Here is a 72,089-nt window from a genome sequence, read left to right as displayed (position 1 = left end):
TCTTAAGCATGGAGAAGAATGCTGTTAAGAAAGAAGGAAGTGGTAGACTGAATAAATAGTAGTGATTTGATGGCCTTGTTTGGTTTATAGAAACTCTCCTTCCGTCTATAAATGGAGGATGTCATGGAAAAGTTGTCAATAAATGTGGTCAGCAATGTCTTATTGCTAGTTCTTCAAAATATCCAGTCCTCATGGGAGATTAGTAGCTTTGCTTTAATCAGGCTATAGAAGTATCCAGGATGCCCTGACACTCTCTGTAAAATCTGAAAAAAGTCTTCATTTTCCATTTGTTAGAGAGGGATAGAATGGGATACTTACTGTCTCCCTCTGACTACCACATACACAAATGCATAGAGATAGGACAGACATATACGCCATGACACCAAGCTCTGCCTGCAGTGTTATACTGAAGGTTTTATGTTATGACAAAGTTGACCTAGCCTAAAACTCATCCTACAGATTATCTGGGGATAATCAGATCTTGAACAATCTTCTTCACTCTTCATAATATATATGTATATTAGGTTATGGTCAGAATTATTTCTGGAATCATTAACATCTTTCATATTTTATTCTTTATGTCATCTTTATACAAAATGCAAAATACAAAAATACAAAAAGAAAATAAAACATGTGAGAACATTTCTAGTGTCCTACTTTGTGAGAAAGGTTCTAAAAGCCAGTAGGACCATGACATTTAGAATCTAAATTAACCAATTTAGATCGTTTTACTCTTTCATTTCTGAGGATTCCCTAAGCTAACTCTGTCTTCAGGAAACCCTGAAGTAACAAGTGAGAGAAATTAACTCAGGTCTTGTGCACAGTATTAGCCAGCTGAAATCCTAGCTATTTAGAATTGATGACTTCTAAGAGAGGGAAAGTCACATGACAGGCTAGCTCTGCTCTATTATATGCTCCTATTTCCATGCATGTTCAGGGAGTACTTAATGGGCTCATTAAGTAATAATGAAAATGATCACATGAAGTTAGAAAAGGAAGGTGGTGTTGAGATAGGGCAGGGGCTGGAGAAGAAAGAAAGACAATGGATTTGTTCAAATATGTGTATGTATGAAAATATCAACCCATATAAAATTTTAAAATCTACTCATAATTGTTCAGTCTACCGTGAAATCCTATAAGCGTTTGCACTTTGCTTATTGCTTTGGCTCATTACTTGGATGCTGATACCAGAACACACACAGCTTCTATAGTGGGACCTACTTCTCTCTTAGTATCCAGCTTTTTCTACTTGCTTCTCAATTTCTCCAAATATATTCCCCAACTAGGCTAATTTTATCCTTCCAATATGGATCTTGTCATTTACATAAAATTATATAAATGATTTTGGTAAGTTATCAGCTTCTCTATTAGTCCCTTTTAAAATATTCTTTAACTAGGACCTTTGCTTTAAAAAATAGCATCTAAGACAAAAGGCATCCTCTCCACAATTGGAGAGAATCTTGATGTATTCATCAGACCTCTGATGTATCATGATGTTCAGCACTTGAAAATTTTATTCTCTATCTGGATGTCAAGTGCTAGGGTGGTATATGTTAAGAAAGCATAGATTATTTTATGATTTTCATTGTGGTTGGTACCATTACTCTTCTTGCTGGGAATAATGCTGTGTGTCTATAAATTAATTGATAAACAAGACATAAAGTCTGTCATCAAAGGTCTCATGACTTAATAATAAAAACAGACATGTGAAAAACTTAGCCATCTGAGAAGTATATTCTATAATAAGCTTATCACTTACTGTTGACAAAGTTAGTATAGCTAGCACACAGTAGCTGTATTAAAACCTAATGTGTCATATTCAAGTTCCAAGCTCCACAGAAATAGCCAGCTATGCTCTCCAGAAATAGACACCAATTGTTTCAAATAAATGCCATGTAGTTTAGAAAAACGGTTCACTATTTTAAATTAATTGAGTTTGTACCTATTGGCAAAATTAAGGTAGCTTAGAAAACCATTAATTATAGCCACCATGGCTCAAAATTCAGTTCTTTCCCATTTTTAACAACTAAAATTAACAAAGGAAATACTAAACAAAACAAATAAAAATACAGCCAGGGTGATTGACATAGGTGATTGTTACATTTCTAGTTAAATATCAGGAACTGATAAAATTATTCATTTATATTTATTATTTAAATATATTTTACTGATATAAAATACAAAAACATATTTGTTTATAGTGCAATGTAAATTTTAGATATGTATGTAGTATTAATATCAGAACAAGTATATATATATTCTTGATCTACCCTTTGATCTTTTTGTCTGCTCTTTTAGACCTTTACATTTAAATTTGTTATCAGGTATTCAAGACTTGCAGTATTCTAGCCAGAGATGCTGACACTAACAAGCCCCAACAAAAATAATGTGAGATACCTCATCTCATGTGTATGGTCTAAATAGTAAGCACTCCACACTGTAATATTAGAGAAACAAGGGAGAGTACACCTCAGGGGCCTAACAAAATGGTAGGTTGCCCTTTTGTTCCATGTTGTTATACAATGAACAACAAAGGCATTTGGGTTGCTTTTGATATTGATTACTTGGAATTACTAAATAAGATATAACCTGGTGTGTATATTTGCCAACAGAATGATGGGATGGTTTGATAGATATGACCCTATAGAATCATGTGTTTTAATGCTTGGCTCATAAGAAGTGGCATTATTAGTATATGTGTAATTGTTGGAATATATGTGACCCTGACAGGGGAAGTTTGTCACTGTGAAGGGAGGCTTTGAGGTCTTCTTGGCTCCAGGTAGGCATAGTGTAGTAGTCTCCTTCTGATTCTTGTAGATCAAGATGTACAATTATCAGGTACTTCTCTAGTACCATGTCTGCCTGCATACAACCATGCTCACTACTGTGATGATTGATAATGGACTTATCACTGAAACTGTAGGCCAATTACAATGAAATGTTTTCCTTATTAGGAGTTGCTATGGTCATGGTGTCTCTTCACAGCAGTAGAAACCCTAACACAAATTTTTTTTTTAATTTTCCTGGTATCAAAAATTAAATATATGCAAGGCAGTTGAATTGTCAACTTTGGCCCTTTGCTTTATGCTTTAAAAGTAATGAATAGTAATGTATAATAATGTATAATATGAGCTGAAACTGAGAAATTCACATGATTCTGATAAGTCTGATTAAGCCTTCTTGTCAAATCAATTTACAAAAGAACAGAAATTTACTTTCCAATTGCTATGCAAGCAAGGGGGGAAACAGCCCAGTGAGGACTGAATAAAGCCATATTCCTCCAACTCTTAGATGAATAGTTTTGTGGTAATGTGCAATTTTTCTTAGAAACTGCACTGCAACAAATGGCAAACTGGGGTTACAGTGCATGTACTGCAAATAATAGGCACTTAAGAATTAAATTTTCCAAAGGGGCAATTGGGAAAGATGAAGGACGTTCCAACAAGAAACTAGAAATCAGGCAAAGGTGGGCATCTGGCTGCTGGCAGTTTTATTGTATGGTTATTGCCAGTACAATGGGCAATGGATTGCAGTTCTACAAGATAGAAGAGGCTGAGAGGGCAAGACACATCCTGGCTCACAGTCTAGACTGAAACTCTGTATTGGTCATGGACCAATATATGGCCTCTTGGAAGTAAAGCGAAAACAAAACAAAAATCCCCAACCCACTGATCAAATACTCAAAGACATGAAAAATGAGCAACTCAGACCAGAACACAGAAAACCTAGACAATTTATATACTCACACAACTATTACTGAAACTATGATGTTCAGGATAATTCTCATTGTTACATAGGTCATTTGTTTATGCAGCCAATGTTCTTTTTTTTTTTTCTTTGCTTTCTATAATACAGGCAAGGAATGCATCAGAAACCACAGAAAGAAAGCAAATATGATGACTTTCTTCAAATCCAACAAACAAATGTATTGAAATGAAGATTATTAATGAGACAAACTATTGCAGACAGATGGTTAATAGGACAGAAACACTCAAATGTTTGCAATTTTAAACCATTTCATCTAATATGATCTTGTAAGCTTTGTTTGAATTTGTGGTAGCCTTTTAGGCAAATGTCCTTTGCTGTAAGAAAATTGTATTTTTCTCAACCAGCAATTTTCTTCTTTCCTGATTTAAAAGGTAATCTCTCCCTTTAAGATTCTGCTCAGACTCAGTGAGTCCCTCCAAACTAACCACAATTCTGTGGTGTTTAGGGTGTGGCTACAGCCACAAGAACATGGCAAGGAATGAATATCACTTCTGTTTGTACACAAAAGTTGTCAATATAAAGAAACATTTTATTCATACTTTTTGTAATATTCTGGGTTTATCTCATCCTTACTTTTTCTTGATTAAGACCCACACATCTGGCTCTGTGAAGCAAAGTTCTCTACTCTTTGGACTGTTTTCTTCCTCTTTATTCTATCTCTTCTTTCAGATATCCCCTATGCTGCTATTTTTGTGATAACCGCATCTTCTACAGTTAAAGGAACATGAAGGTGTGGGGTGCCTGACATGGCTTCTAGAAATTCTACAGGACAGTTAATGACTTCTAGAAAAACCGTGTGCACACTTAACTACCAACCCACTCTCCACCACACCTGCTAATCTTTATATGCTTTTGTGAACATTTCCAAAAGTAAAAAGAAGGTATTTCAAAAGTTTCATGACAAAGATATGAAACTCTTCATAACTTCATGAAAATGTGCTATTTGTCTGCATTACTGCATGTTACAATGCTTCAGTAAAATATTTGATGTGCCAGTTAATACATAAAAACTGAAGTTTTCTTATACTTCTCCTGTGAATGAATTGGTCTTTGGATAGCTAAAGGCTAGATTCTAATAACTCTGTTAATGGAATTTAAAGGGTCAAAATGGCATTACTCTAGTTTATAGTTGGGCAAGAGATCTGAAAACCAATTATCCATGACCACAAAATCACGTGCATTAACTATGTTTATGATGGAACTATCAGTCAGTCAGAAGCATAGATTTCCATAGATTCTTCACCTTTGAGTGAAGTTAGTGATGTGAGCTAAGATGTGAAGAGGAGGAAGTTCAAGAAAATGTCCATCAAATGTAATTTTTGGACTATTTCTCTAGCACATAGTAAATTGTACCTTCCAAGAGAGAAGAATCTATGTCTTTCCCCTTAGGAACCATTTGCCTTCTCACAAGGCTAACATTCTTAATATAAAGAAAATATTCTTTTCTCTTTGCTCTCTTAAGTCTTTCACTTAAACCTCATGCAAAGCCTTTGCTCACAAAGCCAACTATTTCCTTTCTGGGGTGGATTGACATAACAGATAGGGGAAAAAAGGGACACTTTCTAAAGTTCTTGCTTTTTTTCTCCCTCAAAAGCACAAGAGTCCCAGCATGCAAAATTAAGCAGCTAAGAATATTTGATGCCTCCATTTGAAATGTCAGACCTTACATAAACCGTTCCTAAAGTGAGTTTAGTTCTTTGTCCTAGTCAAGTTCATAGAATTTGTGTGGCTTTTCCCTCTTAGTTATTCTTGGTTCTCTAATCGCAATCAAATTCCACATAATTGTGGCCTTTTCCCAAGTGTTCCCAAATGTCAACTCATGAGAAGGGATCAAAGGTTATAATAAATGTTTCTAAAATGCTTCAAAAAGATTGTTGCCAAATAGCTTCAACCTTCATTGATGTCACAAAGAATGTGTCTTACTCTTGCATAGGTATAGAATCTCACGTGCAAAGCCAGTTACCACTGAATCAAAAAGTGTTTTTCAGAGTGTGTATGTGTGTGTTTGTGTGTTCATTTCTGTGTGTGTGCATGTGTATGTGAATGTATGTCTGTGTGTGTTTGTAAAGGTCAGAGGACAAACTCCCCTGTCAACCCTTACATTGCATCTTATTTAAAACAGAACATATTATTCATTGCTGCAATCTGAGGTTATCAGACCTGTGAGCTTCCAAGAATTCTGTATCCACATCCCATCAACCCGTGATTTCTGTGGATTATATGTGAGTGCTACTATGTCTGACTTTATGTGGGTTCTAGAGATTTGAATGCAAGTTACCCCTGTGCGTATTAAGTATTACCCAGCAATATATCTCAAAGCCCAAGTAGAATTGCATTTATAGACTTACATAGATGTACAGCTAAAATGTTTTGGCCATGATGGAAACATGTAGATCTTAAATTTATCTGTGCTATACTGCATTTGTTTGTTTGATTTCTTTAAACACATTGTTAGTAGACAGCGTCTATATTCTTATTTTCCATGAACTACTAATTGGCAACTACATTCAATAGATTTATGTGTGAGATACTCATATTTATCACTATAAAAATTTGTATATGTTTGATTACATAATTATGCTGTAAGGAAGAATTCTATAGAACTTGTGTACTCAATGAGAAAGATAGCTGATAATCTATGAGCAAGGACCAGATGCATTTTAATATGTTTTTTTTTTCTGTTTATCCTTTTAACAATTCTAACATGTAGATACTATAAATTCATTTTAGAAAAAAGAATATGAGGTTTAAAAATAATACAGTGATCTAGAATAATAATTGTAAAAAATAATTAGAACTTAAGTTGGGAAATGATAAGTGTGTGTGTGTGTGTGTGTGTGTGTGTGTGTGTGGTAATCATTATCAACAGTGCATGACAGTACTATCCAGGACTCATAGATGTCTGTATAAGTTGTGTAAGAACAGAAACCTAGTCTTCCATGCCTGAATTATGTTCACATTTCTTTAGCCCCATGTCAAATGAGTTTGCAATCAACAATCATTTATGTCTATAATGAACAAGGAGCATACAATTTTTTCAATAAATAATACATAATTAAATGAAGTAGTATTGCAAATAGATATGATACAAATATGAATTTAGGCAAACACTGGACCAAGTGCAGATTAAAATTACATATCTTTCATATGTGTCTGAAAACTTGCTTGACACCCGATAGTGCAATTTCAAAAGATTAGCACACGAATGTCAGGTAGGGCATTATGGGGGAATAATCAGTCACCAAAGGAAGACTTGTAAATTGTAGGCTAAACTCTGTGCTAGTATGAGTTTTCTCTGTTTCTCAATGGGCTAACTCATCTAACCACATTATATGGTTGTTATCTCACATTAACTCTAACTTACCCATAAGATGATACCAGGCATGATGGATCATTCCTCCTGAAATTATCAGTGACTGTGAATCCTTCCTCCATTAACGTGTTTCTGTCTGATGCTCTGTTATAAAGCAATGGGGGTGTTGAAGTAACTGATACAGACACAAACAATTAAATCTGCCTTATCCAAGTACAGAGGATGACTTTAAAGTTCAATTAACCTGAATATTAAAACATTTACTCTAGGTAATAAAAATATTATTTGAAGGTGTAAAAGTTCTAGAAAATTTATTTATATTTTGGTTTGAGTATGAATCTTCCTAAATTTTTCTGGTTTTGCTTCTTTCTTTGATTTTAAAATGCAACAATGATTTTAAATATTTTTGAATAATTATCTTTCTTCAAGAAATGGATTATATGTTGAAAACAGACCACACGCTAGTAAATTTATAATTAAAGAAAAAAGAAAATAATTATCTAATAGCATTTAAACCCATTTAATGTATCTTAATATTTTCTCATATATTCTGTTTTCTCATATTCAGATAAATTATTTATGACAAATTAGATTACTTAGGCACAATTTTGAAACTCAGTCTTTGTAAATTACAATTTGAGAGGAATCATTTTAAACTAAACTTTTTCATGCTGTTTTATGCTTGAATGAAAGGTTGGTGCCAGAGTATGAAAGGCAGGGAGAGGCATGAGTGTGTGCATGCAGTCAAAAATGGTTTTGATGAAAAGCTTCTAACCTATCTACCAACCGGTTATAATCTATCTATCTATCTATCTGTCTGTCTGTCTGTCTGTCTGTCTGTCTGTCTCTCTATCTCATCTATCTGTCTGTCTGTCTGTCTGCCTGCCTGCCTATCATCTATCTATCTATCTATCTATCTATCTATCTATCTATCTATCTATCTATCTATCTATCTATTTATCTATCTATCTACTCATCTATCTGTCTGTCTATCTATCTATGATCTATCTATCTCATCTATCTATTTATCTATCTCATTTATCTATCTATCTATCTTCTATAGATTTATTTACATGCCAATTCATTTTTATCAGTTTTTTGGCTATCATCTATTTGTCATTTAGCTACATATTTAAACATATATATAATATATATATGCATATATATATAATTTAATTTTGTCTATCTGATTATAAATCCTCCAACATTTTACCATCCCATCTGCCTATCCACTGTTATTTATGAGATGATATTTGCCTACCCAATCTGTGTTTGCTGCTTATGTAACTATATCAGTAGCTACATTAATAAACATAAAGAAATGTGTGAAATACTCACACATACTTATGACTCATCTTAGAATATTCTTCATTGTTATCCTGTGCTCACTGCATGACAACTTCTAAAAGAGTGAGATGTTCACAGGTTACTATATAAATCCCAACAGACAAGTCACAAGAGAACCATGGCAACTTTTAATAAATTACACTCTTCTATTATCTTTATATGCGATAAAGAATGCTCATTTTGAAGTTATAAAATTTAATAAAATATTTAGAATTGTTTTATGTGTTATGGATAGCTCAACTCCATGAGATTCATAAATAAAGAGAACTGACTTATTAAAACAATTGAAGATAAATAAAATAATTGAACTAGGTCAAAACAGTGTTATCAACTACAAAGGTATGTGGACCATGTAAGTTAGAAATACACACTAATCTATGAAAAGATAAGTTATTATACTTTGTTTTTCTATTTAGTTACTGTTTGAAAGTGTTCTGAAGGCAGTATTTTCAGTGATGGGTTGACGGGCAGTGGAGGAATAAGGACATCCTTTTGGAGAAGTGGGGTGAGCAGGTGTGGTATATGGAAGTCAGAGGGTGGACTGAGATGGAGATAAAGTCTCCACTGTAAAACAAAAGATTAAAGAATGAAAAAATATTTCAGTGAACAAAAGAAAAAAAAATCTTATCAATGTTCTTGTTTTGTTTCTTATTACCTTTATGTTGTATTTATTTAATTGAACTGATTGTATTGTTATGGCTTTTTAGTCTTGCATTGGCATTATAAGTGATTTTCAAAATCTTGTGTTATTTTATAGAACTCTGAAGTTTCTAATAAGGCTTTGTTAATTTCATTTTTAAATACTTTAATTATTTAATTCATTGAAAACTATCATTATAACTATGTATAGAACAGACTGATCTCCTTAGAAGTGCTTATAAAATACTTTTACTAACTAGTTCATAATTTGCTATTCCTTTGTAGTGTCATAACTTCCTTAATGAAATACAGAACACAATAAAAAGTGAAGGAATTGAACAAAATCGTCCAGGATCTAGAAATAGAAATATAATCATTAAAGAAAACTCAAAGGGAAATAGCCATGGAGATGGACAACCTAGGAAAGAGAGCAGGAGTCTAAGTTGCAAGCATCACCAACTGAATAGAAGAGGTAGAAGAGAGAATCTCAGTGGAAGAAGATAGAATAGAGGACATCAACACAACAGTCAAGGAAAGTACAAAAAGCAAAAAGCTCCTATCTCAAAACATTTAAGAAATACAGGACACAATGAAAAGACCAACTCTGAGAATAATAGGTATAGAAGAGAGCAAATAGTCCCAACTCAAAGAGCCAGCAAATATCTTCAACAAAATTTTAGAAGAAAACTTTCCTAACCTAAAGAAAGAAATACTGATAAACATACAAGAAGCCTAGAGAACACAAAACAGATGGGACTAGACTTCACATCACATAATAACTAAAACACCTAATGCACAGAACAAAGGAAAAATGTTATATAATATATTAAGGCAGACATATCAGAATTACACCAGACTTCTCATTTTTTATTTTGTTTTTTTTTTCTGTTTTTAGTAATAATGCTTGATTATTTTGCATATACAGATAGTTTCAATATTTTTTTATTTCTAATCAAAGAAAAACCCAAATTGTACATGCTTCATGATATGTAGAGGACATGTGTAACATTGTGTAGTCAAGTTTCCCTGTATGAACACCGTATACCTTTGTATTCACAGGACTCTCAGAAACACTGACAATTTTCTTTCCATACATCTTAACACTTTCTGTTTGGTCACACATAAGTATTATACTCATTTTATTGCTCACAAGAATGAATTTTTCTTGCAGTTTATTTTAACTACACATATGAAAGTTTCCATTTCATTGGTGCATATAAAATTAGGACCCTAGGTCCAAAGGAGTGTTTTTCCATTAATGTTGATCATTTTTCAGTTAACACAAAATTTCAGCCATAAATCAGCCATAGGTTTTGTAAGTGAATTGGTGTGTGGCAGTAAAAATTTAATCTGCAGCGTCATGTATGTGAGGCAAGAATTCTACCACAGTTATATATTCAGCCTGAAATATACAGTCACATGTATTACTGTTTTTCAAAAGTTTTAATCATGATAATCATTTAATGTTTTTATTTTTCCTATTCAATTGACTTTCTATTTGAAGCAAACAAAACTTACGTTGGTATAGTACATATATTTTTTATCACTTAACTTATAATAAAACATTATAAATATACTTCATCTTTGAAAGACTTGTTCATATAGTTTTTCTCTTAAATTATTGAGATGATAAATTATGACACATTTTTAATCCTGATACATACCTATATTCCTCAAAGAGAAAGGGTGAATTTTAAAAGCTATCATCACTTTGTCATGGTATCAAATGTGTACTAATGTCATTAAATAATGTAGATCATAGAAGAAATTCCATGCTATAAATGTTTTTAAATGCCTTTGGAGTCAGTTCATAAAAGTAGAAGTGACTGCTTTGCCTACAATCCTTTCTGAATGATCAGATCCTCTCTGTCTATGCCTCCATGGTGACTCTAACCACCATCCTTCCAGAATAACAGTGAAAGGGAAATTTAAGGCAGAAAGAGTATTAGGTATCAGAGTCTGACAGCTTCAATTGAACACTTTTCTGAGGACCCTTTTTATCCCTCAGAGTGACTGCCAAGGAAATGATGATTGTAGACAATATTTCATACAGTTTTTTTCCCCTTCTAAAATTATTCCAATGGGAGAGTTGGTATAACTCCCTTTGGTAAATGAGAACACCTGCAGGCTTTGTAGCACACTGTAGGTTAAAATGCAATTTTGGTGTGTGTGTGTGTGTGTGTGTGTGTGTGTGTGTGTGTGTGTTTATTATTGTAAGACGATTCTTCTGCTTATATGCACATAATGCCTCAGAGCAACTGATCAAATAACTGATATAAGCAAGGGCCCAGTAAATATTCTAATGAGTATTATCTCACAAAACTCTCTGGAAAATGTAATTGAGAAAAGTATGACTCAGAGTTGTAAAAGTGACTTACATAAATAACCTACTGTGTCAGCATAAAACTGCCAGCCCAAATATTTTCATTTCAAATTCTATGCATTACAACCTAATTCATGAATTTTTGGGGCTATATACATGACTAGAGAAATAAGGCCATTATTATAACTAATTTCTTATTAAAATATATGTATGTCTCTGATATATGAATGTGAGCAACAAAGTCTATTGTTTCAGTCAATAATCTGTTTTTTTCCTTCAAAAGAAACCTATAGAAATAAAGAAGATGAAATGTTTTCATAATAAAGAATTTGCATTATCTTGATAGAACACTTATGCTCAGTAGTGTTTTGAACTTACATTGACTATGATATCGTCAATATATTTTAAGTTACTATATATATTTGTTTCATATATATGTGTGTCTGTGTGTGTATTTCTCTGTGTGTATGTACGCGCGTGTACATTTGTCTAATGTGGCTAATGTATTTTGAAATATATGTTTGTGTTGTTTCCAAAATGATTGAAAAGATTAGCTGTGTTACCATGAACAAAAAATAAAACCAATTCATGCTCATATGACCCTCTTGCCTCATTTTCATGTTTAATCATAATTTACAGAGTGCATACTATTGTAAGAGTAAATGTTACGGACAGATATTTCAATGGAATTTAAGACATTCACATATGACAGGCCCGGGACTCAATGAATCCTTCAGCTGCCACAATTACTAGATGGATTTTAATTGCTCAGCAAAAGAATAATTTTCCCCGAGAAATCCCATGCCTGCCTTAGCAGTTCTATGAACTGATCACAATGCTTCTTCATCTTCCCAATCCTTTCAGGCTGACTACAAACCTAAGGCTTTCAAAGGGATCCTGTGACAGCATCAAACAAAAGTTCGTAAATGTCTTTGGTCGATTGGGGTAGAAGTAAAATAAATAGCCAGCGCTCCAGGGACAAAGTGCACACAAGGCTCTCCCATCCCTTCGCTCGCTTATCAGTGTGCACACAGCCCTGCTGCAGAATGAATTGTGCTAAATCTAATCTGACACCTCTCCCTAGGGAGACCAGCAAGAATGTGGCTGACGATCAGAGGGTTGGTGGATTGGGATATAGTCCATATTCTTTTCGAAAGGCAGCATTTCCATTCAACATTGTCCTGATAAGCTTTATGCTCCATGTCCTGGGGGTGATGTTTTCATGTCCAGAGAGCCAGAAGCATCATTTTTCAGATTCCTTAAATCTTAGGCTACGAGAAAATAAGAAAACTGATACATGAGATGTTCTCAATGAAAAGGAAAGCACATCATCACCACAGGCTGAGAAGAAAAGTTCTTTACCTTCTCAGACATCGTAATTCAATTGATTAGCATGGCCAATTTATTGCTGAAAAATAATAGAGTGACTTGGCTTACCATTCTACTTGACCTACATTTATCCTATACTTACTTTTGATAGCTACCCATAATGAATCTCTGAAAGTTCAATAATCTACCAATATCCCACTGGTACTGAGAAACAAGCTGCACCTTGATTTCATCTCTCTGCTTTTTGGTTTTCATAGTACACACTTCTTCTCTATTCTTAAGGTGCACAGTGTATCTTAAGAAACTGAAAGTGAGTTTTGAATCGATCTTTTCATGTTTCTTCAGGCAGATCTTCCAGAGACGGGTCACAGTTTTATCAGCAATAAAAACAGACTTAAAGAGAGAAATTATACTCACAGATAAATTTCCCAGCAATAACAATGCAAAGTCAAGCTTCTCATTTAACCTTAAAGTAACTATTCTACTGTGCTGCTTGTACGTTTCTGTTCATACCCCAATCAAATTAAATTGCTTTTCCCACATAGCAATCTGGAGAAATATCAGGTCCACTGGGACCAGTCAAGTAACAGATGTGACACTATATGCATTTTTCATGTGCCTCTAAGGGTTGTGACTTTTCCAGTTCAGCAACACTCTCTTGCATTGTGGAGCACATTTCTGAGCAGGAAACTGAAGCTCTCGGTCCCATGACTTGGTTCCCGGAATGAGCGGGTTTAAGTGTGTGAGAGCCTCACTGAATATCTTATTCAGAAATTTGCAAGGCTTGTACCTTTTAGTATAATTGATCATTTATGACAAGCAGATATTTCCCTGCTTGGCAAACAGCTGGCTTTAGAAATACTGCAACATTAACTCACTTACTTACCCATACCTCTTCACATAAATAACCTTATGCTTGCAGTGGATCTGGTGTGACAAATCCTGTTTCAGCTTTTACTCAAATGTGGCCATTAATAAAACAGAAGTAAGAAATGCATCTCATGTTTTCTGTCTGCCTGATACACATTCCTTTAGTCACTCATGAAACACAAAACTTTTGGGTGAATAGGGGTTCAGTGACCTGTGCCAAGCTAGGTGTTCTGAATGGCAGAAATATTTTTATAAAACTCATGGCAAACTGATAACCTTTCAACTTTTGTAACATGCTGTTTGAGTTTTTGGTTGTTTTAGACTTCTTAGGACATCTGGTCCTTTAAGAGGTTCCCTGTAGGTTTATAAATGCTTTGATAAATGCTGGGAATTCTGAGCAAGATTTCTAAACAAGACTGTGCACGTCTTTCACTACTTAAAGTCATGTAATGAGAGTAATAAACCCACCCCATCTAGCTATATAGACTCACCTGAGAATACAGGAAGCATGCTGTGCCTCCTTCGTGGAAACAACTTTGGCATTTGCTTCCTGGTTGTATGAATAAACCCCCCCCCCCCGAGAGACTTCAATTACTTACCAAACAGTCCACATAATGAACTAGAGGATTTTTTCTGAGTTTCAATATCAACAAAAAGCAGACCAAAGCCTTCCATATGAAAATTTAAAATCTCTGCTCTTCAATTATCCTTGCTAAGAAATATTACTAAAAGGACTACAACCACATATACTGATAAAAAAAAATTTGTTCAAAGATATGAAGCCCAAGGTTTTGATAACCCTTATAGTAATAGTTGGTTTTAAAAAGCTTCCTAAAAATTGATTCTGTCTTTCTTGGCAACCATGAAATACCAACAAATTCAACTAGTAGTATAACTTTACTAGTCCCCCTCTATCTATAGTGGCATTTGTACTGGCTTGATCTTGTCTATACTTTTTATATGTAATCACAGCCACTTTGAGCTCATGTATGCAATGGTACCATCAATTGCAGCAAATCCTATTTTTCTGGAGACATTTACTATTACTGACTCTTGAATTCTTTTGTCTCTCTTCCATAATGATCTCTAAACCTTCAAGGGAGGAAACATGATATGGACGTTCCACGTAGAGCAGAGCATGCCTTAGTTCTTGATACCTGCATATGGTACAAATAAACAATAAACTGTTATTCAATTTCTTAAATGTGGTCACAGGTAAATGGACCTGGAAATAATCATTCTGAGTGAGGTAATCCAGACTCAGAAAGGCAACTGCTGCATGCTCAATTGCAAACGTGGATGCTAAATTTGATATCTGGTTATGTGTGTTTGCATTAGAATACACACAGAAATCATCACACTAGGAAAGGGATGGGAAGAATTTCAAGGGAAGGGATATAGAACTCAGGTGCTAGAGATATGGGAATAGAATATGGAACAGAAAGAGTTACTCAAGGGATGGTTGGGAGGAAGGCATTGCAGAGAATATGAAGCTGGATAACACTAATGACCTTTGAAAGGGCCACATGGGAGCTAAATATTGCAGAAGTGTCTTAAAATAATTACATATATAAAAGAAGTTTCAAATGAGTTATTTATAGCAGGGGGACAAATCTTTTCTAGACACCATAGGCTACCACATAAACACTGCATTTTTTGGAGTCGAGTCATAAGGTCTCTTAGCACTACCATCAACATTACAGACCATTACTAATGTTCTTGCCCACCCTCTAAATAATGACAGTGATTCCTGAAGAAATCACTAACTTGGGACATCAGACACATCCACCTAGTACCAACTCAGAGTAGGATCTGCACAGGCAATCTTTCATAGGATCAAATTATTTATTCTGTGTGTGAGAAAAGTATTCAATGGTATTATATGTCTGTGCATTATGCAACTTAGAATAATGAATACTCTAACAGGATATATACACTGGTTCAATAATGGAATGGATAAGGTAAACAACCAATTTCTTCTTTAATTTAAACAATGCTCTAGAAGACTAGACTCATGTCTGGCCATGTTAACTAGCCCCCAAACATGTGACTGGCTGGATCCCAGGCCTAGGAGATAACTTATTACTATGATACATCTAAATAGACACAGTAACAAATCCCTAAGTTCTTAACTTCATAACCATAGATTAGAGCATCTCTTGTCCCTCACCAGAGAAGCTTCGTTTTTCAATAAACTGTTGGATAGCAAATACTTTCATACAATATATCAGCTAATACAAATAGCATAACAAACTACAAGCACGTAAACATATTAATTCAAGAACTTTGACTCTGTGTCTGATTTGTTTCAAATGAAGCTGAAATTTTTATAGGAAGGACACACTTTTTGAAGTAGTTTAGTCCTAATGACAGGAATGAGGAAAAATGTCACTCTTTTATTATGACAGTGATAAACTATAAATCTTGATGTTTGGATCATCCAATCTCCTGCGTTCATCAATCTATAAGCACTGGTTCCCAACTTTCCTAATGCTGTGATCCTTTAATATATTTCCTCATGTTGTAGCGACTCCAACCATGAAATTACTTCATGGTTACTTCGTAACTATAAATTTACTACTGCTATGACCATACATGAACATCTGATATGCAGGATCAAGCTGCTCAGCCTCAGGCTGAGAATGGCTGCTATTGAGCCCCAGTTCCACTGAACATCCACCGCAATGTTTTCCTCCCGGGGAGCAATGTAAGGACGGGCTGGGGGAGAGGCTGGGGGAGGAGCTGGGGGGGGCTGTGGGAAGGGCTGTGGGAGGGGCTGTGGGAGGGGCTGTGGGAGGAGGCGGGGAGGGGCTGGGGGAGGGACTGAGGGAGGGGCTGGGGGAGAGGCTGGGGGAGGGGCTGGGGGGGACTGGGGGACAAGCAAACCAAAGGACAGTAAATGTATTGTGAATATAAAATTTACATATGCACTTCCTCACAAAACTAGAAAGTAATGTGTGTAATCAAGGACACCCACATACTACACACACACACACATGCACACACACACACACACACACATCCTATATACAATTTTTGAAGTTTATTTAGTTTTTTTAGGTGTATGAGTACCTACCTATATACATGTATGTGCACCGTATGTATACTCACAGATATCAGAGCATGTCACTGCATTCTCTGGAACTCGAGAGAAGAGAGTTATGTACTCAAATGTTGGTAATAGAAACCAAACATAGATACTCTAGAAAAGAATCAAATTCTCTTAACCACTGAGCCATCCCTTCAGCCTCAATATATGCATAACTTTACTGTGGGGATTACGAAAGGTAGGATAAACACATATCCCAGTGAAATCTATCATAATTCTTTGAGGAGATATTTTAGTAGAAAATGAATGTATCGATAAAGAAATGAGTTTCTAGTCCTGGCTTGCTTGCTTAACAGCCAACCTGTCCTGATAGGATGTGTCCTCATCTGGGTTTCAGTGCTGTGTAAACAGATCATATGAACAGTAAGAGTTCAGGTTTTCCACAGTCTCAATTCTTATCAGAGTTAGAAATCGTGTCTTTCTTTCTTTAAAGATTAGCCTTAGTTTTATCAATAATAGTGAAACTTGCTGAAAGTCTATATACTCATATATATTTTTCAGTTGGTTAGCAAAAAAAAAGTACAGTTGTTAATGGAACAAGTTGTGGTGGGAAGTGAAGGATTTGCTATTATTTTAGCTGTTCAAGGCATGTCTAGACAAAGCTGTAATACAGTTTGTAAAATTATGTGAACACACCTCTACAAGCGTTCCATCAAGGAGGAGATTGAATCCTGAGGCATTTTTGCCTGTCTGATTTTATATCTAAGGGCATGTTGCAGTTCTTTGGATAGAGATTATCCCCTCTTTAATATTTTAGTTTGGAAATGACATGGCAGGACCATGTTAAGTCATCCTGGCAAAATGTTGAGCAAGTCAAATCATATAACTCCATATTTTTAAAGCCAAGATTAAATCCTCTCCATAGTTCACACTATTTCTCAATCTACAAAGAGTTTACCCATTTGTTTGTTTAATAAATAGATTTTGATACATGCTCTGACAGAGAACAGTAAAGATGAGTAAATCCTGGCCTGTTTCTTTTGAGAAAGGCAGAGATTTTTGCCTATCTTCTTCTTTCTTCTTCTTCTTTCATCTCCTACCTCCTGATATGTAGCAGAAAATTTTAAATATTTCATTTTTTATACCTTAAAGAGTTAGGAGACACAAAGGCTAGACTAATACTCTTTATGTTGCTAGAAACAGAAAATTACAAGGCAGCAAGGAATTATATTTACAGTATTAATATTTCAGGAGCAAAGATGAGCAGCTGGAGGTTGAGAAAAGGCAATCATGACCTCAGACTGTGGTAATGATCAGAGCAGAACACTGAGCAATAAGTGGCTTTCTGCCCAATAAGCAGAGGGGATACTTTTCACATAGAAGTAGGAGGCCTGAGGCTCGTTTACAAGGTCACCTGATCGATCGAACAGTGGTGACATCATCAGAGTGAATGAGGAGGACTAGAAAAATTGCCGAAGACTGATGAAGTTTAGATCTTGAACAAAAAGGAGGCTATGGAAAGGCCAGTGCTGATCCATCCTTCCCAACCTTTTTACCCACAATCTAGATGTCTTTGCAGAAAACTGATAAAAGGTGGAGTCATACAATTTTATAAGACATTATGAAATGCAGGAGAAGGAAATATTAAGTGCTGCATGCCAGTGCCTTAAATGTGTAATAGGGTAGAGGGGAGAAAAGACTAACAGGGAAAGAACAAACAGACATCCCTAGGAAGGACAAAATGTGGTTGAATGGAACAAATGAAAGTTGGGGATATTTAAGATAGGGCTGTAGATGTCTCCATGACTCACTAGGTTCTGCAGAAAATGAACAAACCAAAAACCGTCAGGGGTTCAGTGTTACATTACAAGGCATCCTACTGGAAACAGACCCACCATGGAGAGAGAGAGAGAGAGAGAGAGAGAGAGAGAGAGAGAGAAAGAGAGAGGAGATGGGGGGGGGGGGGACAGACTCATTTGATCCTCAGAAGAAGATGCTTTTATCATGGTATCTGAAATCTCTGACATGTGTTGAATCATAAATGTCCAGTTTTCAATCATCTGTGTAGCTATTGGGCTTCTCCAATGCATTTCCACAGAGTGAAGGGTCCAAATTAAGTGTTGATAAAAACACTCCACTATCTTCTAGATTACCCAACATAAGAGGGCGTTTAGTTAAAGATTAAAATTCAGTAACATGTATTAGAAAGAGCCTAACACAGCCCAAATGAGATACTAAAAGCCTATACAAGAAAAAAGAAGAAATGGTAATGAAAAACATAAAGTATTTTTAATTAACAAAATTTTTATTTCTAGGTATACTCTATAAGTGACATATGAATGGGGGATAGAATCCGGAGATATATTCAGAAGTGTATAGTCTCAGTTCATGTTATATCATTATTCTCCTTTCCATGACAGTTTCAGGGTTTCATAAGACATGTAAGAGAAAGTAGATTCTAGGTCAGAACCAATTTTGAAATTCAAACAAGTAACTATATTAATATAGTCATAGGATGGGTTGTTGTGGGTTTCTTGCAAGTTCTTGCCAATGCAGATTAAAGTAAACTTGTCAGTGTTGAATATAGTGTCAGCCAAGAAAGATGATTCTTTCAAACCTAATGTTTCCCATGATGGGGTGAAAGAACTCACTTCTCCAAGTTGACAACTGACCCTCTCTTATTTTCATTTCTATTAGTGAGATAAGGCATACTAACTAAGGAAACGTTTACAAGAAAGAGTTGGGTTGGGATTATTGTTATCAGGCTTAGAGTCTATGATGGAATAGCAGAAAACTGAGAGCTCTTATCTTCATTAGCAAACAGGAGGCAAAGAGAGAACACTTTAATGATACTAGTCTTCGGAACACTCAAAAGCAGTCCCCCAGTGACAAACTGATCCAGAAGGGTCCTCAGCTGTGAGGTACCACTGAATGCCCCTGCCTCTGAGTTAGTAATCTTAGAGATGCAGATAGCTGTTAAGTCTAGTCCCCATTTCTGGTATCCTGGTACCTTACCACTTCTGTAGTGTCCTTCTAAATTTTATCCAGGTGTCCTAGTTAGGGTTTTTACTGCTGTGACCAGACATCATGACCAAGGCAACTCTTTTAAGGACAACATTTAATTATAGCTGGCTTACAGCTTCAGAGGTTCAGTCAATTATCTTCAAGGTGGGAGCATGGTACTGTCCAGACATGCATGGTGCAAGATCATGCCTGCTGAGAAATCTACATCTTTATCTGGAGATTGCTAGCAGAATACTGGCTTTCGAGCAGCTAGGATGAAGGTCTTAGATGTAGTGATACAGCTACTCCAACAAAGCCAAACCTATTCCAACAGGGCCTCACCTTCTAATAGTGCCACTCCCTGGGCTGAGCATATGCAAACTATAACACCAGGGAAGACTCCTTTAGAAGAAAAGAGATGAAAAAAAAAAAAAAAAAACAAAGAAAAAAAAAAGCAAAACAAAACACTACCTTTCTGGTAACTATGACCTCCAGTAAGAATGAGTTTGTGAAGGGTGTAAGGACATTATTTGCATTTGGCCAAGTGACAGAGAACATTCACTTTTGAGGTCCTTTACACTATTTGTCTAACTAATTTCTATCTCCTGTTCTTATCATTATGAGAGTGATATAGAAGCAAAACTTTATCCCTGTCATCCACCTGTAAACAACACAGAGTGCAAATCATAATTATACATATGCTTCATATGTAATTTACAATTTATTAACATTTTATGAAGGAAGAACTAGTAGTTTTGAGAGATTAAATGCTTTCTCACAGTTGTTCCTTAAGACAGGGGTGTGTCCACTATCAAAGTGTGTCTTTCCCTGCAGAACCGATTCTCGGGCTTTATCTAACATATACTTCAAGATCACTAGAAGTCCAGCATTCTCATACTCTAAGCACTGCCTCATCAGTAGAAGTGGCTTTAAACAAACAATAAGTATTGCCTCTGTCTGAACACTCTCAATGGGAGTCTCTGTCTCTTCCTGGTTTCTAATGTAGTGAGCAATCCTTCATGTTTATCCCTTGTGGGTTCGACATTACAATCAACACCTACAGTTATCTAGGATTCTCCCTCTGTCACTATAAAGATGGTACTTCTGGAATAGGCCAGGGCTGACCTCGGATCTGACCTGTTTTCAACTTTGATCCAGAAATGTCATCTTACAATAGAGAGCAAAGAATGCAAAAACTTATAACTAGTCAGAATTCTGAAAATAAGTGGTTATGAGTAATTGTCCCTAAATATGTTATCGGTAGTTCTCATCACCCCAAAGGTCAAGGAATATCACAGAGGAAGGAAAGGAAAGCATGCAACAGCACAGGAAAGAATGCGATGAAGAGCTGTTTCCTGGACAGGACATGATCATCGCACGCATGAACTCACAACTCTGCTTAGCTGCATAAAACCAAACGTCAAAATTAAAAAAAAAAAATATGGTGAAGCAACTCCTATAGCCCCACTTGCAGCTTAATAGCTATGGAAAAATTATTTTTCTTTAGAATATAGCAGCTGGTCATTTTCCATACTCTCGTTAAAGGCTCGCAATTATTTACAAGTGAGCAGTACCAACTTGACCCAGTGGGCTTTAAAAAAATAAGTAAATATTGTCATGAATTTAGTAGAAAAGAAATGTTGGGGATCTGTCTAGGGTAGCTAATAGTTGGACTTGAGGCTGAATATGATCAAAATTAATTGTTATATGTTTAAATTTTTCAAAGGATACATAAATACATGTTTCAGTGTCAAACGAGACAATCAGACTAGCAGAGGGGCATAGGAGAGCAACTGTCAGTCCATGTCCTCTCTGCTGCTTGGTGCGGCCTTGGAGGAGGAGGAACACAGGGAGTTTTACTGTGCTTACCAACAGTGGGGCAGGGCTAGGCTGTAGGACCGCATGGAAGCTCTAAGACATCTGTTAGGGATGGGAAAGGTCAATCTGAAACGGGAAAGCCAGAACTAGTTCCCCGAGCTTGCAGGGATACAGGAGCTGGAGTTCTGAGACTCTTAGATAACCAGGCGCCGGTGGGATACATGGAGGAGCAGGGACCATGTCAGAGGCTCATGGTCTGGGAACAGCATCTGCCCTGGGGTCAGGGGAAAGGGGAAGTAGAGCGGTGCCCTGGCTTCTCCCAGGGGGTGACTGTCTTTAGCTTGGTGGAGACAAGTTATGAGTAGGAGCACAGAGAGAATTAAGTTGCAGCTCTGTAGTCTAATGCCTTCTCCATGGCTCCCCATGGCAGATCTTGATGAAAAAGATAGTCCATGGTTCTCAACAGTTTATTGGTTGCTCAAGGCAAAAAAAAAAAAACCACGTGCCATGCTTCTCACATAAAAGAAACATGTCTTCTGGTCACGTAGTCCCAAAACAGAGTTCTCCGTGCTAATAAGGGGCTAGAGTTCCAGAGGACTGAGCTAAGCTTCCCTTTCCAGACATTCCTCCCTGTAAAACATTTAATCTCAGGATTATCCTGAGACTTGGTATGGTTTTATGCATTTATTTTTTTGTAGTATATGTTGGGGGATTTCACCCCTTGTCATCTGGTATAGTTAGGAGAGCTACTCTCTACCCCAGGTCATGAGAGTAGGACAGATATTGCTGCCCCTCATGGGCTGTAACACTCTAGAACCCGGGTCCTGGACCTCGCTGTGGAAACACAGTGGACCCGGCCCTGATGGCGAAGGCACAGGTAAGGCAGACCATGGAGAGCTGGCAGGCTGACTCGCTCAGCTACTACCCAGGTACAGACGCAGGGATTTCAGTTTGTTTCAAACCAAAATCGACATCATCTGTGAACTGTTGAAGGTCATGAAAGGGCCAGTCCTGTTGATCCAAAGCTGCCATATCTCCATGACACAGGGCAACAAACGGAATAACCAGATCTGCTGAAAATTCAATATTGACGTTGCTACAGAAACCGGAAACCTTGAACCAGACCAATGATTCTTTACAAAGAACATTTGCAAGTATAAGAAATGTAGACCAAGGGCTCTACTGTGGAACACACAGTGACATACTACAGCTTCCTGGAAAAGATTTTTCCTATTCTTTGTTTGTTTGTTGCCTTTTGTTTGTGTGTGTGTGTGTGTGTGTGTGTGTGTGTTATTTTATTTTGGGCAGAGGGCAGATACAATTTGGCAAGTAGAGGAGTGATACTGTTCTGAAACTGACGATCATTTGAAAGTGGGTTTTGTTGTTGTTTGTTTGTTAAGCATACCTTATATTCTTGTAAAGAAGGTAGGTTCAATTCCCAGCACTCACAAGAGAACCCACAAACATCTGTATCTTTAGGTCCACTGAATTCAGCATCCTTTCTGGACTACTGAGGCACCAGTAATGCACATGGTACATAGACAGATATGCAGCTCAAGCAACCTTACACACTAAATAGTATAATGATCTTCAAAAACACAAAATAAATTATAAGCCATTTAAACCCTTAAAGCAAGTGCAAATTGCTACCATTTTGAATCATACACATTTTTCCTGAATGCTCTTAATTTATTTTACAAAACTGAAATTAAGCAGAATTAAAATTAAAAAAATACGTAGTCTGTTCTATAGAAAGAATTCCATATCAGAACAACTAAGATAAATATTTGTCAAAGCATTGCTTAAGGTATTTTAACGGAATATCTAAACAACAGGGAATTGCCCATGATGTAACTTTGAAATTTAAAACTCTGCTCATAGTGTATAAACATTTTGAAGTATGTCAATATGACAAAAAATACTTGCAAATATAAAAAGGATTAATTTTTATGTTATGTGTATATTCTATATTATATTTAGCTAACTCTCGAATTGAATAATCTGGGTTTCTTTCCATAAAATTTCCAAACGAAGAAAACAAAAAACTACGTCATAATTTTATATAGGCGAATAGGCTGGTGATCACGGAAAATGTTGTATGCTTGTAAAAATAACTTTGCAATTTTAATGCATGCTTAATACAAAATTTATAAATCGTTTAATAAATAATATTTGCACTACGAATTTCATTCAGCTGACATTGGCATGAACCTTTAAATTTTTTTGGACATGACTAATCTAGTATATTCCCATTTATCCAGTCATTCCATAGTACCTATGACAAGAGACTGCAGCTGGAGTATCACTGTTATACGATGCTTTGGTTATATTAATGCATGGCACAAGAGGGAAACAAGGAAGAGTTATGTAGAAATTTTTCTCATTTGTCAGTAATAGCAAGTGACTTTTTCGCTAATTTATTTACAAATTTCAAATCCTGGAGAAATATTTCCTTCATTTATTTGTGTTATTCATGATGTAAAGGCTCCATTCTTGACAGTTTCAAATTTATTTTGCTTTATTAACATTTTCTTCCCTACTCCCTTAAATCTACAATCAGAAAAATCATAAATCATAGTATCGCTTAGAGTTTGCCGATGTCCCTGATGAAAATATTACTGCCATGTCAATTTCAAATGATGGGGCAACGCCTGAATTCAATATGAGGAAGAGGCACAACATGAGATGCCAATACACAGAGCTTCTTCTACATGGATTTAATAGACATACTTAATCATCAGCACATCACGGTATATTTATTACAAACTGGCAAGGAAGGAAAATTTATAGCTGCATTTAATTTCTAATTTATGAAACTCAGTTGAAAACTATGGCTTGCGATTTTTGAGATAATTGAACCGCACACTTTCGAAAGTTGTGTTAGTGATCGGAGAGAAAACAAAACAAAAGGTGCGAGTAAGAAGGTAAGCAATATTAGTAAATGGTCTGTAATTTCTTGCTTCTAAAAATATTGTAAAATGAATACGTATACAACTGTGCATATGTAGGTAAGGGTAGTTTTATAGATATCGAAATATTTAGGTATAAATGGTAGAAAAATATCTTCTTTACTTGTCTCACATAAGGAAAATCATATATGAGGAACATATACATAAAGTTCATTTTTAGAAAGAAATGCAGATTTAAGAATATATGTTGTTCTTTGTTCCAATTTAAATAGAAGACAGGTATTTTTTTCTCTTTTTTTTATTAGATACTCTGTATTTACATTTGTCGTTATTCCTTTAACCTGCCTTGTTCCCATTTGTGCATGTGTGGTTGGATAAGAACTTCAAAATGATAGTATAGTATCAGGGGGTCCTGGAAATTAAGCCTGGGTCCTCAGTAAATGCAACATGTGCTCTTATCTGAGCCGTCTGAGCCATCACTCCAGCCTAATTGTAGAACTTTATTAATTTACTGGTAAAGTAATCTACTCTTCTGCTCGTTTGCCTGTAGACTTTCAATTACAATCTTGGCATTTGCCATTATAAAACAATCTCTCTGTGTGTCTATTTATATAAAATGCCACTTTGTGGAGGTGTTCAGAACTGACTCAGGATCTGTCCTGCTCCTGACCTGAATCAGAGAAGTCTCATTTACCACTGGCAGCAGTTAACTTGATGACCCATAAGTAATTAAAAGGTTGAGGATAAGTAAATATGAGTGCTCATCTCTAAATGGGTCATCCATCCATGTCAACTTCCTATCAACCAAGGATCACTGCAGAAGAGTGCCAGAGAACTCCAAGATCAGAAGTGTATCATCTTGAGGGACTGGAACTCCAGCCCTAGGTGTCTCTTTTGGATATCATATGAATAGCTGCTTCTGTCATAGACTTCTAATCATCATGAACTGACTTTTTACAGGCAAAAAATGGGGAAAAACTGGTTATGAACCAAAATATTTGAAACTATGAGACAAGGTAACCTGCCAGAATATACAGGTACACACACACACACACACACACACACACACACACACACACACACACACACCCCAAACGAACACAAGTGTATTATTTCTGCTAATTAGTTGATGTGACAGAAAACTCACAACTATGGGAATCACATCTGGTTCCCAGAGGTGTTAGTAATTGTGTTTTTCTTCTAAGCACATTACTGGAAATTCTAAAGAGATGGAACTAAATATACTGTTTGCTAATGAAAGGATGGAAATTTGAGTAACAGAAAAATTCCAGTGTCTGAACCTGAATAGCCTCTTCCTTTATCTGTGTCTTTTTAAATAATCCTTATGTGTGCTCCATAATTTTCAGTGACCATACTTTTTCCATCTTTAGTTTATTTTTCTCCAGACTACTTTGATTTCATTGTAAATGAGATTGCTTTCATTTTTCCTTTCCAAACAGATCAGCAGTATATAGAAATGGCATAGATTTATACATTTACATAACATATAACTTTATGAAATTAATCAGTCAAAACAATTTTGGTGAAATCTTTATGATTTATCAAAGCAAGGAAAATATTTTATCTCTTCCTTTATCATACAGATAACTTAATTTCTTTTCTTTTTTATCTTTAGTTGTCTGTCTGAGTTTTCTAAGAAGCACATGGGTATGGTGGGATTCTTGTGTTGTTCCTGATCACACAGAAAAGAATACAATTTCCTTGCATTTGTATAATGCTAACTCAATTTAGTATATTGCTGTCTTATAACATATCTTCTTAATAGTTCTTGTCATTAATTTATGGGAACTGTTGACAAATACTTTTGTCTATAATTTTTAAGTCATGGAACTTGGGGCATTCATTTATTTAATATGATGTGTAATATTTATTGATTAGAGAATGTTTAATGGTCATCACAGCTTTGAGATAAACCTCATTTCCTAGAGAATATGCCATTGGAATTAGTTTCTATGTTTTAAGCATTTTTTTTTTTTTCTTTATTTATCAGGGCTCCTGGTCTATAGCTTTCATCCATGTTCCTTGCTACATCAGCTATCAAATAGCAGTAGTTTTAAAGTTGAAAACGAGCTTAAAAATATCACATCCTCCTTAATTTTTTCAGAAGCTGTTGTGAAGTAAGGCAGACATTCAGGTTCTTTTTGAGTCAGGTCCTCAGTTTGGAAGAGATATCATTTCTTACCAACTCGCACTATTTGTCTTTGTATATTTTCCGTTTCCTTTTAGATCTGTCTTAATAAGCTATGTGTTTCTAGAAATACATGCTTCTTATCCTTGATGGGTGTTGGTAGTTCTATGGTAGCAGCTGTCATCCCCCCTTTTATTTCTATCTTCGTTGTTGCCTAACCAAAGGAGTATTTACTTTGTTATCTTTTGAAACAACTTTAGTGTTAGATTGTGTGTGTGTGTGTGTGTGTGTGTGTGTGTGTATGGATATTATCTTTACCTACATTTTTTACCTACATTTCAAATGTCATCCTCTTTCCAGGTTTCCCTTCTGGAATCCCCCGTCCCTTCCCCCATCCCTGCCTTTATAAGAGTGTTCCCTACACACACACACACACACACACACACACACACACACACACACACATCCTCCCATCTCCCTACCCTAGAATTCCCCTATATTGGGACATTGAGCCTTTACAGGGCCAAAGGCCTCTCCTCTCCTTGATGTGCAGTTAGGCCATCTTCTACTGCATATGTGGCTAGAGACATGCATTCTTCTATGTGTACTCTTTGGTTGTTGGTTTCGTCTCTGGGATCTCTGCTGGGCCTGGTTGCTTGATTCTGCTGTTCTTCCTATGGAGTTGAACACCCCTTCAACTCTTTCAGTCATTTAAAAAATTTCTCCATTGGGAACCTCATTTTCAGTTCAATGGTTGGTTGAGAGCATCTGACTCTATTTGTCAGGTTCTGGCAGAGCCTCTCAGAAGACAGCTGTATTGGGCTTCTGTCAGCATACACTTCTTTGCATCTATAATATTGTCTGGGTTTGGTGATTGCATATGGGATGGATCCCCAAGTAGGACCATCTCTGGGTGACTTTTTCTTCTGTCTCCGTTCCACACTTTGTCTTTGTAGTTCCTCCTGTGAATATTCTGTTCTTCATTCGAAGAAGAAATGAGGCATCCACTCTTTGGTCTTCCAACTTTCTTAGCTTCATGTGGTCTTTTCATTGTATCTTGAGTATTTTGGGCTAATATCCACTTATCAGTGAGTGCATACCACATGTGTTCTTTTGTGACTGGGTTACCTCACTCAGGATGACATTTTCTAGTTCCTTCCATTTGCCTAAGAATTTCATGAATCATTATTTTTAATAGCTGAGTAGTACTTCATTGTGTACCATATTTTCTGTATCCTTTCTTCTGTTGAAAAACATCTGGGTCCTTTCCAGCTTCTGACTATTATAAATAAGGCTGCTCTGAACATAGTGGGGAATATGTCCTTGCTATATTTTGGAGCATCTTTTGGGTATATGTCCAGGAGTGTTATTACTGGGTCCTCAAGTAAGACTATGTCCAATTATATGAGGAGCCTCCAGACTGATTTCCAGAGTGGTTGTACCAGCTTACAGCCCCACCACCAGTGGAGGAGTCTTCCTCTATCTCCACTTCCTCCCAAACATCTGTTGTCACCTGTGCTGATTTTAATTTGCATCTAACTCCTGTTTACTTCTTTCCATTTTCAGTCTATGCGTGCATATAAAATAATCTCTTGTAGGCAGCAAACAGTAAAGTGGTGTACTTTATTTATATTAAACCAGGTGCTGTATTGTGTGTGTGTGTGTGTGTGTGTGTGTGTGTCTGCATGTGTATGTGTGTGTGTGTGTGTGTGTGTGTGTGTGTGTGTGTGTATCTAAAAGTGGGCATCTGTATCACTGTGCATGTGTGTTGAATGATAAGTCATCATCTGGTGCTCATCTTTATTCTCTATCTTCTTTCTGAAAGAATCCCTGGTTTTATTTTTATGAGTATACCTGGTGAGCTGGCAAGTGAAATCAGAGATTCACTGTGCTCCACCTCTCATCCCAACATAAGAGTGTTGTGATTAGATTGTGTATAAATACATTTGGCCTAGTTAGACTCTAGGTGTACTGGCTGATTTTGTGTGTCAACTTGACACAAACTGGAGTTATCACAGACAAAGGAGCCTCTCTTGAGGAAATGTCTCCATGAGTTCCAGTTGTACAGCATTTTCTCAATTAAAGTTCAAGGGTGGGAAGGCCCATTGTGTGTGGTGCCATCCCTGGGCTGAGTGTTCTGGGTTCTATAACACAGCGAGCTGAGCAAGCCAGGAGCAGAAATCTAGTAAGCAGTACCCACTGTGGCCTTTGCATCATGTCCTGCCTTCAAGTTCCTGCCTTGTATAAGTTTCTGTTCTGACTTCCATTGGTGATGAACAGCAATGTGTAAGTATAAACTAAACAAACTCTTTCATCCCTACCTTGTTTCTTAGTCATAATGATTTGTGCAGAAATACAAACACTGACTAAGACATTGAAAATCCAAATTTGTGTTCTCAAGTTTCCTTGAAAAAGCATTTATTATATTTGGCTGCCTCTGAAAACTATTTAATATACTTGGCTGCCTCTCCAGTTCCCAAATAGTATATCAATCAGATAATTGAGACCATTTGCATACTTGCATTATTTTTAGATAAGAATTTTTATCAGCAATTTGTTGTTAGCTTTTACATTTTATACAGACATTTTGTAACTGTTCTATTTTCCTTGGGGTCTTCTTTTATGGTCTTTTGTAGCTGTTGTTGCTGCAGATGCTGCTGGTGGTGTTACGTGTCTGAAGTGGTATTTTTTCTGTTTTTATTAATTATGGTACCATTTTCTGTAAGGTTACTAGGCAATAGAAAACATCATATATATATAATATGTGTGTACTTTATTTTTTTCTAATATTCTGTATTTGCATTTAGTAGTTTCTATTGGTGTATTTCATTATTGAATCATCCAACAAATTTCTTGATTCTGCCTTCTTTATTAATTCCACAACTTTTGGAAATTTATGCCATTATTTATTTAAATATGTTCCAGTTCAATTCCTTTTTCTAGCATTTAGTATTTTCTACTTCATATTTTCTAATAAGTAATTTATGTCATTACTTATTCATTCTTTTCATCTGCTTCTGAAATGTAATGAATCTACTGAAATGCCTAAAAATTCACTGATATTTTTATATGTGATCTACTCTGTTATTGAATCCTCTATGTGATTGTTTTGTAGTCTTAGTTTTCAGTACAATCATTACTATTTGTCACTTCTAAAATATTGGATATTGTTTTGGAGAAGACTTTACACTGTTCTAGCATTGTTTTTCTTGTGTATATTTTTTAAATATTTATTTATTTATTTACATCCCAAATGTTGCCATCCTTGGAGTCCTCACAGGGTGTCCTCTGCAGCGCCCCTGCCCTTTGTCTCTGAGAATACAATACCCCTGCATTGCCTTATTCTGATTGATCAAGTCTCTAGGATTAGGCACAACCTCTCCTGTTGAGACCAGACAAGACATCCTTCTGCTATGTATGTGTTGGTGGCCTCTGTCCAGCCCATGTTTGCCTGCATCTGTCTCAGTGAACTGCTGGGTAGAGCTGTTATTCTAGGTTCTGTCTGCAAGCACAACAGAACATCATTAATACTGTGAAGGATTGGCACCTGTCCATGGAATGGGTCTCAAAATGAGGAATTCACTGGTCAGCCATTTCTTTGGTCCTTGCTTGATTTTTCTGAATTTATTTGGGTTGCATTGATTGTAGCTGTGTTTCTTTTAGACAGGGCCAAAAGTTTTGTAGGTAGGTAGTTTTCCCTATCCACCAGCCCACTGAGGGTTCGGTCTGAACAGGTGGTCTCTTCAGGTTCCTTAGCCCACTGTTGGGCATCTCTGCTAAGATCCCCTGCAGTGACTCCTGGAAGCCTCCCTTCTCCTGGGTTTCAAGAACTTCTTAGAGGACACCCACCATCTCGACTCCTGCCATCTGGATATTGGTGAGATTGCATGCTGGTACAACCAACCATTCTGGAAATCAGTCTGTTGGTTCCTCAGAAAATCATATATAGTACTACCTAAGAACCAGCTATACCACTCCTGGGCATATACCCAAAAGATGTTCCAACATGCAGAGAAAGATCCATGTTCTACTATGGTCATAGCAGCCTTATTTATAATAGCCAGTATCTGGAAAGAACCTAAATGTCCTTCAAGAGAGGAATGGATACAGAAAATGTGGTACATTTACACAATGGAGAACTACTCATCTATAAAAAATAATGAGTTCATGAAATTCTTAGTCAAATGGATAGATCAAATAAATACCATCATTATTGAGGTAACCCAGTCACAATAGAATACCCATGGTATGCATTCATTGATAAGTGGATATTAGCCCAAGTTCAAAATACCCAAAATACAATTTACAGACCACATGAAACTCAAGAAGGACAACCAAATTGTGGATATCTTAGTCCTTCTTAGAAGGGGGAACAAAAATATTATCAGGAGTAAATATAGAGGCAAAGCTTGTGGCCGAATCTGAAAGAAATTTTATCCAAAGACTGCCCCACCTGGGGATCCAGCCCATATTCAGCCACCAAACCCAAACAATATTGCTGATGCCCAGAAGTGCATGCTGACAGGAGCCTGATATAGCTGTCTCCTGAGAGGCTTTGCTAGAGCATAACAAATACAGAGACAGATGCTCCAGCCAACCATAGAACTGAGAACAAAGTCCTTAATGGGTAAGGTAGAGGAAGAATTAAAAAAGTTGAAGGGGTTTGAAACCCCATAAGAACAACAATAGCAACCAACCAGAGCTTTCAGAGAATAAACTACTATCCAAAGAGTACACATTGATGGACCCATGGCCCCAGCTGCATATGTAGCAGAGAATGGTCTTGTTGGGTATCAATGGGAAGAGAAGCTCTTGATCCTGCCAAAGCTTGATGCTGCAGTGTAGGGGAATGTCGAGGTGGAAAGGAGGGAGGGGGTAGGTTGGTGGGTGAACATCCTCAGAAAAGCTGGTGGAGGGGTGATGGGATAAGGGATATGGAGAGAAATCTGGGAAAGGGGATAATGTCTGAAATGTAAATAAAATACATTGAATAAAATCAGAAAAAATGAATCTTTAGCTACTCTGTATTACCAAAAAAAAAAAAAAAAAAAAAAAAAAAAAAAAAAAACAGGAAAGAAAAGTTAACTGGATAGTATTCCATTGTGCAAATGAACCACATTTTCTGTTTTCTGCAACTATTCTTCTATTGAAGGAGATCTGGTTGCTTCTAGATTCTGGCTATTATGATTAAAGTTGCTATGAACATAATGGAGTATGGTAAAGCATCTTGTGGGTATATACCCAGGAGTGGTGTAACTGGGTCTTAACTAAAACTATTTCTACTTTTCTGAGAAACTAACAGATTGATTTTCTTGAGTGGTTGAAATGGTTTGGAACCCCACCAGTAATGGATAAGTGTTCCTCTGGTTCCATATGCTCTTCTCACTTGACTGAACTTAATTTAACAAGTCTTTTGAACTACATGTCAGATAATGTATCATTAGGCATAGTTTCTAAAGATGTACTTTATTCTTTTATACAACATACAATTCATTTATTCATTTTCTTTGGGTCTATACGTTGGTTTATGTTTACCATATAACAAAATCAACAGTCTTAATCTTGTTAGACTGGTCTCATGTCAGGGAAGTTTCTCTCTCCTTAGTTATCCTAAGGCTACGCATGTTTCTAAATAGTTTACATTTCTTCCTTGCAACTAAAGGATTTCAAGTATGAAAGAAAGCTGCTGTTGAAAATGCAACAAAGAATATTGAGATTTTACAAGTGTATTCAATACCTTTTTACTTGCAAAGAACACAAGAATCATAATTTCTCTGCTACTGGGCTAGCCTTATATTAGGGAAGAGTCTAAGGGAGGTATCTGTGCATTTCTTTCCAGTGCTCATATAGAATCTGGGAAAATAGGTAATGAATAGTCTATAAGTCATCTAACTTTGCTTGTAGTGAGGGAGACTCTAGATTTCAAAACTCTAATAACGCTCGTATATAGGTGACTTAGTAGCTAGTCCAGCAGGTAAAACTACACAAGACAGGATTCTTGATGAAAATATAAACTCTTTCCAGAGAGATAGATTCTCTAAATATGAATTTATTATTTAAAATTAATAAATTTTTATTAATTATAATAAAAGTTTAATAATTATAATAAAATAAAAAAATAATAAAAACGACTAAAAGATTTTGGGACTGCCCATTATTTTGTTTATCCATGCAGGAGTGTAAGACATACTGAGTAACAGAACATTTCTGGTCTGGAGTTACTGTTGAAAGTCATCAGAAAAGTCACACTCCTTTTCTATTTAGTTAAGAACTCTCCCTATGTCTTTCCACAAAGAGACAGTAGAGATGGAATTACTCTTGCAGAAGACCAGGAAATTTCAAGAATTCCTCTATTTTCTGTCTGTTCTGGAGATGGTTTAGGTTTTTGTTTGTTTGTTTGTTTGTTTCTATGTAGACTCTCAGTCAACAAATTGGTAGACTCCAGAACTTCAGGGAGTTACTGACAAAACTTGCAGCCAAAACTTTTTCAGGGTTAGGTTGTAAGCTCATCTTATCCCAGGTCTTAGAGCCCACTAATTGTGTTACTGGGCTCTAAAGCATCCTTTGGTTCATCGTGCTTGAGAGAAATCCTCTGATGATGTATTCCTGCCATTCTGAAAGCCTAATTATATAGGAGCAATGCCCTCTAACAAGTGTAGAAATAATGTATCTCTGGTACAAGACCTCTTTCTTTGTTAAGTTACAAGTTGACTTCCTACCTTCTTCCCTCTCTCCCTTCCTCCCTCCCTCCCTTTTTCCCTCCCTCCCTCCCTCTTTCTTACTTTCTTTTCTTTCTTTCTTTCTTTTTCTTTCTTTCTTTCTTTCTTTCTTTCTTTCTTTCCTTCCTTCCTTCCTTCCTTCCTTCCTTCCTTCCTTCCTTCCTTCCTTCCTTCCTTCCTTCCTTCTTTCTTTCTTTCTTTCTTTCTTTCTTTCTTTCTTTCTTTCTTTCTTTCTTTCTTTCTTTCTTCCTTTCAACTGGATTATGCCCTGGCCCTGGATGAATTTAGTTAACAGAGATATCTGTTTTGTATATATTTGTTTGTTTGTTTTCTTTTCTGTACCTACCTACTTTGATGTGGCTATTGTCTCAGTTATGTGGAGTGTAGTAGTTGGTTAACTGAAAATGAGAGCTATCGCTAGAGACAAGTTACACATAAATAGTTGTTTACTTAGTATCCCAGGGAGAAGGCAGGTATTCAGAAGCCAGTGTGTGATCCCACATCATATTGCTGACAACACTCTGGTTTTATATTTTTATCCTGAAATATATTTATCTAAGTAAGCAAATAGCTAGATTTTGGAAAACTTTGATCACTTCATCTGTGATATATTGTCTCTAACTTATGCTACTTAAATTTTAATTGTATGTGAAAAAAACTTTTTTTGTGGTATACACTTTTTTAAACAATTTTTATTTTCCTGCCTGATATCTTAAGTATAAGATAACTTTATGTTTGAGTGAAAGGAAATAATTAAATAATTCTCTACAAAACACTGTGGCAAGGATAATTCCATTTTGTACACTCCCAAATTACCATTTCTTATCTTAATGAATTAGTCTTTAAAGCTTTTAATCTAATTAATTCTTAACCAACTATAATACCACAGGACAGAATTTTGTGTATCTGCCAGTATGGATGGATTTAACTATGGATTTGCAAACAGATTTAGATAAGACCATGTGGAACTGACCTATGCCTATTCTAGGCTTAAGGTAGGAATCATTCTGGCTAATTTATATTAAGACATGTTTGTCTGGGTTCAGTTACGTGTTTATGCATACATATTGAGTCTTTATTTTTAGGTTCCTAGAAGTAGTGTCACACTTTTAGGGTATTAATGTATAATGATTATATTTGGAAGTTAAAGACTTCATTCAACTTTTAGATATGGTCTGTTTCTGGGAGCCACATATTTTTGTTTTAATTTTTTCTTTTTCTTTTTTTTGAAAATATAATCCAGTAGGTTTTCTGCGGCCTTTCCACATAGGACTAAAACATGACTCTAGAATAAATCATGACCAGGTCTATTTCAAAACAATATTTTTTTTACATTCATGAATGCTTATCCTCTTCGTATGTCGACTGGAGTCCTACATTTTTGAACAAACTTTTGCTTGAATTTTTTTTCTTCCAGACATTAGCTGCAGAAATGTGATTCCACCTGTGAGAGATTTGGTGAACAGACACAACTGAAAAGGGGGGCATGCCAGTCAAGGTTTTTTAGAAAATATTTAAATTTTTCTTTTATCTATCTACCATCTATCAATATCATCTATCAATCATTTATTATGTATCATCACCACTGTAAATATAGATTGGTATAAGCACTTACATAAACGTATGTAAATACATGCATAAAAATAATGTATTATCTGGGTGGTTCTTGTACTTATAAATCCAAGGCACTTTCAATATATTCTTTGCAAACTGGAAAATCAGTCAATACTTTCAGTTTAAATGCAAATGCCTGAGATGCCACTAATTTTGTGAATCAATTCCAGACAGGGTATAAAATATTGGAAATAAGAGAGTCACTGTCTTAGAAGACCTAGAACCAGAAGATCAGATGAACAGGATTGAAATAAAATATATAAACTAGATCAAGAAAAGCAAAAATAATTCTATCCTTCTTACTCTTGCTCTATTCAGGCACTTGATAGGTTTTATGATGCACATGCCCATTTCTTGGGAAAATACTCTTCTTATAAATATCTGGAAGCAATATTTTACCAGCTATCTGGGCATTTGCTATCCAAGTTATGTGTATATATAAAACAAACCACTGAAGGATTTCTAATAATACACATTTCAAGTTTGAGTGTACAAGTCATTCTGAGTCAAAAGAAAGAATATTCTCATTCAAGGTCCCTTTTCTTAAATATATTGGTACCACAACTCAAGTACTGATAACTTTGTTATTATAAGTAAATATAGCCAATCTTATTTAATACAGTTTTGTTCTATATATTACCCTAGGAAAATAAATTAATGCATGGTGTTGGTCTGGTACTGCTCTGTACTCAAATGCTACATGGTGTATCCCAAAATCTGATTGCTCCAAGATCAGCAAATTCTTACATACATCAGCTTTTGTTATGTAAATATTGTATTTTAAAATTAATTATCTAGGTCTGATAACTATAAAAGTATTGAACATAAATCCATTATGCCATAACAAAATTAACCTTAACTTTTTAATCAATATACAAAGATTTGCACCAATGAAAACCTGAAGTCTGTATCAATATATAACAATCAATAACAATATAAATAAAACTAACCTTATTGGAGAATAGCAATACCCCTAATTTGAAGGGTAGATTCAATAATATTTTATATCCTTTCTATTTCTCTCAATCCTTTCCCAATTATGTAAGAAAGAAGGAAAAAGAGAAATATTTGAGTTTAAGTTTCTATACCTTTTTTTTTTAAATCAAGACCATCAATGACATCAATTACTGCCGTAAATAATAACAAACATCCATAATTCATAGAATGACCTAAACTATCAATCTTATCTTAAGGGCCTTATTGTTTCTTGCAGTTTAGGGAAGAAAGCATCCTTTGAGGGCCCTAAAAAAGCTGGGATAGAGGCCAAGTCCCAGTAGAATTAGCTGTATCAGTTGCTGTCCATTTTTTCTGGGAAGGGGTTAAGTGAAGTCCTGGCCAGATCAATCTGCAAGGATTAGAGAACAGTGGTCAATCTGTGGTCAGCAGCCTTCCCAGAAGCTGTGTTGACAGGAAGTCTCCTGACAAGAAATAGCATCAAAACAGTCAAAGACAGGATTAGGAATCCTAGCAACCCCAATTGTGGATCCTGTTAGGGCTGCTTCCTTGGTTGTCATTTTCTGTTGTTATCCCTGAGATATCACTTGCGCCATTCTATCTGGAGGCTGCTACTCCATCAATCCAGCCCTCGTGGCCATGTGAGCATGATCTTCCTACCCAATGGTGACCTTTTCCTTCTTTCTCTCAAGTCTTCACATTGTCCCTGACTCAGACACTGATTCCATGGAACCTTTGCTCTGTTCCATCTTTTCTGTCCACCTGGTGCTATAGACAACTTTATTGACCAGTCAGGGATAACTTGGGGCCAGATTTATTCAACAAAAGCTTGTATAAATGAAAATTCTCTCCTCTTGGGGTAAGCAGATCTTAGGATACAGTATTTAACATTTAAATGCATAGCCAGTGCAGCACCAAACCAACACAGTTCAAATTAGTTCAATGTTCCAAAGGAACTTTTAAAGTCCAATTCCAGTGAGTCTCTGGTGGATTATCTTTGACATAAGCACATTTTCTAATGCATTTCCTACTAATGACATTTTGTTTTGTACCTCTAGCTAATGTACATAAGTTAATGCTAATCTTATGTCAACTTTACAATAACTCATGCCTGAAAACAAATCATGGAGCGTACATATTCCCTTTATTACCCTCTTGCCCACAGGAACACTAGACCCAAGACATGTTTTAGACAATAAAATTAGTAATATAAACTTAAAAATACCGAAAATATTGCATTTCCTATATCATGATAGCCATATTTGCTCACAGTGGGAAGTTGAAACAGGAAAAGTGGAAACAGTTATGGAGCTCTGCTTGTTCTTAGCAGGGCACATTGACGTCATAGAACTCTATAATTTTCACTATTCTCTGTACACACATTTTTTAAAGTAAAAGTACCCATTTAGGGCTTTAGATCAATTTTGTTGGGTAAACAAATTTGTAAATACAGCTGGTTCATATCTCATGTTAGTCTTCATAAATTGAATATGCCTGAAAATAAAAACAGACATTTGCTGTTGAGTATTCACGGACATAGTAAAATATGTATTTACACATTATTTATACCACCTTAGGTTTGATAAGTAACCTAGAAATGATTTGCATTACAAGGAAAAGGTACCTGAGATAGATAGATAGATAGATAGATAGATAGTAGATAGATGATAGATAGATAGATAGATAGATTAATAGATAGATAATGTCATTTTGTATGAGGAAATTGAGCATCCACAGACATTAATATTCAGAAAGATCCCAGCAATAATGAACCTCACAGATACTATGGGATGAATGTATAAAATGTATGAGTGATTGTGCATGACTGTACACACATAGACTTGCACATATTCTCATAGTAGAAAAAATGACTTGAAACTCAAGAGTGAATACTTGTACATGGGGAACTGAAGAACTTAGAAGAAAATTAGAGCAATAGAAGAAAAAGTTTCAATGCAACAGAATAATTTGATCTGAGATAAAAATATGAATCTTGTAAGAAAAAAGGAGCTAGCTAAGAATTTGATGAAGTCATTGTTTTTAATAGCTAAGCACTACTCCATTGTATAAATGCACCACGTTTTCTGTATTCATTCATCTACTGAAAGACATCTGGGTTCTTTCCAGCTTCTGGCTATTACAAATAAGGCTGTTATAAATATAGTGGAACATGGGTTTATGTTAGATGTTGGAGCTTTTTTTTTGGATATATGCCCAGGAGTGGTATAGCTCAGTCCTCAGGTATTACTATGTCCAACTTTCTGAGAAACCAACAGATTGATTTCCAGAGTTGTACCATGTTGCAATCCCACCAAGAATTGAGGAGTGTTCTTCTTTCTCGACACCTCTCCCCCCCCAAATCTGCTGTCATCTGGGTTTTTGATCTTAACCATTCTAACTGGTGTGAGGTGGAATCACAGGGTTGTTTTTATTTGCATTTCCCTGGTAACTAAGGATGTTGAACATTTCTTTAGGTGCTTCTCAGACATTCAATATTCCTCTTGAGAATTCTTTGTTTACCTCTGTCCCCCATTTTTATAGGGTTATTAGATACTCCGGAGTCTAACTATCTGAGTTCTTTAATATATTTGATATTAGTCCCCTATTGCATGTGGGATTAGCAAAGATATTTTCCCAATTTTTTGGTTGACATTTTTGTCTATTGACAAGGTCCTTTGACTTAGGCAAGAGGATGGAACTAGAAACTATCATCCTGAGTGAGGTAACCCAATCACACAGAACACATATGGTCTGCACTCACTTATAAGTGGATATTAGCCCAAAAGATTGGAATATCCCAGTTACAATCCACAGACCACATGAAGCTCAAAAAAAAAGTAAGACAAAAGCGTGGATTCTTCAGTCCTTCTTAAAAGGGAAAACAAAATACTTACAGGAAAAATTATGGAGACAAAGTGTAGAGTAGAGACTGAAGGAAAGGCCATCCTGAGTCTGCCCCACATGGGATCCATCTCACATACACTCACCAAACCCAGGCACTGTTGCAGATGCCAGAAGTGCATGCGGACAGGAAACTGATATAGCTGTCTCCTGAGAGGCTTTGCCAGAGCCTGAGAAACACAGAGGCAAATAAATGCTCGCAGCCAACCACTGGACAGAGAACAGGGTCCCCCATGGAGGAGTTAGAGAAAAGACTGAGGAGCTAAAGGGGTTTGCAACTCTGTGAGAAGAACAATATCAACCAGCCAGACCTCCCAGAGCTCTCAGGAACCAAACCACCAACCAAAGAGTGGAGGGTCCCATGGCTCCAGCCAACTATGTAGCAGAGGATGGCCTTATTAGCCATCAGTCGGGGAGAGGTGCTTGGTCACATGAAGACTTGATGCCCCAGTGTAGAGGAATTCAAAGGCAGGAAGCAGGGGGGAGTGGATGGTTGGGTGGGGGAGCACTCTCATAGAGGCAGGGGATTGCAAAATGTGATAGAAGGATTTCTGGGGAGAAACAGGAAAGGGGATAACATTTGAAATGTAAGTAAAGAAAATATCCAATAAAAAAAGAAAAGGAAGAAGGAGCTGGAAAGTCTGCAACATCAACAGAGGGCCATAGAGATCAATAGTGTTCTGATGTGAGAGCTGATTCTATGTAATCCTGTAGCTTTCACACTAAAGTCAAACCAAGCTGATGTTTCTGGAAGATTCCACCTCTGCCTCCTATACTAATTATTTTTCTTAATGCTGTGGCAAAGTACCTAAGATAAGTAAAATAGACAGGGGTAATGTATTCTCATTTCTAGCTTCAAAGTGCATCTGTCACTGAAAAGAAGGCATGGCAGCAGGAGTTAAGAGGCTGTTGGGGTGTGGCTATATCACTTCTTCCATCAAGAAGCTGAGGGAGATGAGTGCTGGTGCTGAGCTCATTTTCTTATTTGTATCCAACCAAGAATTCCAGGTGATGGGATTGTACCATCAATACTTAGAGTGGTTCTTACTATCTATTTAACTCCAGTATGGAACTGAAACTCATCAGTATATCAACTCAATGGAATTGTTTCCTTTCTAATATGAGATCAAATATCTACATATAAATAACCAGAAAACTAAATCAAAGAATCCTGAAGCAAATCAGTTCATGTAAATGCACGGACTGTGGCTTTAATTCATTTTTAGCAGCACCTACAGGTGTGATGAGCCTCAGTCACACCTCATGTGAAATGACCAGGCCTGGAAGTAAAAAGTATATTTTAAGAAATCACAAGAAAAAGAAAAAAAATAAAAAAGAAATCATGTTTGTTTGGAGAACAGGAAATACAAAGGAAATGGTTATTCCATTGATTAGTTCTAAGAGGGTTTCACTCTGAAGCATGTTTCATAGAGTGGCAATTTGAAAATATGGATGAGGTTATTATTTATTTGATTTAATTTTATTTTTTCTTCAAAATCTTTAAAGGCCCTTTGTTGTACTAGTCCAATTCTTTGGCTGTCCTATTAATTTTGTGTGAAAGAAGAAGTGGCATTTTAGCTTGTAAGTAACTCCACAGTCACGAAACAGACGTTTGGTACGATTAAGAAAAGCACTTCCAATGATGGGCAGGGACTGAAGCAGTTGGCTAAATGCTAATTCTCTGATTTTCATATTCCAGTGATTTGATTCTCTGATCAGTTCCTATTATGCTGAATTTTTTTATGAAAATGAAGGATTGCCGGTCACATTTTCTCATAATGTGAAGGCTGCCTTCTGTGGGAGTCAGCAGGAAGTCAGCTCTCCTGAATTTTGAAAAAAAAAAAAATGAGTAGAATCAATAATTCTTGGTGTGTGCTGAGACTCCTGCTTCCTTGGCAACTTCTGAATTCTCTTCTGCTTTTACTCAGTGTGGGATTCCCTGTGCTTCATCTCCTCACCCTCTAAACATTGAACAAAGCAAACTAGTGGATAGCCCAGGTCATTCCTATTGGCCAGAAATATTTATTCCTAGAATGTTCTCATTTTGAAAGAAGATGGGGAGAATCCTAATTCACTGTGATGATATGACTATTGTGAAGTAAAAAGAAACTCTCTTGTGGTTTATAAGATGATTTTGAGAGTGATTTCAGCAAGAGTAAGTCAGAAATGATACTACTCTAAGGATGAAGGAAGCTTGCAGATGCCAACAGCCATGTGGTGGTAGCATCCATTCATTTAAAGCCTCTTGGTGACTTTTGGTCATCTCTAAATAGGTGGGATACAACAGTTATGCCTGAAATGTCAACAATACATTCGTAAAAGTAGCCTCTTGGGTCAATCAAAAAGCCGATGAGGGTAAGTGTCACAAAGACCCATAACCTGAGTTCTGCTCCCAATAGCCACATGGTAGAAAGATTGTCCAAACTTTCAAGGATTGTCTTCTAGTTTCTACACAAAAGCTATGACTCTTGTGTGTACACATGTGCATGTGTGCCCAGATACACACACACACACACACACACACACACACACACACACACACACACACACACACATACACACCCACACTCACGCACCACAAATAAAGAAATGAAAGAGAAAATAAAATGAAATTAATGGAAAAAAAGAGGAAAAACAAATCATGTCTTCTTGCCAAAAAGAACAGGCATTAGTAGTCTTCCCCAGACTGAAGGAGTGTCATAATTAATCTCAAGTGTAAGCTTTAGAACACACTGTGATGTAAACAAGTAACTACAGCAGCATTGTGTTACAAAAGCCAGTTTGAGCTCACTAGGACTAGCAGCAGTCTGAAAACACAGCACACTAAGTTGACTGTGAAGTTTTACACTAGCTGTTTAGGACCCTCTTTCTCTGTGACCATTATCATCCAAGGTTCTGATTTACATTTCCTCTACTCTCTGGTGGGTGGAAATCCCAGATTTTTCCTGTATTTTTTAAAAAAAGTTTTATTCACTTTACATCTACATCACTGTTCTCCTCCTACTCTCCCTCATACATCCCCTCTCCCCATCCCTTTCTCCTTTGAGAGATGGAGACCCTGCTTGGTATCCCCCCACCCTGGCACATCAAGTCTACAGGGGTAGGTACATCTTCTGCCACTGAGGCTCCTTCTTTATTTATTTTTACAAGTTTTCTGTTCCCCAGTCTTTGTTGCATTCCTGCTTTCCATGACTGTTATAGTGACACTGCTCATATCCCAGACATAAAATCTGCCTTTTTGAGCTTAAAGTAAAACTGAAGTCTGTTTATCAGTAACATTTACAGGCACAATAGACATTGCTGGTTTTCTTGGTTTTTTTTTTTTTTTTTTTTTCTTCTTTTGTTCTTGTTCTTTAGGGAAGGACTGCTGAAATTAGATTAATGATGAAGCAGTGAAGAGAAAATGTTTACACTAGACAAACTATTTCTAAAGTGTCTTTGGGAAGCTTCATAAATTGTATTTGGTACCTATGGCTTTTATAATAAACACCAAAGATTTGTGTCTTAAAACAACATATGTTAATTCATTATTTTAGATGTCAACAATCATGAAATAGCATAACACTGACAGCAAAGACATTATATTTTCCACATTTTTTTTCCTAAAAGGGGAGCTATTCCTTTCCTCTTAGTACTTCTGGTTCCTGTTGGCATACACATGCCACTCACCATACAAACCTAATCAACTCTGTCACCATTTCCTTGGCTTCTTCTCATTTGTCCACTTTAGACTGAAGCAAGATAAACTAGATTAATCTCTCCATGCTGAGATCTTCAACTGAATCATCCTTTGAGATATCCTTGATCACTTCTGCTACTGTCTTTTTGTTTTTTAATTTAGTATTTGTCAGTTCTGAGAACTGGGGCACAACTTAGTAGCTCATTATACAGACTTCAATGATAGTCTCACTGAATTTTAGCTTATGTCCAGTCTGTTGGCTCCTAGTCTTCCTCATCTGCATCCTCATCTGCATCCCTCACCTAAGCATCATTGTTGAAGGACAACTCAAGGATGACTAAACACCCTCTTTTATTATATGTGATGCATGAACTTGACAGAGTCATTAGGATTGAATGTTCATCTGTTTCATATTTTTGGGAATACATTTTTATTATACAAAAGCAAAATCAACAAGGAACAAAAACAAAGCATAAAGTTGCTATTCAACAAATGTTATCTACCCTAGAAGTAGAGACTGTAATGTTTTCTTATAAAAAGTGAGTATTTTTACATATGTAGTTTTCTAAAATTAAATATAACTATAAATATAAATATTCAGGAAAATATGATAGTCATTTCTTTAAAGATAAAATGACTAGGCACCTTTGATATGTATGCAGAGTTCTATTGTAAGGAAGAACAAGGTTGTATTCTGAAGCAGCTCTTCCTGACTCTATGTCCTTATTTTTATTTATTAGTTTGGTGCTGATTAAAGGTCAGTGTTTTACTCTATTTACTAAGTTTTAACACCATCATCAAGATATTTATCCCATAGATGAATGGATCAGTTCTTCCCAGAATCAGAATATTATATAGATTCAAATCTTTATGAAAAAGGGTCAGTATCATGTTCACATTCTTTCCAAAAGCTAATTTTATTGCTATGATCATTAACACCAATATTACTACCACTATAATCATTTCCACCTTTGTCAAAATCATGACCAGTACTAGTATTTATAAGTTATTATTCATGAGTTACTACTATTCATGAACACTGTTTCATGAGCTATTATGCATGAGTTACTATTCATGAATACTGTTTTCTATCATCACCTAAACTACTGTCATCACAAAACCTTGACCTGTCACTTCTACTGCTGCTATCATGTCCACCCCATCTATTGTTACCACCTCAGCCCTTGCTATCACACTATATGGAGTGGCATGCTATATCATACTTATAGCTCATGAGATATGGATGATAACATCTCTTCCCAACTTCTCATCCCCCAATATACATACAGTCCAATTTTTTTGCCATGCTAGAAGCCTTCATCATTTGAAAATTGACACACTGTATAGTACTCACTCAAAACGCATCCCCATAGTCATTGCTATGATTAACAACCCATTGCTCTCCTCGCAACCACCAAGACCACCACCACCACCTATACTAATTTATTCATAGCACACAGCCATTAATATCTTATAGCTCACTGTAATCAGTTGCAACTGAAAGGTCAAATGTCTAAGACACTTTCATAAAGAACAATTATTGATTAGTCATACATAAAAAATAAATAAAAGTATACATTTTGCCATTGAACATTGTAGAAAAGAGTATGGGACAGAGAATACACACATAGACAAACTTTAACCTCAGCATCATTACTGCCTATAAAATACCTGAGAAGTTTTTGCTAGATTTGGTGAAGAGGGAAAGTCATTTCAGTCACATCCATTTAAACAATCCTGTATGCACTCTATTCATCTCACACAAGTTAAGCTTCAGATCACTTGAAAAAAATTTATCTCTCGGAATAAGAAAAAGGCTGACAGATTAAGCTAGCATGTCTGCATCTAGGAGAGGTTTAAGACTGAGCCACATTGACTAATGTTAAGGAATAAGTTGTTTGTGGCTTGTGAGAGTACCCACATACTTTAGCATTTTTGGAGAGATAAAATGAATAAAAGGCTAATGAAATGTTGGATGATAGATACTATTTATTCATACCTAGTTATCTCTATTTATATGAACTTATGAGAGTTTATTTACATTTTACTATTAAATGAACTTGAGCTAAAGGACCACAGTTAGAGTAGATGGTAGAGTAAAACTTCCTGGATCCAATGACTAGGTTTTGTGTCTTTTAATAAAAGAGAGACAGGGGTGTATCACATCGAAAAGGTGTTAAAACAAGTGCAAAACATGCATATTTATCCATGCCATCATAACAATTGTGCAAAATAAGGATTGATAAAAATTTATCGGTTCAGGAACTAAAGACTAAGAGAAATTAAGGTACTTATTCAACCTAATCAACTATGAAAAAAATCATGCATAGTCTAACTATCAGATGAAATGCAGGAGCTAGAAAAAGGACTGAAAGAGCTGAAAGGGTGTCTGAGACCAGCTCTGTCAACAGGTTCCCCAGTGCAGGAGCAAGGATTGAAAAAAAAGGGAGACAGTCAAAATTGTAACATGACTTCAGCCAGTCTTGAGACTAAAGGGAAGCCTTCTTTATTCAGTCCTCTTAAACCACTTTAATTACATGCAGAAAAATAACATCATTTCTGAGTCAGGGAACAAGCAAGTTAATAATCAAAAATCCTGTAAACGTCTTTCTGGAAGACAGGTGTGAAGATCAGGGATAAGAGGGGATCCCAAAAGACTAAAAAGAATGCATCTCCTGAACCTGCCCTGAGCTAAAACTTCTAATTTTTCTTGCCTGAGCTTTAAAAGCAAATGTTATTTTTAATTTTAAATTGAACAACTTTATTTTAAAACACAAAGATAAATGTACAAATTTTAAGCATTTTTGCATAAAAGTATATAAATACATTTTTTCAGTAATTGATTTTTTTAAAGGTTTGATAGTGTGCATTAAAATCTTACCAGTTACAACAAACATAAAGTCAATGTAAAACAAGATGTAACCTGAAAATAGTCAAAGTTTCCTTGGTGTGGAAAGATGAAGAATAATGGTTTTTCATTTTCATTTCTTTTGGCCTTTATTTTTTCTTGAATTTCATATAGTCTGTGAGTTGTTTCTGGGGTGTTCAGAGCTTTGTAGGGGTTAGTATCCAATTATCAGTGGCTGCATATTATGTCTGTTCTTTTGTGACTGGGTTATCTCACTCAGGATGATATTCTCTAGATGCATCCATTTTCTTAAGAATTTCATAAAGTCATTGTTTCTGATAGCTGAGTAGTACTCCATCATGTAACTATACCACAAATTATGTATCCATTCATCTACTGAAGGACATCTGGATTCTTTCTAGCTTCTTGCTATTATAAATAGGGCTACTATAAACATCATGGTGCATGTACCTTTGTTGTATGTTGGAGCTTCTCTGGAGTATAAGCCCAGAAGTGGAATAACAGGGTCTTCATGTAGTACTATGTCCAATTATCTCAGGAATAGCCAGACTGATTTCCAGAGTGGTTGTACCAGTTTATAACCCCACCAACAGTGGAGAAGTGTTCCTCTTTCTACACATCCTCACCAGCATCTGCTGTCATCTGAATTTTTGATCCTGGCCATTCTGACTGGTGTGAGGTGGAATCTCAGGGTTGTTTTGATTTGCATTTCCCTGATGGCTAATGATGTCAAGCACTTCCTTAGATGCTTCTCAGCCATTTGATATTCCTAAATTGAGAATTTTTGTTTAGATCTGTACCCTATTTTCTAATAGGGTTGTTTTATTCTCTGGTGATTAGCATCTTGAGTTCTTTTTATACCTTGGATATTAGGCCTCTATCTAATGTGAGGTTGGTAAAAATTTTCTCCCAATCTGTTGGCTGCCATTTTGTTTTTTTGACAGTGTCCTTAGCCTTACAGAAACTTTGCAATCTCATTAAGTCCCATTTGTCAATCTTTAACCTTAGAGCACGAGCCATTGGTGTTCTGGTCACGAAAAATTTCTCCTGTGTCTATGTGTTCTAAGGTTTTCCCTACTTTCTCATCTAATGGTTTCAGTATACCTGGTTTAATGTGTAGATCTTTGATTCACTTGCACTTTGAGCTTTGTACAAGGAGATAAGAAAGGGTCTATTTTCATACTTCTGCATGCTGAGTTTCAGTTAGACCAATACCATTTGTTGAATAGGCTGTCCTTTTTCCATTGAATGTTTACAGTTCCTTTGTCAAAAATCAAGTGACCATATATGTGAGGGTTCATTTCTGGATCTTCTATTCTATTCCATTGATCCACATGCTTATCTCTGTACCAATACCATGCAGTTTAGCACAATTGCCTTGTAATAGAGCTTGAGGTCAGGGAAGGTGATTCTGCAGATATTTTCTTGTTGTTGAGGATGCATTTTGCTATTCTAGGTATTTTCTTATTCCAGATTATATTGTACATTGCCTTTTCCAACTCTATAAAGAATTGGGCTGGAATTTTTTATGGGGATTGCATTGAATCTGTAGATTGCTTTTGGTAAGATGGGCATTTTTATACTCTTGATCCTTCCAATCCATGAGCATGGGACATCTTTCCATTGTCTGAGATCTTCTTCGATTTCCTATTTTAGAGATTTAAAGTACTTGTTATACAGTTCCTTCATTTGCTTAGTTAGAGTCACACCAAGCTATTTCATATTGTTTGTGACTTTTGTGAACAGTATCTTTTCCATTATTTCTTTCTCTGCATGTTTGTCCTTTGAGTAGAGGAAGGCTACTGATTGCTTTGAGTTAATTTAATATCCAGCTAGTTTGCTGAATTTGTTTATCAGCTGTAAAAGTTCTCTGGTAAAAATTTTGGGGTCACTTATGTACACTACCATGTCATCTGCAAACAGTGATGTTATTACTTCTCCCTTTACAATTTGTATCCTTTCGATTTCCTTTTGCTGTCTAATTGCTCTGGCCAGGACTTTCAGTGCTATGTTGAATAGGTAGGCTGGGAGTGGGCAGCCTTGTGAAGTCCTTGATTTTAGTGGGATTGCTTCAAGGTTTTCACTGTTAAGTTTGATGTTGGCTATTGGTTTACTGTATATTGCTTTTATTATGTTTAAGTATGGGCCTTGGATTCCTGTTCTTTCCACGACTTTTAACATGAAGAGGTGTTGAATTTTGTCAGATGCTTTCTCAGTATCTAGTGTGATGACCATGTGGTTTTTTTTCTTTGAGTTTGTTTATATGGTGGATTATGTTGATGAATTTCTGTATATCAAGCAATCCCTGCATCCCAGTTATGAAGCCTACTTGATCATGGTGAATGATCATTTTGGTGTGTTCTTGGATTCAGTTTGCAAGGATTTTGTTGAGTATTTTTGCGTCTTTGTTCATAAGTGAGATTGGTCTGAAGTTTGATTTCCTTGTAGGGTCTTTGTGTGGTTTAGAAACTAGAGTTATTGTGGCCTCGAAAAATGAGTTAGGTAGTGTCCCAACTGACTCTATTTTGTGGAATAGTTTGGAGATTTTTAGTATTATGTTATCAATAAATGTCTGATAAAGTTCTGCACTAAACCCATCTGAACCTGGGCTTTTATTGGCTTGGAGGGTTTTGATGACTGCTTCTTCTTTTTTTTTTTATGTGTTGTGGAATTATTTAGATGGTTTACCTGGTCCTAATTTAACTTTATTTTCTGGGATCTGTCTAGGAATTCAACTATTTCCTCCAGATTTTCCAGGTTTGTTTAGTATAGGCTTTTGTAGTAGGATCTGATGATTTCTTGAATTTCCTCTGTTTCAGTTGTTGTCTCCACTTTCCTTTCTGATTTTGTTAATTTGTATACTCTCTCTTTGCCCTCTAGTTAGTCTTGCTAGTGGTTTATCAATCTTGTTGATTTTCTCAAATAACCAGCTTTTGGTTTTGGTGATTCTTTGAATGGTTCTTTTTGTTTCTATTTGGTCAATTTCTGCTCTTAGTTTGATTATTTCTTGCTATCTACCCTCTTGGGTCTATCTGATTCCTTTTGTTCTAGAGCGTCCAACTGTGCTGTCAAGTTGCTGATGTATGCTCTCTCCAGTTTCTTTTTGGAAGCACACAGAGTTATGAGTTTTTCTCTCAGTACTTCTTTCATTGCATCTCATAGGTTTGGGTATGTTGTGTTTTCATTTTCATAAAATTCTAGAAAATCCTTAATTTCTTTCTTTATTCCTTCTTTGACCATGCTATCATTTAATAGAGCATCATTTAGTTTCCATGTGTATATGGGCTTTTGTTGTCTTTGTTGTTATTGAAGACCAGCCATAGACCATGGTGATCTGATGGGATGCATGGGAGTATTTCAATCTTCTTATATCTATTGAGGCTTGTTTTGTGACTGATTATATGGTCAATTTTGGAGAAGGTGATATGAGGTGCTGAGAAGGTGTATCCTTTTGTTTTAGGATGATATGTTTTGTAGATGTCTATTAATACCTATTGGTTCATAACTTCTGCTAGTTTCACTGTGTCCTTGTTCAGATTCTGTTTCCATGATCTGTCCATTGATGAGAGTGGGGTATTGAGGTCTTGAACTATTATTGTGTGGGGTGCAATGCATTTTTTGAGGTTTTTTAGTATTTAATTTTTATTGCATTTTAGTAGGTTTTCTTTATATGAATATGGGTGCTCTTGTATTTGGAGCATATATGTTAAGAATTGAGAGTTCCTCCTGACAAATTTTCTGTGTAATGTGTAAAAACTGTCCTTCCTTAAATTTTTTGATAACTTTTGGTTGAAAATTCAGTTTATTTGATATTAGAATGGCCACACCAGCTTGCTTATTGGGGCAGTTGGCTTGAACGTATTTTTTCCAACCTTTTACCCTGAGATAGTGTCTGTCTTTGTCTCTGAGATGAGTTTCCTGTATGAGTTTCCAAAATGCTGGGTTCTGTTTATGTATCCAGTCTGATAGCCTATATCTTTTTATTGGGGAATTGAGTCCATTTATGTTAACAGATATTAAGAAATAGCGGTTGCTGTTTTCTGCTATTTTTGCTTTTGAGGGTAGAACAGTGCATGTGTTTCTTTGTTATTTTGCTTTTCTTGCTTAGGTATTTTCTTGTTTTTCCTAGGCTGTAGTTTCCCTCCTTGTATTGGGTTTTCCAACTATAATTCATTGTAGTGCTGGGTTTGTGGTCAGATATTGTATAAATTTAGTTTTGTCTTGGAATATCTTGGTCTCTCCATCTATGTTGATTGAGTGTTTTGCTGGGTATAGTAGCTTGGGCTGACACTTGGGTTCTCTTATGGTCTGCATGATGTCTGTCCAGGACCTTCTAGCTTTCATAGTCTCTGTTGAGAAATTAGGTATGATCCTGATTTTTCTGCCTGTATATGTTACATGACCTTTTTCCCTTAATGCTTTTAGTATTCTTTCTTTGTTTTGGGCACTTGGCGTTTTGACTATTATGTATTGGGAGGAGTTTTTTTATTTTCTGATCCAATCTATTTGGAGTTCTATAGGCTCCTTTTATGCTCATGGTCATCTCATTCTTAAGTGTAGGATTGTTTTGTTCTATGATTTTGTTGAAGATATTTACTGTGCCTCTTAGTTGATATTCTTCGCCCTCTTCTATTCCTATTATCCTTAGGTTTGGTCTATTCATTGTGTCCTGGATCTCCTGGACATTTCAGGTTAGTAGCTTTTTGGCTTTTGCATCTTCTCTGACTGTTTTGTCTATGTTTTCAATGTTATCTTCCGCCCCTGAGATTCTCTCTTCCATCTCTTGTAGTCTGTTGGAGATGTTTGCATCTGTGACTCCTGATTTCTTTTTTAGGTTTTCTACCCCTAGGGTTGTCTCTTTTAGTGTTTTCTTTGTTGTTTCCATTTCCATTTTAAATTCCTTCTTTAATTCCTTCATTTCTTTGGTTCTGTTTTCCTCTACTTCTTTGATTTTTTTTGAGTGTTTTTCTTTTTTCCTCTTTAAAAGCTTCTATTTCTTTTCGCTTTTCCTCCCATTCTTGTTTAAGTATCTCTATCATCATCTTGAGGTATGATTTCAGGTCTGACTCTTCTTTTTCTGGAGTGTTTGGCATTGCTTGTTTGCAGTGATGGGAGAGCTGGGTTCTGGTGTTGACAGGTTGTCTTGGTTTCCCTGGAGTAAATTCTTTCACTTTTCTCTTACCATCTTGTTGTCAGTGATTATACATAGTCTTGTTGTCAGTGATTGGTTTCCATTTCTCCCGTGTACATGTCCTGTGTCCCTGGATCTCCACTGTTCCTGGTGGCAGATGGCATGAGCGTTTATTCTGCACACAAGGGCCCTCCGGGTGGAAACCAAGTCCTTATGGCAGATTTCCTGCTTCCTTGAACCAATGGGGGGTCGCTTTCTGGGTGCTGGACCAAGACCTTTCTGTTCCCCCAGCTACTCACAGTGCAGTCTCACCACGAGTGTGTCCCTGGATCTAAGCTGTTTTTTGTGGCAGATGGCCTCATTGCCTGTTCTTCATGCACAGGTCCACTGGGTGGAAACTGAGACCCTAAGGCAAAGTTTTTTATCTATGCCAGTTTTCTGAGTATAGGACCAGAGACAGATTCCTGCCTTGACCAGCTTTGATTTTTATGGAGAAGTAAAAATCCCCACCCCTCCACATTAAGAAAAAGGTTTGCAACAGAAAGGGAAGAGCAACAGTATAAACTAAACAAACCTTCCACAGCTCCCAGGGACTAAAACTCCAACCAAAGAGCACACATGGAGATACCCTTACATACATAGCAGAGGAGAGCATTCTCTGGTATCAATGGGAGGAGAGGCCTTTTTCCCAGCTAAGTTACATTTTCCCACTGTAGTGGAATGGCAATATATTGAGGTTGAGAGGGTGGTTGGGAGAGGGAGCACCTTCATGAAAGCACATGGTGGGGGAGGGGGAATGGTAGTAGGAGGAGAGGAAATAACATTTGAAATGTAATACAGAGATATTTCCAATAAAAATGATCAAACCTAGTATCTTCCTTCACAGAAGACTGATGAATATTTCCATTCTTCTATATTTCCCATGTTACACCTAGAACTGGTAGCACCGGGATGGCGTCAGACTGATGCCTCTAGTTTAAAATGTTCTTCGATAGATAGCAACTTCAAGCTTCTATTTTTATGTTAGAGACTGTACCTTGTTTGAGATTTTTGTTTTTATTAGCTATCATGACAGTTTCTTCAATGTTGGTGGCTTTTAAGCTGACTGTGGAAAACGTGCTTAAATCTTTTAACTAATCCAATATGTTTGAAGTTTGGGGATTTATTCATTATTGTATACATTATGACAAATTAATTAGTCAAACTATTGAGATTCATTTTAGACAATACCATTAATTGTCCTAATTAGGTGGGTTTCCCTGACACTGTTCACAAACCCTGAATTGATTCCAATTACTGTTTCTTATGCTATTATCTAGTGTCTTGGTGAAAGCAATTGCACACTCGTTTATCTGGAATTTCCTCTAGTTATTTATTCACCTAAAATATTTTTAATGAAACTCATCTACTTAATTAGCTGTCACCTTTGGCATAATGGCAGTAGGAGAAATAAACTGTGAATAATCATATGTGTGAGGTAGTAGCAGCAGTTTAACCCCAGATAAAGCATCCTTAGCTGCTATTCATGTGCAAGCAAGGAGATGTTTCAGCAAAAATCTTCTTTCTGAATCCTTAGTACTTCTTAATTCATTTCCATCCTTCAGTTTGCCAGGTTTCCAGAGATTCTTGCTTTTCTCCCTTCAGCGGAAGCTCTCATTATGACCTAATATAATCCCTATATGTGCTATATTAATAAGAGCTACAAATCAACCCACTTGAATCCTCTCTACAAGACAGAACTACAACATAGCATGGATAATATGCCTGCTTTCCTCTCTCCTGTAGCATTTGTCATCAATTAATGGTCCTCTCAGCTGACATAGGCATTGACTTTGCAGCAAAGACTAAGAAGAAAGATTTTCATGTGCACTTGTAGATGACATATGACATAAGAGGAATGGTGATCTATCAGACTGACTAAAGCAATTAAAGTTAGCTCCTCCCTAAGCAGATGCACCTAGTGATTGTGGACTAACATTGATCATTTGGACTTGGGGTGACTGCAACATATGCAAGTACCTGGGAAACTACAAGATCACATTATCTATTCACTGAGAGATGTAGTCATTAATGATGTAAAAAAGGGCAAGAGAAAAAAGAAAATGAATTTCAAAAATAATTATGCATGTATTATTACGTAATTTTCACACTGACACTGCTAATTAAACATTAACTCTTATATATCTAAACAAATTGAAACTATGTAAGTTTTCCAAAGTCATAACTTAATAAGTAGCCAAGGCGTCATCAGCTTTTATGTTGATAGGATTCTCAAGACCCTTTTCTTTCTTATCAAAATGGTTCGTAGTTTTCTGAGTTTCTTAGACAGTAAGAGTTAAGATAATAGAAATTTACCATAGAGTCTGCTATATTTTTGTCTTGTGCTTTAAAATGTTTTATTCTGTTCTTATACATCAAATTCTTACTGCAATTTCCCCTTGCCTTGTCTCTCCCTGACACTTTCTCTCTCGCTGGGACACATCCTGCCTCCATGCACCCCCCCCCTTCAGAAAAGAGCAGGACTCAGAGACATCAATGAAAAATGACATAAGAGCTACAATAAGCTGCATGCATAGACCAGGCTCATGCCATCCCATTAAGCTGGGCACAGTAGGATGAATAGAATCCTACAAGTCAGCAAAAGAGTCAGGGACAGTTTCTGCTCCTTCTCTATACAACCACAAGAAGACCAAGCTAATCAGCTATAACATAAATGCAAAAGACATAGGCCAGACTCCTACAGACTCCTTGATCCTGCAAGTCTACATGAGTCCTAGTCAGTTGATTCTGTGAAATATGTTCTCACAATGTGTCCCTGACTCCTCTGCTTCCTCTGAAACTTTCTCTTTCTTCTCAGTTAGGGCTCCACAACCTCTGCCTAAAGTTTGGCTGTGGTACACTGGACCTACTCTCATCAGTTGTGGATGAAGTGATTCTGGTCTTGTTGATGATGATTCTGCTATGGTCTAACACCTGAACACTGTGGGAAGAACAAACTGTAGGTCAAAGGTTTTGGGGCTAGGTTGGTGTGCCAGTCCTTCAATTTGAGATCATTCCTGGTTTCAAAAGATAGCTGATTCAGGCTCCAAGTCCCCCAGTAATGTAAGTCTCATAGTTTCCATGGAGCTTTCATTGTTATAGGTTTCCATCTCACTTCCAAATTGCCTCCCAACCCAGTCAGTTCTCCCAATATCTTCTACAGGCAGATTCCAATATATTTTAGGAAGTTATATGGTTTTAAAATAACTCATTCTGTCTGGGCATGTTGGTAGCGTTGCGATTCTAGCACTAAGGAAGCTGAACCAGAAAAATAATGGATTTAACAAGCTGTCAAATGAGTAGATGAGAAATGAGAACCTGTCCTAACATCCTCAATGGATATCTCTCTCTCTCTCTCTCTCTCTCTCTCTCTCTCTCTCTCTCTCTCTCTCTCTCTCTCTGTATCTATCTATCTATCTATCTATCTGTCTGTCTGTCTGTCTGTCTGTCTGTCTGTCTCTCTCTCTCTCTCTCTCAAATGCACACACACACACACACACACACACACACACACAAAGACAAACAAACTGTTCATGAAGCAGCAGCACCACCACTCACCGCAAACACATTCATCTGCTAATATATCATACTTAATAAATATGAATTATAAAGACCTGTATATCATTCTAACAGTTAATGTTCTCAACCTTATAAAACTGCAACTGCATTGGGAACCATTACTTTAAAGTAAGAATGAATTCTGACTTGGGAAGATCAGTTGGACATTGTACTTTCAGAGGACAGCCACTATTCAGAGGAGGCTGAAAGTGTTCTAGCCCAAATGGTTTTCTTCCCGAGTTCCGTATTGTAATACCCTGTGGTTATTTATATGTAAGCCCACTCTGAAGCTCTCACAAGCATTTGCAATGTGTGTCTGTGTGTATGTGTGTGTGGTAGGGAAGACCATAGCGAGAGAAAGTGGACAGCCAACAGTCATTTCCACCTTCTTACAAAATAATGGTCAGAGTGAGAAAAGAATAGAGCACCTATGATTAAAATTTGAAATGCCAGATTTCCCCGCTGGTTTCTGTGGAGGAGAAAATAATACTTGCCAAGGACCCCTCAAACATCTCCATAGGAAATCTTAAATCAAATACTTACTGCCTGCTGCTTTCTGAATTTCCATTTAAAAATAATTACCAAAATCTTATGTGTTGAAAAGGTTGGAAGATGTCTCCAAATGGAAATATGTAAATTACAATAGCTTTGGCCTTTTCTATTTGGCTGAGTCACCCACCCCTTCCCCAGCCCAGGATATACCCCTGTGCCCCTTTTATATTGTGATAGGTAATTTTTATTATTTACTTGTTTGGGTTTGAAATTACCTAAAAGATGTGCAGTTACATATGTGTCGGTGAGAGTGTTTGTAGAGAACTTTAAGGGAGGATTGTAGAACCAACATGACCTATAGACCCATGGCGTAGACCCATGGGACTGTGGTAAAACAGAGACAGTGGAAGTGCCAGAACCCACCTTTCTCTGTGTCCTTAGTCCAGACAAACTGGTGCCACCACTATCCCTTCCCTGCCATAGTAGACTGTGGGCCAAAGAAAACCTTTTCTCCCTGAAGCCACTTCTTGTCAAATATGCCATTCCCGCAATGAGAAAGGTAAGTAATGAAAATATAGAGAGATTCCTACTCTCCTAACAATAGCAGAGATGGAATTTTATGCTGGAATTTATGTTAAATACATTTCTGGGATTTAATAATTTTTCTGTTAATTAGTGCTGTAATAGCCACACAACTAGGAAATATCATGATGATTTCTAAAATCCTCAATTCTTTTATAAAATTTAATATAACCTGATTTTTTATTTATTCAAATTACATCTACTCACTGCCCCTCCAGTCACCCCTCCCACAGTCCTTCCCCCACTCTGCTCCCCTCCTCCTCTGAGCAGGTGGGGGCTCCCTGGGTATCCTCCCTGCACTGGCACTTTATGTTTCTGTAAATCTAGGCCCTTCCTCTCCAACTGAGGCCAGACAAGGCAGCCCCCCTGGTAGAACATACCACCTAGAGTGAACAACTTTTAAGATAGCCACCATTCCAGTTGTTCGGGACCCACATAAAGGTCAAGCTGCACATCTGTGACATATGAGCAGGGAGGCCTTGATCTAGCTTGTGTATATTCCTTGTAAAACTTGCATTCTTATTCAAAATGCTGAGTTGGTACATGCCATTAAATCACAGCATTAGCTGCCTTTAATTTCCTGAGTTCAGTCTCTTCCTTCGCCACAGAAGTTATAAGTTAATGAGTTTATATGATGAATGATCTAGGACAAACAGGCTCAGGTAGAAGGTGAAATGCTTCCCCAGAAGGGGGCAATGCCTGGGATTAAAGGATGCTCATAACCAGGACTCTCTTTCTGCTCTAAAAACTACAAGCTTCGTGTCTTCATGTGCCTTTTGCAGGATGATTTCTGATGCTGCTACTCCAATCCAGACACAGGCCTTGCACTTCTGCACTACAGCTGAGGGAGTAGGGTTGAGTGAACTTACTTCCCTTGTTTTTTTGCAGCAATTAAGTCATAATTGGTGTAACTTTCCTACTGTAGTACCATACAATTCTCTATGACAGTCAGCTCCATAGGCTAATGAAATGTAAAGAGATTTTCTGAGTGAAATTAGCACAAGTCATAAAAACACACAGACACTGGGGTGAGTTTACCTCCTGGCAGATAAATCAGTAAACAATGTCTTCTTATGTAGAAGAGTTAAAATGATGCAAAACGTGGTGAAATTTAATTGTCACTTGAATGATATTAGAAAATGAGATCCTTAAATGATGATTATACCAAAAGTGCTCTGCCCTCAAGAATGGATTAATCAAGTTATTTATAGTCGTGGCATTTGATTAAATATATGGTTTTTAGCCTTAATTTTTTTCACCATGGGCTCCCTTGGTTTTCCACCATGTTATGAAGCAAGATAAATGCCTTAGCATTGTCATGATATAGAACCTTGTTGTGCCTGGGAATGTAAGTCAAGTAGATACTTACCCACTGTTAATATCCTGGTCTGTGGCAATCTGTTATCCATAGTAGCAGAAGGAAACAGAATAAGCAACTTGAAGATATCTCTACATTCAGAGCACCTGCTCCCTGAAACACTCAAAACCTCACTATTAAAAGAGTAGAAACAAATAGAAATTTCTATTTAAACTATGATAATCACTTATGCAACCATTAAATAAATCTCTAAAATAAATTAAGATGTATTATGAATCATGAAATTAACTGATTATAAATCATGTGTGGAAAGCTTTTTAAACAAACCATATAAATTGGTATAAAACAATTATGGCTATTCAAACTAGATTCATTTACTGCGAGAAATTCTTAGGTATATATGATGAGTATAAAACTAAATTTTAAAATGCTACTGATTGCTGTGTAGATATTTGATCAATATTAATCTTAACTTCTTCATGTGTTTGGACATTGAGAAATAATAGTCTTTATTGGGTTGACTACGTTTAGAAAACTAAAGTATTTCTTAAACTTGTATGAAAGTAATAATAGTTAGGTGAAATTAAAATGTGTTCTGAAAACTTTTTTCACATCATACCAATCCCAGTGGTTTATTTTGCAAAGACTTTTCACATACTATTATAGACATAAATTGTCTAAGTCTTAATGTTATAATTCTCACTACCCATTTATGACTACTAATTGTCTAATGTGTAGCTTTCTGAAGGGCCAGCAAGTAGATCAGGTAAATTATTTACTTCTAAATCTAACATCCTGAGTTTAGTTCTTGGAAACCACATGATGGTAAGAGAGAACTTACTCCCACCAGTTGTCATCTGACCCACTCCCGTGTGTACTGTGGCACATATTCTCTTTCTACTAAATAACTAAAATTTCATTTAATGTTTCTACTCCATATTAAGTTTTGTTGAACTTTGTATTTCAAGAATAATGTAGAGCATGTATCACATTATTAATGTATCTTTACTGAGACTATAGTGTGAACCACTTGTCCAAAGCACTGGCGAGATAAGTAGGAAGTAAGCAGTTACTTTACCTAATAGTACCACGGATCCTTATAAAAGAAGGTGGATCTTAATACATAATCATTTCACTCCTTCATGTAACTGATGTGTTGCTTGCCACTGTGACAGAAATTAAGAAGTGTAGAAATTAGAACATCTATTTTCTGTGAATTTTCAAAACCACTAAATTCATTTTCTTATAAAAATTGAAAGCATATGTGTTTAAGAGATAGTTCATTGGGTATTGGCATGTGAGGGCAGGTACATTCAGAAGTCATAAGAGGGTTCTTGTACTCTTGGTATGCAAGTTCCCAGTTGTTGTAAGCTGCAACAAGAGCTGAATTTTTAAAAATTATTTTATTAGATAATCTCTGTATTTACATTTGAAATATTATACCCTTCATCCACACAGCTCCCATTCCGGCTTTCCCTCTACTTGTCCTCATGAAGGTGCACTAGTTCCCAATCATTTTCTCCACCTCAGTGCCTTGGCATTCCCCTACATTGGGAAAACATGCCGTCCCTGGACCAAAGGCATCTTCTCACATTGATGCCAGACACTGCTATTCTCCTCTAGATATGCAACGGGAGCCATGGGTTTCTCAAAGTGTGCTTAATGGTTGGTGTTCTAGTCCATGGGAGCTGTGAAGTATTTGGTTGGTCAACAATACTGCTCTTCTCATGAGGCTGCAATCCCCTTCAACTCCTTCAGCACCCTCTCCACAGCATCCTCACTGGGGTCCCAGTGCTTAGTCTGATGGTTTAGCTGAAATATTTTACAAAACCTAAAAATCCTAGATTTTTTAAAAATACTATGTAGTATTGATAAGTTAGCATTCTTCACTGAAAATATAACTAGACAGTATTTGCATAGTGTTAAACTCTAAACATGAATTTTCATGCATGCCAACTTGGAGAAGAACTCTTGTAATTTCTTTTGCTTACCTCCATCAGGAGTGGACAGGTGACCTTCTGTCAGCTGCATGCTACCACAGACAACTATGATGTGGCTGTGATAGTTAGTCTCGTCAATTTGGTTATATTTAGAACTAGTAAGCATGCCTCTGGACAGGTCTTTGAAGACATTTTCAACTAAAAAAAAAGGAGAAATAGTTTACCCTATGGTGAGGGTCTTGTGTAATAGCCTAAATATAAAGGAATTTAAAATGAATCAACGTTCTTTTGCTCACCTTTGATTTTTCCTTGTGTGTGTGTCTGCCACATGTTCTGCCACAGCTGCCATTCTGAGAAGCCAGAAACCAGTTTCTTCAGCCTTCCAAATGAACTAAACACCAGCACATTACTAGTAATCCCCCAAGCCTTCAGCAGCTGGTTGAGACTGCTGAGCCATCTAGTGTTATGGACCAAGCAATTACTGTGTCACAGCCTCTCCAGTATTTAGATATAGATGTACTAAACTAATATTATCAATTCTACTTTCATACCATAATACTCATGAAAACATTTCTGCTTCTTTAGAAAATCCATGATTTATACAGTAGCCCAACAAAAATAATTTGAAGGATTATTTAAATATTAGGAGGTTTTTATTACTTTGATGTTTTTGTAACTAGATTAGATGGTTCTTGAGAAAGAACATGGTAGATGAGAACAGAATACCACAGCTTCCATAGACTGAGCATATTTGAAGTGATTTTTTTAACCACTAAGAACATTTTCATTACAAGTGGGAGAGTAAAATTTACTCAGCTATTGACCATAGTATTTATTCGCCAAGCCCGATCCAGCAGCTTCACCAAGACTTGATCTGACTTTTATCACTTTGATTACTCTATCTACAGGATAAATATTCCTGAATGGCTGCAACATTTCTGTGACACAGGCAATAGGTTTGAGTGAGGCTGACTTGACACAGCCTTTACAGGTTAATTTCTTTTTGACTTGGGGAAATTTGAATAGTATTTCCTTCCATACGTTAAACTTTGTAGGTATCCCAATACATAAGTAGGTCAGGTTAGTTCGTTCTTCTCTTTGATTAATATAAGACGGAAATCAGTTTACCTATACTGGAACAGATTCCTCAATAGAATGTTACAGCTATTACAGGGGGAAAGATTTTTATAGATATAGAAGCCACCCATAAATGATCATCATGGAAACACTGGAATTCTATACCATCTCATTGGCAAAGTGAGAGCTGATACTGAGGATTGTCCTGAGAAACCAGAAAAAAAATGATAAACTTCTCAAGTACAGCATACAGTTTGCAGAAGGCAGCTATGCGAACTTTATGGCCACTCTTCAACTTAGTGTCTTTGAGTCTGTAAGCCTTTCACCTCCCCTTCCTCACTATATTTTTCCGTGAAAATGCAAACACACAGGCTTCTGCTCTGGCTCTTCCTAAGAACTCTAACGAGAATTCATGGGTAACAAATAGGAATTGTGAGAGACAGTTTGTATTTCAACATAATTGCATTTATTTGTCAGAGAAGCTAAGCTGAACTGGCCTGGCTGTTTGTTTTAGCATGATTTAATGTGTAAAGACACACCAGTTTTCCTACATTGACTAATTGCCATTTCCAGCAACACATCGTGAGAAAAATGTTTTCACAGTATTCAGCAAACACTTGCTGATTTCTCCTTCTGAACTTCCTTGTAAACAACTTATCAAGCCTTCCAAATTCAGACTGTCATTAATAGTGTCGACGCAGGGTAGTAATTTTTTAAACTGCTGATGTAGGGTAAACACAAAACATAAACATGCAGCCTTTCTGTCTTTCTGCTAATGTTCAGTGGATACACAAACATATGATGCAAATAATAGTGCTGCAGAATAACCAGAAAATGCACGTTGTCAGTCCATGAGCTCTGTGAATGAGCTTTAATTATATATATTACTACCCAGGGTGATTCCATTACCAGATGACTCTGAATTCTTCACAGACAGGAACCCACATCTCTTCAGTTTAATATTAATAGAAGTAAACTCAACACTGTCCCTCCCTTGCTTGGTCCTTTTGCATTTTTCAGTTCCATTCATGTGACCATACTCTGAGGATTGATACCTAAGAATACTACTGATACTTTTTCATATAATCCATGTCTTATATTGATACCTTCGCCATATCACATGCTATTAAATCATCTTTGTCTCCACATCTGTTGCTTCATTGGCATATTTCCCAAAAAACTAAGAGATCCATTGTATGGGGATTTGTAAGATACAGTTTGCTGGGGATATCTCTCTAAATGAAATGTTTAAAAGCTACCTGATCAAACTTTTAAATCCTCAAAATCAGAGACAGTTTCTAACTAGAAGTATGTGCATATTAAGTAAGGGTGCCCAATCTTATGCAATTTAAAACTAAACTGCCCTCTATTGTCAGGTTAATTTGGTTAAAGCATAACTCTATTCACTGTATTTCTAAATAAAAAAAGTAGTAACTCTCATGGGTTAAATTCTATGGCATTCTTATATTTTCCTCTTAAGAACCATACCTTAAGCTATTATTTCTACTTTCCCAACTTAGGAAAATGAAGAAGTACTGGGTAAAAACACGTTGAACTCCACTTCTTTTCAGATCTATGTATAGCTATGGGTCTTGTTTCCCCAGAGACCATGGCCTCTGGGTTGCTACTTGTCATTTTTTTAATGAGTGTCTCTAAAACAACATTCCACTTTAGAACAGAACTGATCATTAACAACTGATCTAATAGCCAAAGAGGACTAACTTACCCTAAATTGTTTTTGACATAGTAATATTGACATGGCATTGAGCCCAGGGTCTTGGACATGGTAGATAACAAACCTACCCATAAGCTATAACTGCAGACCATAATGTTGACTCAGAATGAGGTTTGTAGAAGAGGATTCGACATTGTCTCTGTTCAGAGCAGTGATAGGGAATCTGAGCCTTTGAGGCAGGACTGCATGCCCAGATTCCACATTGTGACAATGAGACCAAGTCATTTGTGAACACACTAAAGATTCAGTGCCACATGTTAGGGAAAACTGCCTACTCTACCCCAGCATTAACTTACCAAGAACAGGCTAATTAAACATAACTACACTTACTTTTCATTTTCATGGACATGTCACAGGCAACGTTCAAGAATAAAAAGAGATTTTAGCAAAACCAAAAAAATGACAGATACAAAGTACTATACTTGGACATGTTGAAGACTTCATACTTAAAAAAGCCATTGCAGTTTTTGATTATTTAGCTGTTATGTGAATACTTGCCTACGAGAATACCAAAGCAAACTTTCTAATGGTACTTAGGAACATAATATGCATGTACTGAATGGACTGTTTGGATGGTTGTATTACTATATAATAACCTTACAAAAAGTGCTAAAATGTGGGTTGTATTAATTTGAATGTTATGAAATGGACATTTAAACTAATGTAAGATCCTTAGTGTTGTGTTATATGATTTTCTCCATATCTCCAGGTTTTATAATCATTGTAGAGAGGAGATCTAAGTTACAGATCATAAACTTGTATACAAGAGCATCCCGGGGTCAGGTGAAGGTATGCGTAGTGAAGGAAAGAGCAAAAATACAACAAGGTATCTAAGGACTGATGTTCCACAAATAAAATTAATGTTGTAATATCCATTTTGGTTCAAACAATTAGAAAGGAAAAAAATTGTGGCATTAGAGGAAGTAAGTAAAGATGGCTCACTTGATGAATATCTTTCAAAAGAGAGTCACTATAATCCACAGTGATTAAATAAGTTAAGAATGAAACAAGAGTAGGTTTCCCAACTGAGGAAGATTGGGCTCTGGCCCGTTGATCCTCTAGGTAGCAGAGCATGGTGTGACAACAGTTCTCTCTGTCACAACTGAACAGCTCACATTGCATTTACTAAACTGCTACAGGCATCTTGTAAACAAATGAGTTAAACCTAGTAAACATTTTTTATGAATAGTGAAATTTTAATCTCCTATGATTTTTCACATGTTGCATGATAATATCCTTTTTTCCTGATTTTCTTCACAAATATTTAAAACTGTTAAATTTCATTTTAGCTCATGTGTCATGCAGAAATGAGTTAGATCCGAAATTCAAGGCAGGCCTTGGGAAGCTCTTGTTGGTTCTACTGTAGTGTGATGTCACCTGGAAGTTCGGGGGAGCACAGGCAACACAGGCAATGGTGACCGCATAGTTTAGATCTGCAAATAGAACCACATGCTGTGTTGGGCCTGGAAGTTTGGTCAATTATTCTTTTTAAAGCTGGGATATGTACTGTGGAAAGTAAAGGACTTTGGACAATGTGTTTAATATCTGAATTGTTGAAAAGTAATTTAGAAAATATAAAACAGATTTCATGAGTCCGTGTGTCACTTTCCCTTCAACCGTAGAATTAAAAATCATCCAGAACTCTGCTCAAATTCAAGCAAGGTCACAGGAAGTGCAACCAAATATTTCCTGCCCTTATTTGTGTCATTTATAAAACATGCAAATTTATACAACCCATTTGAATTAGCTTTTGTTCTGTGAATATTCCTATAAATATAATGGCTTAACACAGCAATGATTTTTTATTCCTTTCAGTTCTTCTCTTGTGGAGGGTTTCATAGGCTCTCATGGGAGAGCTCCATCAGTTCATGTGAAAGCTAGATATAAACCCACTCACCATACTAATGATTACTGGTACCAGGAAGTGACTAGAAACTGTGTCAGCTTCTCTCCACAATCTTATAGGTCAATGTTGTCATATGACAGGTAGACTTCTGGGTTTTTGTGATATGTAACAAAAAAAAAAAAAAAAGGTAAAGAGCTATATATGGATAGTAGTAGAAGCTGACTTTGTTTATTAAGAAAGAGAGCACTTGATAGCATAGAATGGATCGAAGCTGGAAGAAGATGTTAGAAGCTCAGTGATGCTGATGATAGGAAAATTAGGATCTCTGTCGGTCATTGGCATGGCAACTATTTTATCCTATGCATGCCACCTTGCATGCCAGCCTTGCCTTAGAGGAGACACCATTTCTTTATTCACTTTTGTTTCTGACAAAACAGAGCTCTGAGTTTTTTAGGACGGCCTGATGGGCCTCCTCAATTTGAGTCTTTGAAACTGCATTCCACAAGAGCAAAGGACGATCCTCAGGCATGCCTGAAAGGTTGAGCGGAGACTGTTTACAGTATCACATATGTAATATTCAGTTTATAAACATAAGATCCACACTAGACCAGCTTAAAATATGTAGAGAAATATCTTTACTTCCAGATAGGCATGCAGGCAAAAAAATATGAAGTGGGAGGAAGTTCCACACATCACCAACAATAACCACCATGGTGCACTGTCTTAAAGGTTTCTATCTGCCTATCTCACTTCTATGTAAACATTCTTTAAAACGTACTCAACTTTAATGTGCATGTCTTTTCTGCTGAGATGCACAGGGACCCTATTATATATCTTGGTTTCCTCAAATTTGAAACAATTCTGAACAGTAGACAGAGATAAAAAGGAATCATTTACAGTAGTTAAGGTTGAGACAATTTAATGTTTTGATCAAATATGTTTATCATTTATTAATTTTGAACATGTCTTACCTATTCTAAAGGCTGGGCTAAATTAAAATATGCCTCTCATTCACAGTTTCAGTGTTTACGTAGTCACAAGTTCATTAAAAATGAGTACACAATTTAAACTGTAGTAAACACTAGAGGAAAACCTGTGGGTTAAGAGAGTGTGTGTCAGGCAGAGGGGCTCCGTACAATACACTTGAAGAGAGTTGAAGAAGTTTAGCTTTCAGATCCTGTATATAAGTGAACATGAACTGTAATCAGCATGGACTAAAGACCAGAAGGAATGTTGTAGACTAAAGAACCAGAGATCTTATTACAATTGTGAACAAATTAAATGTTTTAGAACCAGAAGTTTATGAAAGTTGATTCTGGCTGGAAGACAGAGCAATGGTGAAATCAGTGTTCAAAGAAACTAGGGAGTTATGACCTATCCATGAAGAATCTCATTAATTATAATAAAAATTTTTTCTCTTTGCTACAGTTTCTATTGCCATGACAAAAACCCTATGACCATAAGCAAGGAGAAGAAAGGGTTTATTTCACTTATATTTCTAAGGCACAGTCTTTCATTGAAAGAAGTTACTTACATATTTGAGGATAATGTACTTATACAGAAGTAATTAGTGTTGTCTTTGATTTGAGGGATACAAATATGGAAGTTTTCAGAAAACAATTTTATAGATATAGCCATACAAAGTTATATCATGGGAGCTTATCTATTTTAGAGCTTTTAAGTAACATTATCATTGAATATAATATCTCAGAACTCATAAGCATTTGGAAATTAATCAAAGTTAGGTATTTAGTTTAAAACTTATACAGGAAGTTGAATGAGGTAAACTCTGAGCATCCCCAACACATGCCCTTTGAGTAACTTAGCATGCACATAACCCTGGAAAGGGTGCCAAGAAACAAACTGTGAAGAGGGGTTCCTGAGAGAAGGGGTGCTTTAGAGTTATGAAAATAGGACTTGAAATCAATGATGGGGTATAAGCTGAAGGCCTCTGTTCTTTTTAAGAAATTGTTCTCTGGAGATCTCCAGACAGCTCATTCACAATGCTCAGCTCTTGCACACCAAGGTCCAGGCTTCATTTACATATCAATTCAGTCATTGACTCCAGTCTCCTTTTTGATTATCACATGAAAAAGCATCCGGTGACCACAGCCTCAATTCCTAGGAACAGACAGCACACGTATTTTTTTTAAATTGCAAATGAATTCATAGATCTGCCTGCCTGTGAAAGGGAAACAATAAACTTAGCTGGGAGAGATCTTGGCTGGTGATGATCACTATGCCCCAAATCTTTATCTCCTTCCTTAATATTTTTCTGTCAAATTGGTTCATAGGACAGCTGCCTAAGTTGTTTTAGCACTGTAAAATCCCTCATGCATATAATTTATATTGAATCCTTGTGTATTGTATAGTTCAGAAATTATAGTGTGTGTGTGTGTGTGTGTGTGTGTGTGTGTGTGTGTGTGTGTCTGTGTATTCTTTCTTAAGGGCTATCCTGAAGGTCTCAGCATTTACCACTTTGCTAAGAAATTAGACACACTTTTGCCTCCCAAATTAGTGTTGTTTCTCTCTGATTATCATCATATATTATATGTTTCATAGATACAACACATATGTATATATGAACACTTTGTAATTTTGTACACTGAAAGTAGAGATGAGAATAAAAAGAAGAATGTATAGTATAGAGCCATAAAAGAAGAATGTATAGTATAGAGCCAAAAATATAGCTCAACAGATGAAGGTGATTGCCTAGGAACCAGACTTCAGTGTATAGAACCTCAGTTAAATATATAAGGAGATGTCTAATTCTTAGTTGCTCTCCGAACTCCACATACATACTGTGACATCAACACATCCACATTACACACACACACACACACACACACACACACACACACACACACACACACACACAGTAACAAAATGAAAAATAAAATAGGTGTATGATTCAAGATGAAACTTCAGCAATTAGAAAGGCTAACAACTCTGAGAATCTACCTCACACTAGTCGGAATAGCTAAGATCAAAAACTCATGTGACAGGAGATGCTGTGGAGAATGAGAAGAAAGAGAACACTCCTCCATTTCTGGTGACATATCAAGCTGGTACAACCACTATGGAAACCAGTCTGGATGTTACTCAGAAAACTGCACATGGTACTATCTGAAGACCCAGCTATAGCACTGCTCTGCATATATCCAAAAAATGTTTCAACATCTAACAAGGACACATGTTCCACCATGTTCATAGCAGCCTTATTTATAGTAGCCAGAAGCTGGGAAGAACCCAGATGTCTTTCAACAAAGGAGTGAATACAAAAAATGTGGTACATTTACACAATGGAGTACTACTCAGCTATTAGAAACAATGACTTTATGAAATTCCTAGAAAATAAATGGAACTAGAAGCAATTCTCCTGAGTGAGGCAACACACATGCTCTGCCTCACTGATAAGGGGATACTAGCCCAAAAAACTCAAGAAGAAGGAAAACCAAAGTGTGGATGCTACAGTCCTACTCACAGGAGGAAATATGAAGACAAAGTGTGGAGCAGAAACTGAAGGAATGGCCATCCCGAGACTGTCCAACAAGGGGATCCTTTTCATATACATTCACCAAAATTGCAGATGCCAATAAGTGCTTGCTGACAGGATCCTGATATAGTTGTCTCCTGATAGGCTCTTCCAGATCTTTACTGATACAGATGAAGATGCTTGCAGCTAACCACTGTAATGAGAACAAGGACCTTACAGGAGTAGTTAGAGACAGGAGTGAAGGAGCAGAAGGGGTTTGGAACCCCATCGGAAGAACAGCAATATCAACCAACCAGACCGACCCAGAGCTCCCAGAAACTAAACCACCAACCAAAGAGTACTTATGGTGGGACCCATGACTCAAGAGTATTTGCTTCAGAGAATGACCTTATTGGGCACCAACACAGGAAGAGCCCCTTGGTCTTGTGAAGGCTTGAACAGGAAAGGGGATAACATTCGAAATGCAAACAAAGAAAGAAAATATCCAGCAAAAGAAAATGAAAAAAAGATGAAACACAAAGAGAAAATGATGGGGTATACAAAGAAAATTCATATACTAAAGCCCAGAGAAGACAACTGTGATAGAAAGATAAATTATATGTGAAAGCATAGATAGGTTTATCATTATATACATGAAGAATAAGTGACTCACATCCATAATTCCAAAATAATTATAACACAATGAAAATTGTGCATCTAAAGATGATATATAGAGACATAGGAATAAAAGGGCAGCTAAAACAGATGAGTAAAATGTGGAGTTGATTTAGAGGAACTTCAAATTAATGCTCTCAAAGAATTAAGTATATTTTTAGCAGCAGTAGACAATGGGAATGAAAAGAGTAAAGGCCCTAAGTACAGAACCAGAATTTACACACCTACATAATTCTCAGTTCAATAGAGAAAAGATACCAAAAAAAGAAACTTCTTTAAGTAAATCTAACAGTTTTCTAATACATGAGAGGCTAGACATTTGTAGATTTTGATGTGATCTTTGTTAATTCCATGTGTGAAGAAACATTGTGGCACACAAATCACTTGCAGTTAATGAAAGAACATTTAAGAAACACTGGATTGTAAACTATTGCTCTTGTCCCTTAGTAAAGGACAAAAATGAAAAATGATGTTTGCTGTCTGCATAGAACTTCCATCCTACATGTTGTCATTTTATATTGCCTGCTATGCTATGAGACTACAAACACAACCATCAAATTTGCTCTGGGGAAAATAAAGCAACACTCAATATTCACAGCATAGAAAAAGCAGAGAGTTTTTTGATCCACATAGCTCGGTGCATTCTGAATATTCTGGCTTTACTTTCCTATAGATGCATGTAAAATAGATGATCCCTGCATACTGTGTCTTTCTAGAGATTGGGTCATCATTTCCTATTTTCTACACAGATTTCCCAAATGTATCTAGAAAATATTTTACATCTTCAAGTGAATGGTTGACTAATATTCATTATTATGTATCATAGATGCTAAAATTAAAATGTGTTACAACTGGTAATCAAAAAACAAGCAAATTAGAACATCTACCATTTCTTGTTTCAGGTGTTTCTTTCTGTAGATTTATGCACTATTTACTACCTACCTAAAAGTTCCATATTATCTCTGGAATCATGGAAAATGTATAATTCTTTGTGAGGAAGAATGAAATCATGAGCCAAGTTCTTTTTCACTTTAATTAGCAAAAGATCGGAAGTACAGAAAGATTAAAAATAAGCAGATAGGTGAGAAGGAGATCTGAGCAGCCAGGGAGCAGAGAGATCTCTGCAAAGTGCCCACGGAAAGCGCACCCCTGCTTTGACTGACCCAGAGACCAGGAACCCAGCACTGGGACCTCTGTTCCCACCTGGTGGCTTTGGGGCACAGAACAGGGCTAGGACCATCTGCCACCTGAACCAGTGGAGATCCAGGGACACAGACCAGATACAAGGGAAAGGCAAGAACATATCACTGACAACAAGATGGCAAGAGGAAAGCAAAAGAGTATATGCCAAGGAAACCAAGACAACCTGGCAACACCAGTACTTAGCTCTCCCATAACAGCAAACATTGGAATGCCAAACACTCCAGAAAAAGAAGACACAGACCTAAAATCATACGTCAAGACTCTGATAGAGATCCTTGAACAAGAACGGGAGGAAAATCAAAAACAATCAGAAGCTTTTAAAGAAGAAACAAGAAAAACACTCAAAGGACTCAAAGAACTAGAGGAAAACAGAACCAAAGAGATGAAGGAATGGAAGAAGTAATTTAAAACGAAAATTGACACAATAAAGAAAACACTAAAAGAGATAACCCTAGAAGTAGATTACCTAAAAAGAAATCAGCAGTCACAGAAGTAAGCATTTCCAATAGAATACAAGAGATGGAAGAGAGAATCTCAGGGGCAGAAGACAACATTGTAAACATAGACAAAACAGCCAGAAAAGATGCAAAAAAAAAAAAAAAAAAAAAAAAAAAAAAAAAAAAAAAAAAAAAAAAACTCCTAACCCAAAATGTCCAGGAAATCCCGGACACAATGAGAAGACCAAACCTGAGAATAATAGGAATAGAAGAGGGAGAAGAATATCAGCTGAGAGGCACAGTAAATATCTTCAATAAAATCATAGAAGAAAACTTCCCTACCCTATAGAATGAGATGACCACGAGCATAAAAGAAGCCTTCAGAACTCCAAATAGGTTGGACCAGAAGAGAAATTCCCCCTGACACATAATAGTCAAAACACCAAGTGCCCAAAGCAAAGAAATACTAAAAAGCAGTAAGGGAAAAAGGTCAGGTAACATATAAAGGCAGACCAATCAGAATCACACCGATTTCTCAACAGAGATTATGAAAGCTAGAAGAGCCTGGACAGACATCATGCACACACTAAGAGAGCACAAATGCCAGCCCAAGCTGCTATACCCAGCAAAACTATCAATAAACATAGATGGAGAGATGAAGATATTTCAAGACAAATCTAAATTTACAAAATATATGACCACAAACCAGGCACTACAACGAATTAAAGGTGGAAAACCCAATACAATGAGGGGTACTACATCCTAGTAAAAACAAAAAAACTCCTAAGCAAAAAAACCAAATGAAGAAAGAGACACAGACACAACTCAACCTAAAAAACAATAATAGCAGGAAACAGAAACCACTAATCCTTGATACCGATTAACATAAATGGACTCAATTTCCCAATAAAGAGACATAGGCTATCAGACTGGACACATAAACAAAATCCAGCATTTTGCTGCATACAGGAAACTCATCTCAGAGACAAAGACAGACACTATCTCAGAGTAAAAGGGTGGGAAAAAAACTTCCAAGCATACAGCCACAAGAAGCAAGCTGGAGTGGCTATTCTAATATCGAATAAAGTAAATTTCCAACCAAAAGTTATCAAAAAAGATAAGGAAGGACACTTTTTACTCATTACTGGGGAAATCTGTCAGGAGGAACTCTCAATCCTTAACATATATGCTCCAAATAAAAAAACACCCACATTCATAAAAGAAACCCTACTAAAGCTCAAAAAATACATTTCACCCCACACAATATTAGTGGGAGCTTTTAATACCCCACTCTCACCAATGGACAGATCACGGAAACAGAAACTGAACAAGGACACTGTAAAACTAGCAGAGACTTTGAACAAACTGGAATTAATAGATATCTACAGAACATTTCATCCTAAAGTAAAAGAATACACCTTCATCTCAGCACCCCATGGCACCTTCTCGAAAATTGACCACATAATTGGACACAGAACAAGTCTCAATCAATATAAGAAGATTGAAATACTCCCATGCATCTTCTCAGATCATCATGGTCTACGGCTGGTCTTTAACAACAACAAAGACAACAAAAAGCCCACATAAACATGGAAACTAAACAACGCTCTGTTAAACGATAGCAGGGTCAAAGAAAAAATATAGAAATTAAGGATTTTCTAGAATTCAATGAAAACAAAAACACAACATACCCAAACCTATGGGATGCAATGAAAGCACTACTGAGAGGAAAACTCATAGCCCTAAGCGCTTCAGAAAAAAAAAATGGAGAGAGCACACACCATAACTTGACAGCAGTGCTAAAAGCTCTAGAACAAAAGGAAGCAGATACACCTAAAAAGAGTAGACGGCAAGAAATAATCAAAATTAGGGCAGAAATACACCAAATAGAATGAAAAAGAACCACTGAGAAAATCAACAAAACCAAGAGCTGGTTCTTTGAGAAAATCAACAAGATTGATAAACCCCTAGCCAGACTAACTAGAGGGCAAAAAGAGAGTATACAAATTAACAAAATCAGAAAGGAAAGTGGAGACATAACATCTGAAACTGAGGAAATTCAAGAAATCATCAGATCCTACTACAAAAACCTATACTCCACAAAGTTGGATAATCTGGAGGAAATGGATGAATTTCTAGACAGATACAAGATTCTAAAGTTAAACCAGGACCAAGTAAACCATCTAAATAATCCCATAACACCTAAAGAAATAAAAGAAGTCATCAAAAGGCTCCCAACCAACAAAAGCCCAGGTCCAGACCAGTTAAGGGCAGAATTTTATCAGACATTTATTGAGGATTTAATACCAATACTCTTCAAACTATTCCACAAGATAGAAACAGATGGAATACTACCTAACTCATTTTTGAGGCTACAATAACCCTAGTTCCCTAAACCACACAAAGAACCTACAAGGAAAGAGAACTTCAGACCAATCTAACCTATGAACATTGATGCAAAAATACTCAACAAAATCCTTGCAAACCGAATTCAGGAACACATCAAAACGATCATTCACCATGACCAAGTAGGCTTCATCCCTGAGATGCAGGGATTGTATAATATGAGGAAATCCATCAATGTAATCCACCATATAAACAAACTCAAAGACCAAAATCACATGGTCATCTCACTGGATGCTGAGAAAGCATTTGACAAAATCCAACACCCCTTCATGTTAAAAGTCCTGAAAAGAAGAGGAATCCAAGGTCCATACCTAAACATAATAAAAACAATATACAGCAAACAAACAGCCAACAACAATCTTAACGGTGGAAAACGTGAAGCAATACCACTAAAATCAGGGACTTCACAAGGCTGCCCACTCTCCCCCTACTTATTCAACATAGTACTGGAAGTCCTGGCTGGAGCAATTAGACAGCAAAAGGAGATCAAGGGGATACAATCTGAAAGGAAGTGGTAAAAACATCACTCTTTGCAGATGACATGATAGTGTAATTAAGTGACTCCAAAAATTCCACCAGAGAACTCCTACAGCTGATAAACAAGTTCAGCAAAGTGGCTAGATACAAAATTAACTCAAACAAATCAGTAGCCTTCCTATACTCAAAGGACAAACATGTGGAGAAAGAAGTTAGGAAAAAGATGCCCTTCACAATAGTCAAAAAAACTATGAAATACATTGGTGTGACTCTAACTAAGCAAGTGAAGGACCTGTATGACAAGAACTTCAAACCTCTAAAGATGAAAATCAAGGAAGATCTTAGAAATGGAAAGATCTCCCATGCTCTTGGATTGGAAGGATCAACATTTTTAAAATGGCCATCTTACCAAAAGCAATCTACAGATTCAATGCAATCCCCATCA

This window comes from Micromys minutus (genome assembly GCF_963924665.1).
Source record: "Micromys minutus genome assembly, chromosome: 2".
In the NCBI taxonomy this organism is placed as follows: domain Eukaryota; kingdom Metazoa; phylum Chordata; class Mammalia; order Rodentia; family Muridae; genus Micromys; species Micromys minutus.
Note: the sequence above shows the minus strand (reverse complement) of the source record.